Raw genomic sequence first — 72,089 nt, 5'->3', positions numbered from 1 at the left:
TTCCTCGAGCATCAGGTTATTGATGATCCTGATGATGCATGGACTTCTCTACTTCCTCAGTCTTCCAAGCTTTGGAAAAGGAGGTATGACCGACTCGCCAAGGAAAAGGCAGATATGGAGGCAGCTTACGAGAAAGAGGTGAAGAGGCTTCGTGCAACTTATCTTCCTGTGTCCCGGGCTTTAGATGATTGTTTATAGGGATCCATAGGATGATTATTTTCCTTTTCTCTTGTATACGATTGACAAATGTTGTACTTCTTTTCCCTGATGTTATCTGATGAGATATTTTCATATGTGATAAAATGTTTAATATTTCCAAAATTTGCAAATAAAACCCTAGAGTTCCTTTGAAATAAATAAAAACAAATCATATGCACAAGCATTGCATGCATCATATGCATAAGCAGGTTTTGTTCCCGGCTTCTGATCCTGTGGTCTAACTCTGTGCTCTTCATTTATTTTGAAGACAAGCTGACTCACCGGTACTACACTAAGAGCCAACTCTTCCAGATTGATGGATCATCTAGAGCAAGATAACCGTGAACTCAAAGAAGAAGTCGCCAGACTGAGTGCTTTGATGGAATCTTTCCTGGCTGCCCAGAGCCAGTCTTCTCCAACACCTTCAACTCCTCCCCAGAGGACAGTCATTTCTGAGATTGTCTCCTCAACTGTGCCTGCAGCCAGTGCACACTTTGTGCCGACAGCTATGCCAGCCGGGTTTCCGTGGGGGATGCCTCCCAATTTTATGCCAGAGGGCCCTGCTCCAACTTTTGCTTCCATGTCGGCATCTAGCCCGGTCCTTGTTGTTCCTCCTCCTGTCGTGCATACCGTGCCTAGGGTAGACGACACCATCTATCATTCTGAGCCGTCTGAGGGCCCAGATGTCCATGAGAAGATGGATGCTATGAAGGACCAATTTCTTGAGCTTCGCAAGGAATTGAAGAATCTTAGAGGAAGGGATCTCTTTGGCAAGTCTGCTGCCGAATTGTGCTTGGTTCCCAATGTGAAAATTCCGGTGAAATTCAAGGTCCCTGACTTTGAAAAATACAAGGGGAACACTTGTCCTCTCAGCCACCTGGTCATGTATGCCAGGAAGATGTCAACTCAGACTGATAATGACCAGTTGCTCATACACTACTTTCAGGACAGTCTGTCCGGTGCCGCTTTGCGCTGGTATATAGGGCTGGACAGTGCGAACATCCGTTCCTTCAACGATCTTGGCGAGGCCTTCGTCAAGCAGTACAAGTATAATATGGATATGGCTCCCGATAGGGATCAGCTGAGGGCCATGTCCCAGAAGGACAAGGAAACGTTCAAAGAGTACGCCCAGAGGTGGCGAGAGTTGGCAGCATAGATCGTGCCTCCGCTAGAAGAGAAGGAAATGACCAAGATCTTTCTGAACACCTTGAGTTCATTCTATTATGAGCAGATGATTGCTAGCGCTCCTTCTGACTTCACCGAGATGGTGAACATGGGGATGCGTCTAGAAGAAGGGGTTAGAGAAGGACGTCTGACCAAAGAAGAAGGCTCTTCTGCCAAGCGTTATGGGGCGTTTGCAAAGAAGAAAGATGGAGAGGCACATGCTGTGACCTCCCATGTGAAACCTAGAAGACCCTCTGTGAGGAGGAAGACTGTGCGTACTGCCGATAACCAGCACCAGGTGGCTCATATAGCACCTGTCTTCAAAGACAATCAACAGTATCAACAACATAATAATAATCAACAACCACCTCAGCAATATCAACAACAACAGCACCATCCTCAACAGCAGGCCTACCAGCCTCGCAACAGTAATCAAACCAGCACGAGTTATGAGAGGAAGAAGATCACTTTCGATCCGATTCCGATGACATATGCAGAACTATATCCCTCTTTGATAGAGACGAAGTTGATTACTCCGAGAGACCCACCAGCTGTACCTGCTAACCTTCAGTGGTGGTATAAGCCTGAATTGCATTGTGTATACCACTCTGGTGCTCCCGACCACGACGTGGAGAATTGTTTTCCGTTGAAGACCAAGGTTCACGAACTTATGAGGTGTGGCATTCTGTGTTTTGAGGACGTAGGTCCTAATGTGAAGAAGAACCCATTGCCCGAGCATGGGAAATCTATTAACATGGTCCAGGGTTGCCATGGCAATTACAAAGTCAAATATGTTAGTCATATTCGACAGTCGTTGGTCGAGTTGCATCGTTTGCTGTGTGATTACAGTCACTATGAGCACGACCATGATAGATGTCGAATCTTCCCTGTTAACCGATTGGGTTGTCTCCAGGTGCGCAAAGATCTTCAGGAGATGCTGGATGAAGGAGTTATTGAGATCCTTCAGAATAGGAATGTTGACGAAGATGAGCCAGAGGTCAACGTAATTTCCCCAGTGTTTCGGATACCTGAACCTGTTATTATCAAGTGTGATGGTAGCAAGCAGAAGGTTTCTCCTTCCCTGATCATTAAGCCTGCCGGTCCAGGGTCGTATTCTTCTAAAAAGGCAATTCCCTTTCGTTACAACGCTGTTGCTGTAGAAGATGGGAAAGAGGTGACTTTGCCATCCTCCTCTATTGTGAATATTGCAGATGTAAGTGGTTTGACCCGTAGCGGTCGTGTGTTTTCAGCGCCACCAAAACCTCAAGCTAAGGCCGATTTTATTGAACGCCCGATTGGGAATGCTGTGAGCACCCCGAATCCGGCACCTGTTGTTAAGCCTTCCTCTGTACAAAAAACTCCTACTTCTGTTGGCCCTAGCGGCAATATGAAAGAAGACTGCAATGAGATGCTGAAGCTCATCAAGAAGAGTGAGTACAACGTTGTAGACCAGCTTCTACAAACGCCATCCAAGATATCTGTGTTATCTTTACTTTTGAATTCAGAACCACATAGAGAGGCTCTGCAGAAAGTTTTGGATGTGGCATATGTAGATCATGATGTCACTATAGAACAGTTTGATAGCATTGTTGCAAATATTACTGCTTGTAACAATTTGAGTTTCTGTGACTCTGATCTCCCTGAGGTGGGAAGAGACCATAACTTGGCTTTACACATATCCATGAATTGTAAAGGCGACGCCATGTCCAATGTGCTGGTGGACACTGGGTCATCCCTGAATGTATTGCCAAAATCTACTCTTTCAAGATTGTCTTGTCAAGGGCCTCCCATGAGGCAGAGTGGAGTTGTTGTGAAAGCTTTCGATGGGTCTCGAAAGACTGTGATTGGGGAAGTTGATCTCCCTATCAAGATTGGACCAAGTGATTTCCAGATTACCTTCCAGGTTATGGATATTCACCCATCGTACATCTGTCTCTTAGGCAGACCATGGATTCACGAGGCTGGTGCCGTGACATCCACCCTACACCAGAAGCTGAAATTTGTGAAGAATAAGAAACTGGTAGTGGTAGGGGGAGAAAAGGCTCTCCTGGTTAGCCACTTTTCTTCCTTCTCATACATATATGCTGAAGATGAAGTTGGAACTCCTTTCCAAGCTTTATCTATAGTTGAACATGTTGAGAAGAGAACTCCTTCATTTACTTCCTACAAAGATGCGAAGTTGGCCATTGAGTGTGGCGCAATTGCTGGTCTAGGAAAAATGATTGAGCTGGAAGACAATAAGTCCCGGGCTGGCATAGGCTTTTCTTCTGGGGTCTTCAATGAGAAAAGATTATTCAAGAGTGGAGGTTTTATCCACACCGGTCAGGAGGAAGTTGTCGCTGTCTTGGAAAAAGATGCAGAGGATTCTGACAATTTCATCATCCCTGGCGGGATCTGCAACAATTGGGTCGTTGTGGATGTTCCTACAGTTGTCCACAAGTCCACGTAATGATCACTTTGTTTAAAAACCCTTCTCCCATGCCAAAAGGAGAAGTGATGACATTGTTGGCAACATAAATACAATGATAGTTTCATTCAATAAATTCATGTTAAATGTTTGTTTTTCCAATTATTTTCCCTTTTTGCTTTTTGCATGAAATTGGTGATCACAAAAAACCCTAAAAACGAATAAAATCAATCTTTTCATCTGCATAATGATTTGCCTTGTTTGATTTCTAAAAGCTTTTCATATCCAAAATCATTATGCAGGTTGATTTCTAAACCCATTGAACATAATGATCCGACACCATCTCCCAATTTTGAATTCCCTGTATTTGAGGCAGAGGAAGATGATGTTGAAGAGATTCCTGATGAGATTACCCGTCTACTTGAGCATGAAAAGAAGATCATTCAGCCGCATCTTGAGAATCTGGAAACAGTCAACTTGGGGTCTGAGGATTGTGTGCGAGAAGTAAAAATTGGGGCACTCCTGGAAGAATATGTTAAGAAGGGGTTGATCGATTTGCTACGAGAATATGTTGATATCTTTGCTTGGTCGTATGAAGACATGCCAGGTCTAGATACAGATATTGTGCAACATTTCCTACCCTTGAAGCCTGAGTGCGTGCCTGTGAAGCAGAAACTCAGAAGAACTCATTCTGATATAGCAGTGAAGATCAAAGAGGAAGTTCAGAAGCAAATTGATGCGGGGTTTTTGGTGACTTCTACATATCCTCAATGGGTGGCCAATATTGTGCCTGTGCCTAAGAAAGACGGAAAAGTCCGGATGTGTGTGGATTATAGAGATTTGAATAAAGCTAGTCCGAATGATGATTTCCCTCTACCACATATTGATATGTTGGTAGACAATACAGCTAAATTCAATGTCTTCTCATTTATGGACGGATTTTCCGGATATAACCAGATTAAAATGGCACCCGAGGATATGGAGAAGACAACATTCATCACATCTTGGGGAACATTCTATTATCGAGTGATGCCCTTCGGTTTGAAGAACGCCGGAGCCACGTATCAACGAGCTATGACTACCTTGTTCCATGATATGATGCACAAGGAGATTGAGGTCTATGTTGACGATATGATTGCTAAATCAAGAACGGAAGTTGAACATGTAAAGCACCTGTTGAAGCTTTTTCAGCGTTTGAGGAAGTACAAGCTTCGTCTGAATCCCAACAAGTGTACAGTTGGAGTCCGTTCTAGCAAGTTATTGGGCTTCCTTGTTAGTAAAAGAGGTATTGAGGTTGATCCTGCAAAGGTCAAAGCAATACAAGAGATGCCTGCGCCCAAAACTGAGAAGCAAGTCCGAGGTTTTCTTGGACGCTTGAATTACATTTCCAGATTCATATCCCACATGACTGCCACATGTGCGCCGATATTCAAGCTCCTCCGGAAAGATCAGTCTCATGATTGGACCGAGGATTGCCAGAAAGCTTTCGATAGTATCAAAGAGTATCTGTCTAAACCTCCAATCCTGTCTCCGCATGTAGAAGGAAGACCTTTGATCATGTATCTGACAGTTCTTGAAGACTCCATGGGTTGTGTCCTTGGTCAGCAAGACGAATCAGGAAGTTCATTGATTGTGAGTCTCGATACTCAATGCTTGAGAAGACATGCTGTGCTTTGGCTTGGGCCGCTAAGCGTTTACGCCAGTACATGATAAATCATACAACTTGGTTGATATACAGAATGGATCCAATCAAGTATATATTTGAGAAGCCTGCTTTAACCTGGAGGATTGCCCGTTGGCAGATGTTGTTATCTGAGTATGATATTGAGTATCGAGCTCAGAAGGCTATTAAAGGTAGTATCTTGGCTGACCATTTGGCACACCAGCCGATTGAGGATTATCAGTCAGTTCAGTACGACTTCCCAGATGAGGAGATTATGTATTTGAAAATGAAAGATTGTGATGAGCCTACACTCGATGAAGGGCCAGAGCCTGGTTCCAGATGGAGTATGGTATTTGATGGCGCTGTAAATCAGTACGGAAATGGTATTGGGGCAGCAATCATTACTCCTCAGGGCACACATATTCCTTTTACAGCAAGGCTAACTTTCAAATGCACGAATAATATGGTTGAGTATGACGCATGTATTACGGGATTGGAAGAATGCATTGATCTAAGGATCAAGCATCTTGATGTTTATGGTGATTCGGCCCTTGTTGTCAATCATATTAAGGGTGAATGGGAAACGAATCAGCCTGGTCTTATTCCCTATAGAGATTATGCGAGGAGGATTTCGACGTTCTTTACTGAAGTTGACTTTCATCATATTCCTCGAGATGATAATCGGATGGCAGATGCTGTTGCTACGCTTGCTTCGATGATTGTGGTTAAGTATTGGAATGAAGTTCCCAATATCACTGTGATGCACTTGGATAGACCAGCTCATGTATTTGCAGTTGAGGAAGTGAAGGATGATAAACCATGGTATTATGACATTAAATGTTTCCTTCAGAACCAGGTTTACCCGCCTGGGGTGTAACACCTCAAAATTTGCCCTCCTCTCTTGGGACTAGCCTAGCATGTTGCATTTCATTTTTTTAGGTTTGGTCATTGCATATTGCATATCATGTGGCCACATGGACAAGTCATCCTCCTAAGTCTTGATCAGAAGATAAAGAGGTTAAGATTCAAGCCTGAGGGTTCATTGAATGGATCACTAGCCATCTGAGGGTTTGTGCTTCAAATTAGGGTTTCTTGGTTCCTCAAGGAGGATTGATCATTATCTTGGTTGAAATGGTACATCATCATCATCATGGTTTTTGTCATCACCAAGAGATTCCTTATGCTTGATCAGTTCCTTGGGATTAGGGTTTTGACCTCTGGTCAACCCTAATCATCTGCCTTGTGCCAATCAGGGCTTGTCAAGGAGATGAGGTCTTCATTGAGATGAGGGATCATTCTATGGTTATAATAAGCTTATGGAAGTTAGGGTTTCATCATTGAGCCATTTCATCAGGAGTTTGAGGCTCAAGATCATCAGTGCATAGCCAATTCAGCTATCAGTCAACAAAAGTCAACCAAAGGTCAACTGATGGATTTGGAGGTGGGAGAGGGTTAGAGACACTTCATTCATGTCCAAACAAGTTTCATTTGACATTTCAAACATCAACAATGAAGAAAATAAAGTCAGATGAAAACTTTCCAAAAATAGAAAGTGACTTGTAATTCAAAATTACCAAAAATGGAAAGGTTTTCTCCTCAAAATTACATGTCAAAAAATGCTTCAAATGAAATTTTGTCCAACATGAAAGTTGTATATCTTGCTCTCACCTTTCCAAAAAGTCCAAGAACATGAATTTCTCATGTGTGGTTGGCAAGTTATGATCCAATCATTGTCAAGAAAAGTTGAACTTCAACAAGGCATAACTTTTGAACCAAATGGCCAAATCATGTGGTTCTTTTTGGAGAAATTTTCTCTTGATGTGCACTATCATAATCATGCATCACATTTCATTGAAACTCATCACAAAAAAAAGTGCATTTTTCACTTGAACCTAATTTGAAAATTGGAGGGAAAAAGTCATTTTGCAAACTATGCTTTGTATTCACTCAATTCCACTTGCATTGGCCTCTAAACATCATTTGAAGTTGATCCAAACCAGAACATTGGTATTGTTACATTGATTTTCCTGTGAGGGTGAATTGGCCAATTTGTAATTTAGCATAAAACTTGACATCACTTAATCACTTGCATTAGCACTAATTGTAATTACCAACATCATTAGCATCACATATAAAAGCTAAATCATAACTGTTTCATTGCTAATCATAACAGAATTGAAATCTAGATCTAGAAATCCAAAAATTCTTCAACTTCTTCTCTCAACTTTTCTTCATTTTTCTTCACAAACCGTGCCAAGATCTTCATTAATCCTTCATCCATGTGCATTATTGAGGCTGTTGGAAGCAAGATCACAAGGTTTTCAAGCTGAATTTGGAACTGTCAAAGTGAGCTTCATCAATGGCAAATGTGGAATTGAACAAGATCGTGCACAATTAACATCAAAGCCTTGCTCCATTCACTCATACAAGCTCTGAAGAACTTCTGTTTTGCATCGCCAGGCCTTGAAACAACCTAATTCATTTCTGCAATTCCAAGAAGGTCAGTTTTCGACTTGCCTAATTCTTAAAATTGATGAATGCTTCTGGTAGATCTTTGAGAGTAGGTCATTCTGCAATTTGTTTCATTAATTTCCATCAAGAATTAAGCAAGTTATGTGGATCTTAAGTTTGATGCATGGAAATGTTTTCCTTCGAAACTTTTAATCTAGGAAGGATTAGGTTTAACTGATGTGAGATTGTTGATGTACATTAGAAGATCTTTCCAATGGTGTATGGTTTGTGAATTTTGGTGATGAAGTGTTCTTGGACGTATGAATGTGGATGAACATGGATGAATGTCTGCATTTTTGATTTCAGATCGTGTTTTGATCTTGTTCCCTGTGGTTTGCATGCGCTTTCCTTGTTTTTGTCCCATGTAACCAACCACACCGTGACACCTCATTTAGTGAAACGTTGCGCTTCACTGTAGCGCGCCAGGATTTGAATAGCAACTGGCTTCGATCCTGCTCCAGGACATTTCATTTTGGCATTTAGCATTTTTCTTCATTATTCTCACCATGCTCATGCTATGTTCCCATGCCATTTTTTATTTTTTTTCCTCATTCAATAATTCATAACTTCTTGATTACTTGTCCAAATCACATGAGGTTTTTTCCATTGTTTTCCTCAAGATGTCTACTATTTTATGGTGATTTTTGCAAAAGTTGTGCACGTGTGGAATTTGTGTTGGCTTAGGGAATGTTCATACATGTGTTTGCTTGCACCTTGCTTGCTATTCTTGTTGTGAAATGATGATGCTTAATCCAAAATTCTTGAAATTTTGAATGTGTAAACTAGAGATCCTAAGTGACATTTTGGCTTTGAGTTTGTGATTTTATCATTTCTGGTTTGTGAGATATGAGCTGATCAATCTAGGTGTGACAATGTGTGTCACACCATTTCTTGTCCAATTTGTGGAATTTCTTTACCATGCCATATGAACTTGAAATGATCTGAATGTTTGCATGTTGGTTCTTCTGGATGTTAAGTTTGAATGTGATTTTTTTGGGGATATTTTGAGTGCATTTCCAATTTGTTTGAGAATTCCTTTCCTGTTTGACCAATTGTGGACCTTTTGTGAGTCATGATCTTATTTGATTTGTGAAATTCTTGTTGTTTATTGGATGGACTTGAAATTTTGCACATATATTCTAGACATATTTAAGTTTGTCATGGCTTTGATTTGGTTCATTTATCTTATGCCAATTCTGTTTTATGCTTGCTTGAATTTGATGTATGATTTGGTGCCTTGTATGAGCTTGTATATGCATACCTTGACTTATGGATTTTATTTGACTTGCTTACAATTGTCCAAATGGCTTGAAATTTTGTGTGTAGATCATGTTATGAATGTTGTTTGACCATGAATTGTTTGGGGATTTATTGAAATGTTTGTGAGTTGATTTGAATTGGATCTTTCTGTTTGGTCCTATGAGCTTTGAAATTGCATGCTTTGCACTATTTGCTGTGTGAAATGAAATTGGTTGATGATATGGATATGAGACCACTTGGATTTGTTTCTTATTTGATTGAACTTGATTTTTGATAATTTTCATGTTCTGTTTTGGTTTATTGCTCCCATTTTTACCCTAGGCTTTGTCCTAGGGGTTTGCTTCTCATGTTTGAGTTGTGTTTTCAGGACAAAAAGCATATGGCATGGAGGAATTAATTCACATGGTTTGAGTTGCTTGTTTTGATTGATGTTGATTAACATTAAGTTTGTTTTGTAGGTGGTTTCTAAGTCATTTGTGTTGAGCATTGGCTTATGCTTTGCTTGATGCATTGCTTGTGTACAGTTAACTGTTGACTTGTAACTATCTGTTTGACTGTTTGGGCTGTGTACTGATTATGTTAGATTGTTTTCAGGTACCTTAGTTGCTATAGTTCATTGTGAACTTGCTTTTGCTGTTGCTTGGTTGCTTAACCAATTGAGGTAGAACTCACTAACTCCATGTAGTCTGGAAGACCTGGCCTGTTACTTGGCCAGGCACCTGTCTGAAGTTCTCCTTAAGAGGCAATGCTTGTGCTTGTTTATCTTTGTCCCCAAGTAGGAAAAGACCTTGAATAAGGCAATTGGCAGATACAAGAGATGTGCAACCCATCTCCTGCTATTCAGTTGAGTCATCCCTTTGCTCACACAACTGGTGTTGATGCATTGTGGATATTAACCCAAGATCCTTGTACAGTTGTACAGTTGAGTCAGTGTCATAAGTGTAGAAGGGTTCCCACTTTCTGAACCCACACTTCCTTTTGTCTAAAGCTCTCCCAGGCCAGGGATAAGAGCTATGAGGCACACCCCTCACTCCCTATTTCATTTGCTTCACCCTAACTCTCAATGTTAGGGTTAAGAGCTAACATCACCCCGATACAGTTGGCTTGCTTTTGCAGCCTAACCCTTGTGTGAGCCCACTTTGTCTGTATATAGTGTGTGCTAATTGTGTATGTTTGCTTTGTTTTGATTATGCTTGCATGCTTTGCTTTGCCTGTTTAGGATTAGCTTGCAGCCTGTGCAAGTAGATAGAAAACTCAACCTAGGACCATTGTGGAATACATGATAACTATTAGGCTCGAGTCAGTCTCCCTTCTAGTTGGTCATTTCCCAGTCTCTGGTTAGGAGAAAGTTTCTCCCCTGTTAAGGGGAACTACGTTGCCCTGATCCTCATACCAGATGAGGTACGTAGGCAGGAGGTCGTACGAGATCTCTCCGGGCACCCTTTTTATTTTTGTGTGTGTTTGCTTGACAATTGCTAGGCTCGAGTTCCCGACTCCTTAGTAACTTGTTGTTTGTTTCTTCTTGTGTGTGTAGGAGATGGATGTAAGCCCAGCAATTGGCATTCCGTATCCTCTTGTTGTGTGCTTGGAGTTCGGTATAAGTCCATCAAGTGGCATCTGGTTTCCAGTGTGGGTTTGTTTGGTTCGGAAGCTGATGTAAGTCCAGCTGTTGGCATTCGGGTTCCATGTTTGCCTTGTGTGTGTTTTGTTTTGTTTGGCGTGCGTGAGCCGAACTACGGTAGCTCTGATTCTCATTCCAGATGAGATACGTAGGCATAGGATGCGATATCCTAGCGAGCCCTCTCCCCTCTTCCTCCACCTGTGTTGTTTCAGTGTGTGTGTGTGTGATGTTTGTTTTAGCAACCTTTTTCTATCTTTTGAGCGTGGATCCCGTCGAGTACGACGGATGCGTAGGGGTGCTAATACCTTCCCTTCGCATAACCGACTCCCAATCCCATTCTCTTTGGTCGCGAGACCATGCTTTTTCAGGTTTACTTCGAGCGTTTCCTTTCCCTCTTTGGGGATAAATAACGCACGGTGGCGGCTCTGTGTTGTTTTGTTTTAGCCCGCCGGTTGTTTTTCGCGGATGCGACAGCTGGCGACTCTGAAAGATAGGAAAACTTTGAGAAGATTGTCAGGCAGTTTCTACCTCAATGGTGAAGTGCTTTATAAGAGAAATTTTGACATGGTTCTGCTCAGATGCGTGGATAGACACGAAGCAGACCTGTTGATGACTGAGGTCCATGAAGGTTCATTTGGTACCCATTCCAATTGACATGCCATGGCTAGAAAGATGTTGAGAGCAGGCTACTATTGGCTGACAATGGAGTCTGACTGCTGCAAATACGTGAAGAAATGCCATAAGTGTCAGATTTACGCGGATAAGATTCATATTCCTCCGACACTTTTGAATGTGATTTCATCACCATGGCCTTTCTCTATGTGGGGAATTGACATGATTGGCATGATTGAGCCGAAAGCGTCCAATGGACACAGGTTTATTCTCGTAGCAATTGATTACTTCACTAAGTGGGTTGAAGCTACATCATATGCAAATGTGACCAGGTAGGTGGTTGTGAGGTTTATCAGGAATCAACTTATATGTCGTTACGGTGTGCCAGATAAGATCATTACTGATAATGGATCTAACTTGAATAACAAGATGATGAAAGAGTTGTGTAGCGAGTTCAAGATTGCACACCATAATTCTTCTCCTTACAGACCCAAGATGAATAGGGTTGTTGAAGCTGCTAATAAGAATATCAAGAAGATTGTCCAGAAGATGGTTGTTACGTACAAAGATTGGCATGAGATGCTGCCATTTGCTTTGCATGGATATCGTACATTTGTCCGCACTTCAACAGGGGCAACCCCTTTTTCTCTTGTTTATGGCATGGAGGTCGTACTCCCAGTAGAGGTGGAGATCCCATCAATGAGAGTCTTGATGGAGGCCAAATTGACTGATGCTGAATGGATTCAGAGTCGCTATGACCAGCTGAATTTGATTGAAGAAAAGAGATTGACTGCCATGTGCCATGGTCAGTTATATCAGCAAAGGATGAAGAAGGCTTTTGATAAGAAGGTCAAGCCTCGTATGTTCCGAGAAGGTGACCTTGTGCTCAAGAAAGTTTTGTCTTTCGCGCCCGATTCCAGGGGCAAGTGGACTCCAAACTATGAAGGTCCATATGTTGTTAAGAGAGCCTTTTCAGGCGGAGCTCTGATGCTTACAACAATGGATGGGAAGGATTTCACTCGTCCTGTGAATTCAGATGCAGTCAAGAAATACTTTGCCTAAAAATAAAAACAGAATAGCTCACTAAGTTGAAAACCCGAAAGGGCGGCTTAGGCAAAAATGAGCGTCTCGGTGGATTGAAAACCCGAAAGGGCGATCCAGGCAAAAGTTAGAGACATAAAAAATGAATATATGCATCCCGCTAGATTGAGTACCTCATCCTGGGGCAATCTAGGCAAAAATTAGGGATTTGGCAAGTAACTGCATCCTGACAAGACTGTGTTCTACAACTGTCATCCATCAGAGATTCTTGTTCATTCGTCGTCAACCAAAGCTTCGAATACATCGAATTCAGAATTGGTGGAGAAATGGTCATTATGTTCAATGTAGCCCTTTTCCAATATATATCACCATTTCAAACTTGTAAAAGATCTATGGGGTCTTGCCATTTGCAGGCTACCATTCCATCAAATAAATTTGAGCTTTTATCCAATTATTTGCACTCTTATTTGTTTCTATTCAACAAATGTTTTGCATATTTTAATTGAGAAAATATCATTATTTTAAATAAACAAATTTTTCACAAATTGTTTTTTAAACAAAGTGAACATTCACAATGACAAAAGGATACATAAGGGATCCTCAGTGCTCTCCCAAGGGTGGCATGATTTCCAACAGGGTAAGACATTTGTTCATATCCCTGGCATGACTGTATCCTCTTCCTCCGGAGCCTTTTGTGGTTTTTCTCCCTAGCAGAGTGTTTGGTAAGGTTATTCACCTCCCCCTCCTTCAGTAGAGCAGTGGTCTTCCCTCCTCAGCAGACGTGTCCTCTTTGGAAGGTTCGGTATTTGGTGGTTGATCCCCAGAATTCCTTCTTTTCCTCAGATAGATCCCCAACAGAGTTGTTTGTGTGTTGGATCTTATCTATGATGATGTTATCCCCTGCAGAGATATTGCTGTTTCCTGGTGTCTCTGATCCCCAGTGAAGTTGTTGGTGTGGTGGATTTTATCTGTGATGGTTCATCCCCGAGTGGTATGCTTGTTGTGATGTTCACCACTCTCCCCTTCAGCGGAAGAGCGATTATTTTCTCCTGAGCAGGTGTGATTTCCTTGGTGAGTTTGGTACTTGGTGTCGGATCACCAAATTCCTCTTATATCCCTCAGATGGATCCCCAGTAGAGTTGCTTTTGTGGCAGTTTTTGCCTGTGCATTGAACTCATTTTCCCAGCTGAGACTGATGATTCATCCCTGCAGAGATTTTGTTGTCTCTGATCCCCGACAGATTGGATATTCTCTGGTGATCCTGGCTTTCTCTCTTGAGATGTAGTACCGGGTGGTTGATTCCTGGACCTGTGTGTGTTAGATATGTCTGTTTGTCAGCATTCATCAAACATAAATCACGCATATACATGCATAATTATAACATTCAGATATTCATGTTGCATTCTTTGCCATATATCGTTGTTTGTTATCTCCTGCTATTTGGTGATATATATTTCCCCAAGCAGATGGGTGTGTCTGATCTCTCAATATAGAGTCAGCCCCTTAAGCAGAAAGTGTTTATCTTTCCTGCCATTCCCCACTGAGTTATATCCTCGTGGACGACGCTTGTTTCTGCTTCCTCCCAACATATATATTGGGATGGGTTCCCCTATTGAGTTATATCCTCATTAGGATGAGTCTTGATTCAGTTTGCCTTTTTGGTTTGATCCTAAATTAGCCTCATGTGACTGTCTTTGGTGTTTCCCTATGGTAAATGAATAATTGCTCAGTAATCAATAATTATTCACCTTATCCTCAGCGGAGTTTGTGGCTTTCTACCCTTATACCGGTGGTTATAAGTCCTATTTCTGTGGTTTTCTACCTTTATACCGGTAGTTGTAAATCCTACTTGCTTCCCCTAGCGGAGTTTGTGGTTTTCTACCCTTATACCGGTAGTTGTAAATCCTATGTTCCTCCCCTTGCAGAGTTAATCTTTGTTGTTCATCCTTGTTGATGACGGTTACTCTTCCGTGGTTTTCTACCCAGTATCCGGTAGATGTAATCCCCTCCTTGATGGTTATCTTCATCCAGTATTCGATGTTGATATTCCCTCTTTTTCCTGGATAATTGCCTTGCGCTCGCAATTTATTCCCAGCGCGTCATCTTTCGTCTACCCTGTTGTTGTTGGTAACGATTGTTTCTCTCCTGGAATTGGTCATCATTATATACCTAGTTTTGGTATCCCGATGCCTTTTCTCTTTTCGGTTGATTTATCCTTTATTAACCCAGTAGCCGGTTATGGATAATCTTCCATGCGAGTATGTTATCTACGTTCTGACGGTAATAGATAGTATATCTCATGCACTCTCTGGTCGAAGCTTTTGTTTTTCCCCAGTTGAGTAAGATTCATTCTCCCTTTGCAGATTTAACCATTGTTGTTCATCCTAGTTGATGACGGTTACTCTTCTGTGGTTTTCTACCCAGTATCCGGTAGATGTAATCCCCTCTTTGACGGTTATCATTATCCAATATTCGGTATTGATATTCCCTCCTTATTTTGGATAATTGCTTTGATTAAGCAATTTTATCCCCAGCGGGTCCTCTTTCATTTGCCATTTGCCGGTGATGTTTGTTGCTCCCCTTGATTGGTCATCATTATATACCTAGTTTTGGTATCCCGATGCCTTTCTCTTTCGGTCGATTTATCCTTTATTAACCCAGTAACCGGTTGTGGATAATCTTCCATGCGAGTATATTATCTATGTTCTGACGGTAATAGATAATATGTCTCATGCACTCTTTGGTCGAAGCCTTTTGTTCTTCCCCAGTCGAGTAAGATTCGTATCCCTGTTTTTGGAATCGAATGTCCATCCCATAATCGAGTTTGCGTTTTGCCCTCTTTTTGGATGATGAGTGTTTTGGGAATATTCCCCAATTCACGCTTTGGTTGGTCACCTATTATATGCCCAGTAACCGGTATCCCTGGTGTTCCTTCCTTCTGCTCCCTATTATGACTTTGGTCCACTGTGGAGTCAGATTTTCCTGAGTTGAGATATACCTTTTAGGTCTTCCTCAGATGATTTGGTTGATTGATATCTCTCACCCTTATACCGGTCTTAGATATTCATTCTTCCCGAGCTTGTTGTTCTCTCACCCTTATACCGGTGATTAGATCACATGTCTCATTGAGCTTGTTACCCAGTAACCGGTAACACCTCATCTCGCTGCTTCTTCAGGAGAGTCTCTTTAGACATCCCCAGCGAAGTCCCTTAGTGGATTGTTTTTGTCCAGATTTTTTATCCGAGGTATCCATTGCGGATAGTTTTGTTGTGTTGGCATATTCCCCAATACATGCATTTTCCCCGGCAGGGATATTTTGTTCAAATCTTTCCCCAGCGTGAGTCTGGATTTTTATCCGAAGTATCCATTGCGGATAGTTTTGCTGTGTTGGCATATTCCCCAATACATGCATCTTTGAGTCAGCTCGAGTCTTTCCAATGGATTTATTCCCTTTGGAAACTCTGTTCCCCAGCTTTGAGTCGTGACCTGCTCACGCGGTTTCAGTCCTTTACTCCCCAAGTTCCGAGTCGTGACCTGCTCACGCATTTTCTTTTCTATCCCCATAAGAGTCCCCGGTAGAGTCTCTGTTCCATGGAGTGAATTACTCCTATGGATTGTCAATTTCTCCGGATGTCTTTTCTTCTTTGTGGACACATATCCCCACAGAGTTTGTTTGTTTTGCATACATACATTTGCATTATGAGGTCTCTTAGGGACCAAAATTTGTCTCTTTGTTATTATTTAAGCCCATTCTACCTCGTCGAGACGAAGATTTTAACCTTCACTTCTCCGGCTAGAATGACCTTAAATAGGGGCATCTGTAAGACCCCAATTTTGTCCCTAAGATCCCTCATGGTATCATAACATTGCATTGCATAGCCTCAAGGATCATTGAGCATCTTGGCTCCCTTTCCCTTTGGGTAGGGATATCTTGTGAGTGGTTTGAGATCACCAAGCATGCTTGAATTGTATATCATTGCTTTTCTTGTTTTATTCACTAACCAAAAGCACAAAAATATGTCATTTACATCTTTTGTTTGTAGCTTAAGCAATCACCAGGTCAAGAGCTTCAAGAAGATCCTTTGTGTAAGAGATGAGGTATTTTTCTTGGGATGAGGACCACATGATTATTATAACTAGCTTACATGAGATAGGGTTCCATTTTGAAGCAATTTCACCAAGTGGTAAAGGCCCAAGTTAATCAAGACATTTCAAGGTCATCTGAGGACCAAAAGTAAACTGTGCAATCAACTGAGGGCTATGAGGTGGGGAAATGAGTTGAGACACCTAAATCATGTTCAAATGAGGTCTATTCTTCATTCTAAACTTCCATCTTGAAGATTCAAAGGTCATGGAAAAAGTTACTAAAAAGGGAAAATGACCTATAATTCAAAGTTTCCAAATTTGGCAAGTTTTTGGTCCACATTCAACTTGACTTGTCAATGTCAAAGAAGTTTCAAATGGACTTTTGGTGAACATGAAAGTTGTAGATCTTTGTCTCCCCTTTCCAAAAAGTCTTAATTCATGTCCATATGATGAATGGTTGAGAAGTTATGGTCATTTGATCACAAGGTGTGCATGGAAATTCAAAATGGCCTAACTTTGGATACAAAGCTCCAATTTGGTCCATTCTTTTTGCAAAATGCTCCTCATGTTCAAGACATCTCAAATTGACCTCATTTGGTTCAATTGTGCAAAAGAATCATGGCCAAATGCTCATTATTTCACACATGTGCATTTTGAAAAAAATATTCAACAATTCATTTTTGGCTTAAGGTGTAAGCAAAATAACAATTCCATCATGACCATTGAATGATTTTGAGTGGATTCAGACCCTTGCATGAGAAAGAGCACGTGCAATATGGCCATGCTAGCTTCATTTGCATTTTTGCAAGATGCTTGAAATCTCCTTAATCTTGATTAGCATTTGGCTTAAGTGATTAGCAGCATCATTAGCATGGGATATAAAAGCTCAAACCCTAATCATAACTGAAAGAACAAGCATTTTCAGATCTGAAATTTGAAACTCCCTCCATTTTTCTCTCACTTCGAATTTCATTTTTCTCCACACAAACACCAAAAATTATTGCATATTCTTGATCATCATACTTCATTGATCAAGAATCATCATCTGTTTGTTGCAATTGAGCCAGAATTTGAGCAGTTCATGTACATGAGCATGGCAATGGAATTTGAAAATTGAAGAAGAATCAAGTGGTTTCAAGTGTTCCTGTTTGCACAAAGCTTCAAGGCAAGGTCAAAGGAGTAGATCTGGAATTGTAGAACGCTTGAGAGCACGATTTCAGCAACCTTTAATTCCAGGTGATGCAAATTCGATCCTCTCCTTTTGCTGTTTTCTTGATATAGATGTGTAGATCTTGATTGGTAGAGCATGTACATGTGTTTAGATTTTGATTTGGTTGAGAATTGAGCATGTATGATGAACTGTAAGTTTTGATCTCAATAATGAGGTAGAGCATGTACATGTGTTTAGATTGTAGCTCTAGCGTCTGTAATTTCTTAGGGTTTGTGCCATGTGGATGCTGCGTGTGCGCTGGCATGGATGAATGATTGGTAAGGATGCGTTTGACTGAGCCACGCGAGCGGTTGAATGCTGACCGTGCATGCCAACGCGTTTAATGAAACGCAGCGCTTTGATGTTTGAATGTGAGCCTTAGATCTCATAAGCACGCCTTATCCAACGGCTGTGGTATTTTCTGGTTTTATTCAAATATTTGAATTTCCCTCCATTGTTATTTGTTTATTTCATTTGTTTGGCTGTTTTGAAAAATTCATAAAAGAATTCAAAAATGATCCAAATGAGCTCCAATTGTTTTTCATAGTTTTGTTTTGATGTCTAGTTTTTTATGGTATTAATTTCATGAATTGTTGATTTCTGGTTTTTTATTTGTGAATTTTTGATTGAACCTTGTGCTAAATTGATATGTTGCCTTCAATGCCTTGTGAAATTCTATATGTTGAGCCATTTGATCCCATCTTTTGCATGCTTGACATTCACACATGATATGAATTTTTGGTCACTGGTTTGGAATTTTTCTCATAAGCTATCATCCTTTTTGACACATAGAGAATAATGTGACAATTAGTGTCACATTTTTGACATTGAATTGTTACATTTTTGTTCATATGTCATTTGAACCTTTCTGGATTTGATCTTTTGCATATTGCTTGTTCATGACATGAGGAACTTGTATGAAAAATATCAAAGTCATTGCATGCATTTCTGTTTTGATTTGAATTTTCTAAATTGGAAGTTCACTTTGTGCATATTTTGTGATCATTGCATAGCATAGGCCATTTGAGATATTTTCTTATTGAATTGATGCTGGTCCTTTTGAGGACATTAAATGGAATGTTTGAATGTGCATTATGTGGAAGATTGAGTTCTGTTTTGATCATTTGGTTTGGTTTTGAACTTAGTCTTTGTACTAGTGTTTTGTACATAAACTAACTGTGCTTTGTGTTTCAGGTTTGGACATTTAGCATTGATGGTTGATTTGTTCTCACTTTGTGAGATGCAAATGATTTGAGTTCTAACTTGTGTTTGTTTTGTAGGATTTTAAGTAATGTGCTTGAGCTCATGAGTTCATTTGAATGCTTGGGCATTGTTCATTGAATTGTGTAATTGTTGGAAGGATTCACTGTTTGTCTGTTGGTTTTATATCTGAAATATTAACTATTTAGTCTTTGTACAGGTACCTTAGTTGCTTGCTTGATTTTGCTTTTGCTTAAGCTTTGGATTATGGTTGACACACCACTTAGGTAGTTATCTTCTTACTTCATGTAGTCTGGAAGTCCTGTCACCTTTTTGGCAGGCATTTTGCTGGAAAGTCCTCCTTCAGAGGCTCTGTTTGTGTTTGTTTACAATTGTGCCAAAGACCTCCAAGAGAGGCATGTGTTACTTGATAAGTCCTCCAAGAGTTGAGGCAATTGACGGATACAAGGGATTAGTATCCAATCCCCCGTTATTCAGTGAGTCGTTCTTTATGCTCGCACTACGTGCTGGTGCTTCTGAACATGTACCCAAGATCTTTGTCCAGTGTTTGTCAAGTGGAATAGGATCTCACTTTCTGGATCCCCACACTTTCTTTGTCATGAGCTCACCCCGGCCAGGGTTAAGAGCATGAGGTCTCATCCTCATTACCTGTTTGATCAGCTTCACCCTAACTTTCAATGTTAGTGGTTAAGAGCTACAAATTACCCTTGTATAGTTTGGCTTGTTTGTCGAGGTTGACATGACCCCTCTTGACTAAAGCCCACCCATTGTTTGAAGCCTCTTGTATGTATATAGTGTGTGATGATTGTTCATTTGTATTGATGTTTGATGTGTGCTCTTGAACTAGGAGTTTTCCCTTTGAGCTTAATTTGAAGATCATTATCATGTTCATCCATGTGGAAGTTACAAGATACATTGAGGATCTCTTATGAGACTTATGTGATTGCTTTTACTTTGTGCTTGCTTATTCCAAAGGATGGGATCTACTTGGATCATCTATATGATCTCAAGAGAGGAACTCCTAGTGTGGTTTCATTTCTAAACCTTCTCCTTCATCTCTCCATTCTAACCCAAACCAAAACCTTTTTGTGCAAACATTTGACTTTTGTTTTCAACATTAGAAACCTAAGCCTTATGCTTTTGATTTTCAAACTTTCTTTTCATAACACTCATTTTGAATTGAATCTTTAAGTCAACTTTGACCATTTTTGTATATACTTCTAATTGGTAAATATAACCCATTCAAATGTTTCTTTTGTGGTTTCAATGTCCACTTCTTAATCCAAATTTTCCATAACCTTTAGCTATTAGGTTTGAGTTATCTTTGTGGTAGATGTAATACTCACCTTTATCCTCAGTGATTGACAATGAGCCTTCCATGCTTATTATAGGGTTAAGCCCTCACTAGCATGTTGAAGCTATCCTCACATAGTGGATTTGTGGTTTTTGATATCCGTGGTTGTTGAGAAATTGGTAGAGCCACCAGCTGTGGTATCAATCAACTGTTTGGTATTTATTTTGAGACCATTCACAAACATCTGCATCTGTTCTGTTGGATCCATATTATGAGTTGGGAAGGCTACCAGAACCCTTTTGAATCTCTTGTAGGCATCTCCCAAGGATTCCCCGTCTTTCTGCTTAAAATTCAGAATTTCATACCTCTTCCTCAGAAAAACCAACACTGGAAAATACTCATTCAGGAAGGCTTTTTCCATCTCTTCCCAAGATGTAATGCCACCGGCTGGGAGAGAATATAACCATTCTTCGGCTTCTTCCGCTAAGGTGAATGGGAACATTCTCAACTTCTTAGCTTCCTCGGTGTGCCCATCAATTTTTAGAGTGTTGCTCATGGTCAGAAACCTCTGCAAATGCTTGTTTCCATCTTCATTTGCCTTTACAGTGAAATGCTTTCTTTTAAGTTGATTAATAGTACTAGGATGTAACTGGAAATTATCCACATTTACTGGTTGGTTGACAATTGTTAATCTTTCGGTTGGTGCATTTGCGCCTCCGTAGTCACCCAACAGTCTTTCTGGTGGCGGTGGATTCTCTCCCGTTATTTCGATCCCTCTCTCCGAACCTGAGTTTGAACCTGAATGAATGTAAGGTTGTTCTTCTTCTGATTCTAGTCTTACCAATCGAGCTTTCCTAAGTCTTGCCTGGAAAGTTCTTTCGATTTCTGCATCAAAAGGAAAATTATCTGAGGCCTTACCTCACATACAAATATCAGACACAAATTAGTTGATAATGATTGAAATAAATAATTAAAAGAATGGAGAATAGATTTTAGTTGCAGAGCAACAAAACTTCAATTGAAATAATTTAAAATTTATATTTGGTAGTCCCCGGCAACGGCGCCAAAAACTTGATCGGGAAAATAACAAGTGTACTATTTTTCCAATATAGTAATAATAGGGACGTTTCCCAAATATCGATCTCAAGGACTGCGCAGTAATATGAGTTTAAATTGTGATTCAATTAAACAAAACAAATAGTTGAAGGTTTGTAATAAGTCACTCTCTAACTGAATTAGAAGTAATATAGAATAAAGCTTTTACACAATTTATAAAATTATGCCAAGAATGGTGTATGATTATCTCATATAATGACTTTGAATGTATATCTCCTCAAACAGTTAAAAAATGCAATTACCAGATCTTAAAATTGTTTCCTCCTAAAACCTTAGAGGGAAACCTTTGGTCATTCATTATAATCTCTAAGTCCTTAGGTGATTACAATGAAACCAAGCCTTTTGAAATAACAAGATATAACCAGTAATTATAGGGTATCCCTAGTCCTAAGTGATATCTACTACAGTTTCACTGTGCAAAAACCTTAACAATTGCAATCCTGCAAATTGTTAACCATATAACAATCCTTATTTTTCTGATAATGAAAGCATTAAAAACATTGCACAATGAAATTGACACACAAACATAATATTGAAGGAATTACAAATTCATAGTCATTACACGATCAAATCAGGGACACCCCCTGGCATTGGGGGGTTTAGCCACTCATATTATTCAAAGAAGATACAATATATAATTTAGACATTACAAGAATAAGAGGATTCTGTTGATATTCAATCGCATCCGCTCTTGAAGGACCTCCGTTCTCCATAACTTTTGATCATTCCAATCTCAATCGTACCAATTCTCTATCGTGTAAAAAGTCCCTGTTCCCTGTCTCCAAAAGTCCCCTAAATAGTTACTGATCAAATATTTGATGTAGAAAATGTCCAAAATGCCCTTCGGGATCAGCAATGCCAAAATATTGGGAAAATTAGAAGATGAGGCGTCCAAGCTAACACTGGTCGTGCCAAGAAACACGGCCGGCCATGTTGGATTACTGTTGCCAACTCTCCAAACGCCCCTGCCAGAACTGCTAACACGGGCCGTGTCAGCTGACACGGGCACTCATGTTAGCTCCCTGTTTTAGTTGTTGGGCCTCCTCTTTCTTCTTTCCCCTGACACGGGCCATGTCAGGTAACACGGGTGGCCGTATCAGGGTTACTGTAACTTTAAAATTCTTTTTTCGATGAGCCCGGAACGCCCGATTCCCTTGGTGAGTCTTTGGGTATTCTTGCTTGCACCTGAAACCAACCAAACTACCAAAAGGAGGCATAAAATGGAGTACATTGACGAAAACCGAAGATAATAATCAAAACATAATGGAAATGCAAACATCTAATTTACTACACAAAATAATATAAACAGGTAAAATAAGGTGTTACCGACTTCATGAATTTATGCCGAATGAGTGTCAAAAAACAAGTAGAATTGGAGACTGATCAATTCCCTGAGACTCATATTAAACTCAACAGGTTCTAACATATGGTAAAGTTCGTTTGAACAACTTGAAAGCATGCATAGGACTTGTCCCTCTGTGGCTTTTCTTGACCCAATCTTTTGGGTCTTTGAAAAGGTTTCCCTTAGAAGGAGTTTGTAAGCAGCTTGACATGACTTGACCTTGAAATGGCTTGCCCCAATGTTTAAATATTTTAAGGGGTCCTTAACTAACCGACTCTTGGAGTGGTAAACTTCTGATTGACTGTCCTTTGGAGAGTTGGACTCATTGAGATCTTTGTGGTAACTCGCCCTAGTCTGAGTCTTTGAAGCGATTTGCTCTTAAGTAACTGATTCTTGGGGTGGTTGGCTCGGGTTGACTGATACTCAAAGTGATTTTCCCCTGACTGGTTTTTTTCACATGATCAAGTTCCTCAACTGACTGCATACTGTTGGGATTCCTTTGATGTTAAATGCTGACTTGTAGTTAAAGTAGTTCATTCAAAAATGGTAATTTTAATGCAGTGCTTATGCAAAATTTTGAAATCAGTTTATTCAATCAACTTTGTGAGATATAATAAACGGGTTAATGATCAGAATGTGAGGTTGATCTAGCAATTCACATTGTGCAAGGTGGTGTGATCAATGTTGGTGTAAGCCCTAGAGGCCAATACTTTTGGTACTTGTAACGAATTATTTATTAATAATAAAAGGATTTTTTCTTTATTATGTTTGTTTAATAAAGTCCCTAGAATATCTAGTCGGTTTAATGTATCAAGTGTAACTTAATCATGAGATCCCATTAAACATAAGGATATTATTCTTAAAGTATATGTAGTCGAGCATTGTTGTGAAGTGGGATAACATTAAAGCATTAAGACTATTATGTATATAGACTGATGATCACATCTCATGGATCATGGATAAGGAGTTATCAAGTCTTAAACATAAGTATGAATATAAGGAGTAATATTTATATTGGATTGACCCGCTATGAGAATACTATATAGAATGTTATGCAAACTGTCATAAGTTATTCTCATGGTGATAGTGGTGTATACAACTCTTCGACCTGAAACCACTATGGACCCTAGATGTAGAGTCGGGTGCTTTATTGTTAATCAAACATTGTCCGTAACTGGATGACCATAAAGACAATTGATGGGTACTCCACGAAGCATGTTGAGGGACATGAGTGACCTAGATGGAATTTTCCCATCCTGCGTAACAGGATAAATGTCTAAGGGCCCAATATTGAATTGGACAAGGATGACACGGTCTATGCCTTATGTTTAATATAGACATAAGGGCAAAAGGGTAATTGTACATAGAAGTATTATCACAAAAAAAGGGATTTGTCAAATCACATGACATTTTCGTGCCTTGGGTAGCAGTGATGTGTTGCTAGATACAACTCACTGTTTATTATGTTAAATATGTGATTTAATATAATTGTCAATGTCACAAAAACCTACAGGGTCACACACAAAAGGACGAATTGATGAGAGATATAGTAAATAAGGAACACCATAAGGTACGGTGTACTTAAGTGAATCATGGAAACTTGTAAGGTACGATGCACTTAAGTAGAATGTAAAATATGGTAAGGTACCACGTGCTTAAGTGATTTTTTGGTATACCATAAGATATGGGCCACATACACTTAAGTGGACTTTTTAGCTTGCATCCCACACGAGTGGTTCTATAAATAGAACCCTTGTGCAGAAGCATTTCATTAGATGAAATTTCGTTTCTCTCTTTCTCTCTCTGTCTCTCTCTCTCTCTCTCTCTCTCTCTCACTCTCACTCACTCAAAGCCTTCATTCATAGCAACTAACACTGAGACTGAAGAAATCCGATCATGTGGCCTGAGTAGAGGCGTTGTCACCATTCAATGTTTGTGATCACTCCTTAGATATGCATCAAAGGTTTCAATCACCCCAAGAGGTAACGATTTTTATCACTGATCATACCCATTCGTAAGGATCACTAAAGGAGAAAATTTTAATTTCCGCTGCATTTTGGACTTATCAGGGCGTGAGGTTGACGCTCACCACTAAGTTTCTATCTTGAAAGGGTATGTACTTGTTGTCAATCAACTATTGTACTTTAGATTTTAAGGCTTTGTAGTCCTTGATCGAGTGCCCTATTAATCCAACATGATATCCACATTGTCATACCCTAATTTTCAACCCTAAGATACCACCATCATTTGTATCATTTGCATGACATCTAGCATCTTTGCACTACTAACCTATTGAAAATACAAAAAGATTTTCTACTTTGTTTGTCTTAAGCTAGGGTTTTGCACCAAGAGCTTTCAAAGATTGATCAATCAAGACTTCGCATGAGTTTTAACATTTAAAACTCCTCATCCTTCCCAAGTAATCAAGTGACTTCCATCAATAAGAATCGATTTCAAGATCATTCGATCTCAAGTTCATCAAGCCACAATTCATCTGACACACAAAATTAAGGTTTGGGTCAAAGTCAATTTAATATTGGCTTTATGACCAAAGCATGATTCTATGGCTTGAGGCATGATCCAAGGTATTAAAATGTGTACTCATAACCCACTCATACAATTCATATGGATCAAGAGGTTAGGTTCATAAGCAGATGAAAGTTTGAACACAACTAATGAAAAAGTCAACAAATGCTTAAGGTCAAAGTTTGACTTTTAAGATTTTTGGTCAACTATGGACTTTTCAAGTCAAGGATTATGAAAATATGATCATTGAAGTCATATGATCAAGAGTAAATAAGAAATTTAAGGTTACTTGCAAAAAGGGCAAGATTTGGTTTTGAAATTTTTTCTAAGTTATGAAAAAATACATGTCCAAGTACCCAACTTTCCAAGGCCATAACTTATGATCCAAACCACCATTTTCTTTGCTCCAACGAACATATTAAAGAACTTGCTTCATACTTCAACTTTGTCCCAGGTGATAAAACCTTAAAAAATTCACGAATAAGGAGATATGGGACCATGAAGTGGATGATTCATTTGTTTGTCAAGTGGTAAAACACTTAGTGAAATTTTCAGCATGCTGACCTAGTCAAATGACCAACTTTATGCCAATTTTTCACCCAGATCCCAACTGATTCAAGAAAAGTGATCAACATGAAAATTATAGAGCATGGTCTTAGCTTTCCAAAAATTCTAAGAGCATGAAATTATCATATTTGAGCTAGGAGTTTTGAAGAGTTGAAGTTGGCTCTGCAAATCTGAATTTTGGGTCATTTTCATGACAAATTCATCATGTAACCTTGAACCAAAGCTACATGATCTTGCTTTACAGGCTATCTTGCTTCTAAATCTCACCTTAATCATAAGATTACACAAACATTTGATGCATTACACAAGGGATTGAGTCATTAACCAGGTCTTGATGCCATATTTGGAAGGTTTTGCAAAAAGCTTCATATCCATTTTGATAAAGGCCAACTTTTCCAACCACTCTTGCATTGAGCTTCTAACTTGTTTGTTCTGATCATACTTAACCTCTAAACCAGAAGCGACATCCTAAAAGTACATCTAAGCTCATTCTTTCACTCCACCTTTTCATCATGATCCATTATGTTTTGTTGTGCAAAATGAAACTAAGTCACCAAACTAGCATTCCAATTGAACCAAGATTGATTTCTACAAGTTACATGAACCATATGGAGCCCCTATAAATAGAGAGACAAGCCTCATAACTCAATACACCAAAATTGACACAAAGACTCCATTGTAGCAAATTCTCCAAACCTCAAACTTCCAAATTCCATTGTGCTTGTGTTTTCTCCAAACCAACACTTCAAACAACTTCTAAACATCCATTAGAAGTTGTCCAAACACTTGAGCTACTTCTGTAACAGCCCTAACATCATCTTCCAAATCAAATTTTCATAACTTGCAACTTTATTTGGAAAGGAAGAACCAAGCACTCTCAGCTCAAGCCAGGCATTCAAACACCTTCCTAGAGGTGTAAGGAAGTTGTTCAAATCATAAAATCATATCTGAAACACCCCTACTCCAAAGGATGATTTTCATTTTTGAGGTATGTATTCATTTCTGCAATTTATGATTTAAGGCACCATTTTGCATCATTCTTGTTACCATTACACTTGCCAAGATGCCAGGAACAAAACCCCTATGATCATTGGTCTTAATCGAAGATATTTGGAATTTAATTTTAAATTCAATTTTTAGGGTTCATATGCATTTTGTTTGATTTCTGGATATTTATGAAAAATAAATGAAATTGGTGAGTACCATTAGATTCCTTGCGATATTCTAAGTAGTTTTAGTCTTTACAACTTTTGATTTCGTTAAGAATTGAGAGAGTTAGAGCTTTGACAATATGTGAAAATGGTGGAAACTATGGACTACGGGATGAATGAGGAAGATGAAGTTTGGAGCCATTTTTTAAATTTTAAAAGTCACTTTAATATATATTTTAATTGATGTAACTGAATACATGAATTGACATTGCTCCCCAGTGGTAAAACACTGGTTTGTTAAGTCACTAGGTGTGGGTTTGAATATGGGTAGTGTAATGATTTTTTGTTTTCACTTGTTAAATATTCATTTTTCTTCATAACTTCAAATATCCATAACTTCATGATCCCTTAACATTTTTGACCCATTCTTTTTGCCATGTGTTCATGAGAATGTCTATTTTATGATGACACCAAAAAAAATCCCAAAAATATTATTTATTTCACCACTTTTGATTGGATGGAAAACATGTGTTTTAAGTGTTTTTTTAAGGCTCCTAATTGATTCTTTCAGCTTATGTCTTATTTGTTCTTGATGTTGAAAGTTTATATGATTAAAACACACTCTTTTAAATGTTGATTGTTATCCTTAACATGTTTGAACTTGATTATTTTCATACAATGTATCGATTGATTCACCTTGAAAACATGTTGAATGAATGGTTAGGAGGTGATTAGGTTTCCACTTAAGTTTGGTCTTATCATGAACTTTGATTCAAGTATAATGTTTATTTTGTGAAGACTTATAATGTGATGCATGTTTTACCTAAATTGATTCATGTTGTGTTTACCATGTACCAATGAATGCTTTTACCACATTGTAGCGGTGTATTCGTCACTTTATGATTTATTGATTAAATCAAAAGCAAAACATACAAAGAATCGAGTCGCCACCTCACTTTTATTTATCCAAAGGAATGGCTAAAAAGCGAACAAAAGCCTAAGAAGTTTTACACATAGAAAACTAATGAAAAGATCAGAGATCTGGGTAAGGGGTTAATTACGCAATGGGAAGGTGTTAGGCACCCAAAACGTCCTAGGTACTCCTAGGGAGCCCTTTTCACACTTGTTGTACGAAATGTTATTTGTTTATGAATTATTTATTGTGCAAACATGGATTGAAGGGATGAGAAAAGAATATACAAGTTATTATTTTTGTGTTTGAACGGATGAACCCGTTGCCTACGTGCCTTTCCATGGAAGGTAAGGATCAAAATGCCGTAGTTCGGCTAAAAGATTTCCAAAAGTATGGGTGGATTCATTTTAAAACAAAAGCCCTAAGGTCTTTCGTTATCCACGGGAGAAAACTCAACCTTATACAAACAACAAGTCCACCATGTGAGAAAAGCTTCAACTTGCTAGTGAGGGGTTAACCCTATAATAAGCAAGGAAGTCTTACAATTCAATCACTAAGGACAAAAGGTGAGATTAACATCAACCAACTAGGATAAATCAAACCTATGGCTAATGTATGAAAACTTATCAAGAATGGACAAAGCCACAAAACAATTGAATGAGTGGAATTAATCAATTAGAATTTGTTCACAAAAGATGATCAAGATATGATTAGAATTCAATTCAAAAGAAGTATTATGAAAATGAAGTTTGAAAAAATCAGAGGCTTAAGGCCTAGGTTTCTAATTTGAAAAGAAATGAAAATGTTTGCACAATAGTTTTCAGGTTTTGGGTTAACATGCAAATGGAGGTTTAAAGAAACAAAAAGGTGGGAGAGTGAGGAAGTAAAACTTTTTAGATGTTCACCTCTTGAGATCATATGTAGATGATTCAAGTGATTCCTTTGGAATAAGGCAACAAGCAAATAACAGATGAACAAAGTAAATGGATACCGGATGCCAATCAATGGACTTATTCCAATCTCACAAAACAAAAATGGATACCGGAAGCCAATCAATGGACTTATACCAATCTCACAAAACAAAAAGAAACATGGATACCAGATGCCAATCAATGGACTTATACTAGTCTCACAAAACAAAATGGATACCGGATGCCAATCAATGGACTTACACCAATCTCCCAAAGCAAAATGAAACATGGATACCAGATGCCAATCAATGGACTTATACTAGTCTCACTAAAACAAAGAAACCAGGATACCAGATGCCAATCAATGGACTTATACTAATCTCCCAAAGCAAAAAACAAGGATACCAGATGCCAATCAATGGACTTATTCCAATCTCCTAAAGCAAAGAGCAAACATGGATACCAAATGCCAATCAATGGACTTATACTAGTCTCCTACCATATCATGGGAAACAAATGCCAAGCAATGGACTTATGCTTGCCTCCTCCATGGACAAAATAAAATGTTACCAAATGATGTTTATGAAATGATATACAAGTAATGATGACAAATGCACAAAGGCACACTCAGGCAAATATGCACAGATGAATCAAGTAAACAACAAACAAGTCAATTAGCACACACTATATACAATCAATTAGGCTCAAGCAAGGTTAGGCTTTACAGCCAACTGGAATGGGGTATTTTGAGCTCTTAACCCTAACATTGAGAGTTAGGGTGAAGCAGATGAAATGGAGATGAGGGGTGTGCCTCATAGCTCTTATCCCTGGTCAGGGAGAGCTTTGATCAATGGAAAGGGTGGGAGTTCAGAAAGTTGGAACTCTTCTCCACAAATGGACTCTATAAGATCTTATGTTATTATTCACCATGCATCAACACATGGTGTGAGCAAGGTGAATGACACACTGAGTAGTAGGAGATGGATTACACATCTCTTTTATCTGCCAATTGCCTCATAAGAGGACTTTTCCTGCTTGGCACAAAAATTAAACAATCACAAGCATTGCCTCTTAAGGAGGACTTCAGACAGGTGCCTACCAATAACAGTAGGTCTTCCAGACTACATGAAGATTAGAGATTATACCTAAGTGGTTAAGCAACCAAGCAAAAGCAAAGTTCAAATGAACTTAAAGCAACTTAGGTACCTGTGGAAACACTAAACAGATCAGTACAATACTCAGACAAACAGACGACAGTTAATAAGCAGCAGATGATCTCAATGTGCAATGTGTATAAACCATAGAGCAAACACAAATGAGTGAGCCTCAACCTACAAAACACACAATGTTAGTAATCACAAGCAAACATCAATATTCACATCATGAAGCATCACCAATTATGGGACTTGAATGCTTAACCTGAAATCAAAGCTCAAATATAAGCAACAAACCACTAGGTCAAAGCCTAGGGTCAAAGATGGAGAAAAAATTCAAAACAGGAGCTCAAATTTAACATGAATCAACTTCAATCACATCTTGACACATTCTAAAAGGTCTCACATCAAAATCAATTACCAAAAGCATTTCATAATCAAAAGAAGTTCAAAGCAATTTCAAAGCTCATATGTGATCAACATGAATGAAAAATTCAAATCAAAACAAAAATGATTCAAATAAATCTGGAAAAATTCATGCACATTCAAGACATCTAACACGATCCACATACAAAAAATCAGGGGAATCAGAGATCATTTGGTATGGAAATCACATGGCACAAGTTGAACAAGCAAAGGTGTGACACAAATTGTCACACTAACTTAGCACAAGCATAAAACAGCAATGGAGCATAGGAAAAATACCAAACCACAACCAAAATGTCCAGCAATGTGTCTAGATTCGTCATGCAAAATTTCAGGTTCATTGGATAAGAATCAAGCATTTCACAATGAGATAAGCAAGGCAAGGTCAAATATGCATACATGCTCACATATCCTAGCACCAAATAAACTTCAGCCAAGCACAACTTTGGAAATTATGATCATAAACTAATAGACAAACAGAGGAGCAAGTAGCAAAAAATTGGAGATGAATTGATGCATTTTTCAATTTATTATGATTTTTCTAAGTTGGAGAAAATAATAAAAATGAAAGAAAACACATAGCATGGCATATGGAGGGAAAGGATGAAAATATGAAATGAATTTTGAAAATCTGCCTTGGCCAGGATTCGAACCATGTACAAATTCAAAAAAAAGTGGCGCCAGCACAATGAAACGACGCCATTTCACCAAACCCTAACCAGAGAGGAGTCGACGCAAGGACAGCTATGGTCGACTCAAAGTTGTTGTGCGGTCGACGCAACATTGCTGTATGGTCGACGCATGGCTGAAGATCTTCATCTTCTTCATGAAGAAGAAGATGAACAGTGCACGTGTTCATACCAGTTCCAGAAAATTGTTCCAGAAATCCACAAAAAGCATACCAAATGATTCATCATGTCATGTAGATTCAAGATCAACAATCAAAACATGCAAAAACATCAAAACAAACTCGGATCGAAGAAAATCATTTCAACATGTCAAATATTCAACCATCCATAACTAACTCAAAACAGCACCAAATCACACGATTCAAAGCTCAGATTCATCAGGACAACAAGATCTACAACAATATCCTAATGAATTCAAGAATAATTGAGATCGAAACCTGGCCTCTTGAAGAACAGAAGTTGGAATCGTGCTCCACAAAGCTCAGCAATGCCTCCAATCTTCTCTATAATGCTTGTTGAAGTAATTGATGATGAATTAGAGGCTCCAGGACACACGAATCCAGCTCAATTTGAAAAATCCATGGAACCTTCAAGCTTCGAGTATGGCTCAATATGGCACCAATTGCTCCAATTCCACGTTCAAACTTGCTCAAAAATGCTTCAGGATCATGAATCAATCAAGAGAAATGGCTTTGGTGTGAGGAATTTTGAAAATATTTTTGAGAGAAAAATTTTGTGATTCTTGAATCTAGATCTGAAAAGTGTTGTTAATGGTGAAAACAGTTGAGATTATCCTTATATATCATTTGCTAATGATGCTGAAAATCTGTTTTAACCAAAATTAATCAAGATTAACAAGTTATAAGGTGTATGTGCAAAATGGATTTTCACCCCCATGCATGGAATGCATGTGTGAACAGTGCACGAATCTGACCCAAAACCACTTAAACAAGGCCCATGCAAGCTTATGGATTGGTATTTTATGCCCATGATCAACCAAAATGATCTTATGAAATTTCTTTCAACAACTTCATGAATGAGCACATGATCATGCAAGAAGAATTCATGCCATGTAATGGATGTTTTGGTAACTAGAGGTCATGATGAACAAAATTCTAAAAGAACCACTCATTTTGGAGCTTTGGTTGAAAAGTTATGCCCATTTGAATCTTCAAGCACACTTTTCCATGATTTGATCATATCTCCTCAACCACACATTAGAAATCCATGATCTTGGACATTTTGGAAATGGGAGAGAAATATCTACAACTTTCATGTTCAACAAAATTTCATTTGAAGCTTTCTTGATGATGTAATATTGAGTTGAAGTTGGTCCAAAACCTTTCCATTTTTGGAAAGTTCAAATTATAGGTCACTTGCTATTTTTGGAAATTCTTGACCTGACTTCAAATTCTTCAATGTGAGTGTTTGAAATGTCAAATGAGGCTTGTTTGAACATGAATGAAGTATTTCTAATCACTTCCCACTTCCAAATCCACAATTGACTTTGTAGTTGACTTTCTAGGTCTTCAGTTGACTGGGAAATGTTCTGATGAAATTCAAGCCTCTACCACTTGGGATTTTGCTTCAAAATGACATCATAGCTCATATGAACTCTTGTGAATGATTATGGGGTCCAAATCTTAAGAATGACCACCATCTATTGCTCAATGAATGCCTTTGATTGCCTTGACCTGTTAATGCTCCATCTGCAAGACAAAGGTTAGATGACATATTTTTGTACTTTTTGGTTAGTGATTAGAAGAAAAACAATGATATACAAATGCAAACATGCTTGGTGATCAAGAACCACTCTCAAAAAAAGATGACCCACCCACAGGGAAGGAAGCAAGGTGTCCAATGATCCTTGAGGCAATGCAATGATATGATATGATGCCATGAGGGATCTTAGGGACAAAATTGGGGTCTTACACACGTCAAGTATGATTTTGTCTTCACCATCAATATGTTATGTCTTGTGATGTTGTGTGAAACTTCGTCATGTCTTGTTTATGCTTATCTCAATGCCTAAAAAACCATGTTTAATATTGTCATCCATACCTTGTGATTGCCATTGTATTTATATATATTTTATGCCTTAATGTTAATTCACGTTCAACCTTGTTATTATTTATATCCAATGGAAAGGAATCACGACATTTTTGTCATTTTGTATGTGTGTGTTCATCTTCATTCTATACAACTTTGCTTCCCCTTAATCCAAAAACTTCTAGATACAATCTTAGGTTCCCCTAAATTTAAACCTTAGGATTCTATCTCTCTCTCCTTCTTATAACCACTTTCATAATAAACTTTGACTTAGGTCATTGTTTCCCCTTTTATTTCTTAATAAAATGCTTCAAAACACTTAAACATATTCAAAGATCTTTTCATAAGACCTAAAAAACATATACTTAATTCAAACCCTTTTGCCCCTTTGGCTTTTCCATGTTTAAAACCTTTTCATAAAAGGGTTAGACATGAGTCATCCCTAGTTGAGATTTAAATCTCCTACCCCATAACATTGTTGAGATTGATATTTATTCTTTTCCATTTGGAAGAGGTATGTGGCATACTTGTTGATTCTATATCCAAGTGAGAACCCTTCTTTCAATTTGATGCAAAGATCTATCTTCCACATGTTTGTGGTGGTTTAAATGTGATTTTTCTCATTAAGATGACAATTTGTATCTTTCTCATAAAATCAACCTCAACAAATCCCTTCTTACTTTTGAACCTGAACTACGAGGTTTTGATTCTTCACGGGTACGTAGGCATAAGACTCAACGTCTTTCCAAATCATCAAACAATAAAAAATGTTCTTTTTCTCATCTCCCCAATCATATAGAAAACAATTTTAAACCAAATACATATATCTAAAAGGTTCCTGTAGAGTACTACAGATGATTATGGTACTGATACCTTCCCTTTTCATAACACACCCCCGTACCTTTAGAATCTCCCCCCTTTTTGCTTAGCTTAAGTTTAATATTCTAGCTTTTCATATACATATTGGGTTATTTTTGAATCTTTTCCCATTCCCTTGGATAAATTAAAGTTCGGTGGTGATATTTTGATTCATGAGTCAAGTCTAATCAATAGCTTGGTCTCCGATTCTTCACTACGACAGAAATGGCGACTTTACTAGGGACATAATATTAAGTGGGTGATACATAACTTGTTTATATGTGTTTATTATTATTTATTGCTATGTTTTCTTGGGTTTCATTATGGAGATCTATAAGTGGTGACGAAATCCTAACCTGGATTAGAGAATACAAATAAGATAGGATGGTGGTATAATCAAAGTTACATGTCTGGAGTAATCCTAAGCATGATTAACATATGATATAACCCCGCTCAGTGGAGCCCCCCTTGATTGTAATATTTGTTGTTACGAGTAAATCGTAGTGGCATTATTATCTTTGATCTGGGAGTCTAAGAAACTGAGGACCTTTAGAACCCTTTCAACCCCTCTAAGCCTTTTTAGGATGTAGTGCGGAGATTATTCACGTGTAAGATCTGAGTTAATTGTTACGCGATGCTACACTCAGACGAGTTTCTCTTAAGAATATTATTGGTCTGTGAGAAAGTTGTTAAACCGATAATATCCAAAAGATGGATCTATGACTCTGGGGACCACTTTAGAACCTTATTCTACAAGTACAAAATAAATCTATTAGTTCATACATTGTGGGATGGTTAGACCCTTGGCTCCATGCTTAATGTCAAAACCCTAAACCTGTATTTGTGAAACATTTATTCATGCATTCATGCATCCATAAAAACCTTTTTGCATAAAAATCAAGAAACTCAATCGTTTTCTTTTGCAAATATCGATAGGTAAAATGGAATTAGGAAGGAGGAATACCAAGAAATACACTTTCAAATGTCCTGACTTAACAGAGTTGAAGAAGCTTGGTTCTATGATAGTTAGTCCAGAGGATTTCAAAGCTCAGTATGGAAGACTTATGGGTATCTTGAAGACTAAGGTTGGAGATGGAGTTCTCAACACACTGGTACAGTTTTATGATCCACTCTACCATTGCTTCACATTTCCAGACTACCAGCTTATGCCTACTCTAGAAGAATACTCTTATTGGTTTGGTTTGCCAGTCTCTGACAAATTACTATTCAGTGGTTCAGAGAAGACCCCTACATCAGCAGCTATTGCAGAAGCACTTCACCTAGAAACGTCTGTTGTGAAGGACAACTTCACTAAAAAAGGAGGGATTCTAGGTCTAACCTCTAGATTCCTGTTGGATAAAGCCTTTATCTTTGCAGAAGCAGATAGTAGAGATGCCTTTGAAGCCATTTTTGCTCTACTCATTTATGAAATTGTACTCTTCCTAAACATTGAAGACTTTGTGGATGTTAATGATATACGAATCTTCTTAATTGGTAACCCAGTACCCACATTACTTGGAGATACCTACTATTTTATCCATCACAAGATTAAGAAAGATGGTGGAACCATTCTTTGTTGTGCACCTCTCCTATATAAGTGGTTTATTTCTCACTTGCCCAGATCCAGGCTCTTCGGGGAGAATCCACAGAAGCTCAGATGGTCTCAGAGGTTCATGTCCATTGATCAAGGGAGTATACATTGGTATGACCTCTCCTATGATGTTGGAGTAATTATTAATAGATGTGGTGAATTTCCTAACGTACCTCTCATTGGTGTACATGGGGGAATTAACTACAATCCCATCCTTGCCAGACGCCAGTTAGGATATCCTATGGCAGATAAACCCGACAACCTTCTGTTGTCAGGTTTCTTTTACCTCAACAACGAAGAGAGTTCCGGTTTGAAGGATAGAATCATACATGCTTGGCGCAAAATTCACAGAAAAGGAAAAGACCGATTAGGAAGAAAGAATTGTGTTGCTTTTGAGCCCTACACCCGATGGGTTTGTGCTAGAGCCAATGAACTTAAGATGCCATATGCTCTTGAGAAGCCCTCATTTCCTTATGTTATAACATCATCATCCACCATTCCTATTGAGAATAGAGAAGAGTTTCAAGAAATTTTGGATAGGTTGAAATTGGAAAGAGACATTTGGGAAGGCAAGTACCATGTCTTGAATGATAAGAAGATGAAGATGGAGCAGCAGCTAAAGGAGAAGGATTATTTGATTGAGATTTTGGAACAGCGAGCTGAGAAGAAACAGGAGGAACAAGAAGGTTTACTTCTCTCTAAAGTCCAGCCTTTTCATGAATACTCCAGCATACCTCCCACCTCAGGTGCTTGGAAGGGAATCGTTGACAAGCTTATGATCGAGAATGCTCAGCTAAAGAGGCAGAAAAGGAAGCATCAGCCAGCAGCAGAACCTTCTACATATGAGATTCCTTAGGACTCATAGACTTAGCTGTTTTCCTCTTGTATTGTTTAGGATCGTTGAAATTGTATTTCATCCTTTGTAATCCCTCAGTTGTTTAATAAAAAGAGGTTTTTATTCAGCTTATACCAAATTTTGTCTCTATAATATTTGCAATAAATTATTGAGTTTCTTAAAAATTAAAACTCATATTTTGCATATGCATATCATGCATCATTCAAGCACAAGTTCCTGAATTTCAAGAAACTTACACGTGTCTTCTCCCTCCAATAGTCGAACTGAATCACCAGTACAATACTCGAGCTAGTCGCCGGAGAAGGATGAGTCAACTTGAACAAGAAAACCAAGAGCTCATGGAGGAAGTAATCACCTTGAAAGACAGTTTGGAAAGGCTTACTGCTATGATGGACACTTTGGTGGCTGCTCAGAATCAGTCATCGAACAACTCTCAAGATCCATTGTAACGAACAACAATCTCTGAGAACGTCTCGACGCCCATTCCAGTGGCGGCCGTCAACGATCAACAATATCACATGCCACCTGGTTTCCCTTGGGGCATGTCTCATGGTTATATGCCAACAGGATACCGCCCTTAAAACGTTGAAGCTCGAGTAATGACTGTTGTGATGTCTGTACCTCCTCCTGTGGTGCATACAACTCCTTATAATGAAGAAAACATTTTTCACGCTGCTCCAAGTGAAGTTGTGGGAGTAGATGAAAGGTTAGAGGGATTTCAAGATCAGTTCTTAGAAATGCAAAGGGAAATCAACGCTCTTCGAGGTAAGGATCTTTTTGGCAAGACCGCTTCCGAACTCTGCTTGGTTCTTAATGTTCAAATTCCGCCTAAATTCAAAGTACCAGACTTCGAGAAATACAAAGGAAATTCATGTCCTCAAAGTCATTTGGTTATGTATGCAAGGAAGATGTCCACTAAGACTGACAACCATCAACTTCCGATCCACTACTTTCAAGACAGTTTAACTGGTGCCGCTCTTAAGTGGTACATGGGCTTGGACGGTGCAAAGATTCGTACTTTCAACGACCTTGGTGAAGCTTTTGTTCGTCAATACAAATATAATGTAGATATGGCTCCAGACAGAGATCAACTCTGGACCATGTCTTAGAAAGACAAAGAGAGTTTCAAGGAATATGCTCAAAGGTGGCGTGAAATTGCTGCATAAATTTTCCCTCCACTTGAAGAGAAAGAGATGACTAAAATCTTTTTGAAAACTCTGAGCTTATTCTACTATGACTGCATGATCGCCAGTGCACCCAGTGATTTCACCGAGATGGTAAACATGGGCATGCGACTTGAGGAAGCAGTCCGAGAGGGACGTTTGACTAAGGAAGTCGGCGCTTCTAGTCATGTTAAGAAATTCGCCAATAATTTCTCCAAAAAGAAAGAATCAAATGTTAGTGTCGTTTCATGTGGCAGACAAAGAAGAAAGTATCAACATGTTGTAGCCGTTTCACCAATCATTAGTCCACCAATGGTAGCGCCAATTTATCAGCCACAGTTCTCGCATCAACATCAACAACATTATCCTCAACAACATCAACAACAACAACATGTTCAGCAACAACCACCAAATCAACAGCATCAACAACCTCCACAACAGGCTCGCTCTCAATTCAACAATCAAAATCGTATTCAAAAAAGGCCACAATTTGATCCTATCCCAATGTCCAATGCAGAATTGTTTCTTGCACTGCTAGCTAAAAATCATGTCGAGACAAGGTCTCCACCACCTGTGCCAAAGGACCTTCCCTATTGGTACAAGGAAGATCAATTTTGTGCTTACCATCAAGGGGCACCAGGACATAGCATTGAAAACTGTTTTGGTCTAAAGTCATATGTTTAGAGGCTCGTCAAGAGTGGTATCCTTTCATTTAAGGACGTAAACCCCAATGTTCAAGTTAATCCTCTACTGCAACATGGTTCAGCCTCAGTTAACATGGTATATGGTTTCCCGGGGAGTTTCCGGATCTATGATGTACGATTATTGGGAGAGAACTTAGTAAAGAAACACACCAGATATAGCAAGAATGGTTTTGTGCCTCCACATAACTACGCCTCTTGTAAGGTTTATTCTAGGAACTCTCAAGGATGCCTAATTGTTGTAACGGATCTCCAAGATCAAATGGACCAAGGTTACATTGAAGCCTACCGAGACAGAGATTATAATAAAGTCAATATGGTCAATAGTGACAACGAAGTGAATGTCATAGTTCCTCAGTTCAACGACTTTGAGCCTATACAGATTACTTATGACAGTCGGAAGACTTCTGTGACTCCTCTGGTCATTAACTTACCAGGCCCAATTCCCTACCAATCTGATAAAGCTTTTCCTTACAAGTACAATGCTACAATGATTGATAATGGAAAGGATGTTCCTCTATCCTCCATTGTTAACGTTGTTAATGTAAGCAGAGTCACAGGGAGTGGACGTATATTTGCAAAAAGGACCGAGGATGTCGCAGCAGGAAAGCAGGCTCATGTTGAGTTCCCTTTTGAACCGGTTGGCCAATCCGATAACATGAATCCGAAAAGTGATGATGATGAGGTGTTAAAGCTCATTAGGAAAAGTGAATACAATTTGGTGGAACAATTACTGCATACACCTTCCAAGATATCTGTGTTATCTTTGTTGATAAACTCTGAGACTGACCGTGAAGCTTTGCAGAAAGTCTTAGAACAAGCCTATGTATACCATGATGTGACGGTCGGACAGTTTGATGGTATCGTCGCCAACATCATAGCCTGCAACAACTTGAGTTTAAGTAATGAAGAGCTCTCCGAAGAAGGAAGAAGTCATAACATGGCACTAAATATCTCAATCAACTGTATGAATGATTCTTTGTCAAGTGTGTTAGTGGATACAGGCTCGTCTCTCAATGGCATGCCGAAGTCGACACTTTCCAGACTTTCTTTTCAAGGTGCTCCTATGAGGAGTAGCGGGATTATTGTCAAAGCTTTTGATGGTTCCAGAAAAACAGTCATTAGAGAAGTTAACCTTCCTATGACCATCATACCTCATACTTTCCAGATAATATTCCAGGTGATGGACATAGAAGTTGCGTATAGTTGTTTATTGGGTCGGCCTTGGATCCATGAAGTTGGGGCAGTCACTTCCACTCTGCATCAGAAGCTTAAAATTGTGAAGAACGGGAAGCTAGGGACAGTCTGTGGGGAGAAAACACTGGTTGTGAGTCACTTATCATCTTTCTCTTATCTTGAACCTGAAGAAGATGTTGGAACTCAATTCCAAGCCCTTTCTTTGACTGACAAAGATGTCAAAAGAGGAGTATCCATCTCTTCATTCAAGGATGCACAACGGCTAGTCAATAATGGTATAACCGATGGTTGGGGAACAATTTTGGATCTCCCATAAAACAAACACCGAGAGGGTTTAGGCTTTTCTCCTACTTCCAAGAAGATTGCAGAAGGAAGTAGATTTGTTCATTCAATCAAAGAAACTTTCCATAGTGGAGGGTTCATTAATCCCACTTTGCCAGAAGTTAGTGTCGTCACTGAGGATAATGATTCAACATGGGAACCCTACTGCGATGATCCTGAATATGATCTTGAGGCGGAAGATGCATATGTGCCTTTCTACTTTCCTCATCATAGAGAACTTGAATACATCCCGGGATCAGAAGATGAAGCAGCTGAAGCCAATGCCATTGTGGAAGACAATCCTAAATATGTTCCGACCGGCTTCATAGCTCACGGAGTAATTCGCCAAAACCAGACCTCTGTTGATGTTCCGGTTGTTGTTCACATTTCAAAGTAATATTTTGTTGTCTGTTTTCTTTTCAAAAAAATCCTTTCGTTATGCCTAAGGCGAAAGTGACAATGTTTGGGCTTGTGTTTCAAGAATTAAATCAATGAAAATGTTATTTTGTTTCCATATTGTTGTTTTTATTGTTTTATTGTTTTTTTTCCGGAAAATGGTAATCTAAATAAAACAAATAAACACTTCCAAATAGCTGCACATGACTTCACACTTTTATCTGTTTCTAAAACAAGCATAAAATCACATGTGCATATTAATTCATGACATATCCATTAAAACCAATGACCATATGCCCTCTTGCAACTTTGAATTCCCTGTGTACGAAGCGGAAGAAGAAGAAGAGGAAAACATTCCATATGAAATCTCTAGACTGCTCGAAAATGAAGAAAATACCATTCAACCATTCAAAGAGCCAATGGAAGTAATCAACTTGGGGTTTGAAGAGGATAGAAAAGAAGTCAAAGTTGGAGCACTACTTGCGCCAGAGGTCAAAGAGAGGATGATGGAGCTTCTCCGAGAATATACCGATGTGTTTGCTTGGTCATACCAAGACATGCCAGGGTTGGACACCGATATTGTGGAGCATCGTTTACCATTGAGGCCAGAGTGTCCACCGATCAAGCAAAAGTTAAGAAGAACCCGGCTGGACATGGCGATCAAAATCAAAGAGGAAGTACAAAAGCAAATTGATGCAGGTTTCCTTGTGACATCAGAATATCCACAGTGGTTGGCCAACATTGTGCCAGTTCCCAAGAAGGATGGAAAGGTTCACATGTGCGTTGACTATAGAGATCTAAATAAAGCCATTCCTAAGTATGACTTTCCTCTGCCACACATTGACATGTTGGTCGATAGCACCGCCAAGTTCAAGGTCTTCTCTTTCATGGATGGATTTTCCGGTTACAATCAAATCAAAATAGCGCCCGAAGATATGGAAAAAATAACTTTTATTACACCTTGGGGAACATTTTTCTACAAAGTAATGCCTTTCGGCTTGAAGAATGTTGGTGCCACCTATCAACGAGCTATGACTACCCTTTTTCATGACATGATGCATAAAGAGATTGAAGTCTATGTAGATGATATGATAGCAAAATCAAAGACCGAGGAAGTTCATGTTGAGTATATTTCGAAACTGTTTCAGCGTTTGAGAAAATACAAACTCCGCTTGAACCCAAACAAATGCACCTTTGGGGTTCGTTCAGGAAAGCTTCTAGGTTTTATTCTCAGTCAAAAGGGTATTGAAGTTGATCCCGACAAGGTTAAAGCCATTCAGGAAATGCCAACACCTTAAACAGAAAAGCAGGTGAGGGAATTCCTTGGACGTTTGAACTACATTTCAAGGTTCATATCTCGTATGACTGCTACTTCTGCTCCCATTTTTAAGCTCCTCCGAAAGGATCAGGGTTGTGTTTGGACGGATGATTGTCAAAAAGCCTTCAACAGTATCAAAGAGTATTTGCTAGAACCTCCTATCTTGTCCCCTCCAGTTGAGGGAAGACCATTGATTATGTATCTGACTATACTAGAAGAATCTATGGGTTGTGGCTTGGGTCAACAGGATGAAACAGGAAGAAAAGAGTATGCCATCTATTATTTGAGCAAGAAATTCACTAACTGCGAATCCTGATATTCCATGTTAGAGAAAACTTGTTGTGCTCTGGCTTGGGATGCCAAGCGTCTCCATCAATATATGATGAATCACACAACTTGGTTGATATCCAAGATGGATCCGATTAAGTATATCTTTGAAAAACCTGCATTGACCAGGAGAATTGCTCGTTGGCAGATGCTCTTGTCCGAATATGACATTGAGTATCACACCCTGAAAGTTATCAAAGGAAGTGTCTTGGCCGATCATTTATCTCATCAACCAATCGACGATTATGAGTCTATAAATTTGTAATTTCCAGATGAAGATGTGATGTACTTAAAAGCCAAAGATTGCAATGAACCACTGCCAAATGAAGGGCCAGAGTCAGGTTCTCAATGGGGTTTAATATTTGATGGAGTAGTTAATGCTTATGGTAATGGTATTGGGGCAGTAATCATCACTCCTCATGGCTCACATATCCCTTTTACTGCAAGATTAACATTCAAGTGCACAAACAACATGGCGGAATATGAAGCCTGCATCATGGGTCTCGAAGAAGCCATTGATCTTAGAATAAAAAGTCTCGATGTTTATGGAGACTCAGCTCTAGTTGTCAATCAAATTAAAGGAGAATGGGAAACTCTTCAACCCGGCCTAATCCCATACAAAGACTATGCAATGAGGTTATCTACTTTCTTCAACAATATTGAATTTCATCACATCCCTCGTGAGAAAAATCAGATGGCATATGCCTTGGCAACTTTGGCTTCCATGATCATTGTGAATCATTCGAATGATGTGCCTAAGATCGATTTTATGCGTCTTGATAGACCTGCTCATGTATTTGAAATGGAAGAAGTCCCTGATAACAAGTCGTGGTACCATGACATCAAGTGTTATCTCCAGAGTCAAGAATACCCACCTGGGGCATCAAACAAAGATAAGAAGACCTTGAGAAGACTGGCTAATAACTTCTTTCTGAACGAAGAAGTGTTATATAAGAGAAACTTTGACATGGTTCTGCTCAGATGCTTGGATAGACACGAAGCAGACCCGTTGATGCAAGAAGTTCATGAAGGTTCCTTTGGTACTCACTCCAACAGACACGCAATGGCTAAAAAAATGTTAAGAGCGGGTTACTATTGGCTGACAATGGAAGCTGACTGTTACAAGTATGTGAAGAAGTGTCACAAATGCCAGATTTATGCTTACAAGATACATGTACCTTCGACTCTGCTCAACATTCTCTCTTCTCCACGGCCTTTCTCTATGTGGGGCATCGACATGATTGGTATGATTGAGCCCAAAGCTTCCAACGGACAACGTTTCATTCTGGTGGCTATTGATTATTTCACAAAGTGGGTTGAAGCGGCCTCATACGCAAATGTGACCAAGCAGGTGGTAGTTAGATTTATCAAGAATCAACTTGTTTGTCGTTATAGTGTGCCAAGTAGAATCATCATTGATAATGGTTCAAACCTGAACAATAAAATGATGAAGGAAATGTGTGAAGAGTTCAAGATTGAACATCATAATTCCTCTCCCTATAGACCTAAGATGAACAGTGTTGTTGAAGCTGCCAACAAGAACATCAAGAAGATCATCCAGAAGATGGTAGTGACTTATAAGGATTGGCATGAGATGCTCCCTTTTGCTTTGCATGGATATCGTACGTCCGTTCACACTTCAACAGGGGCAACCCCCTTTTCTCTTGTCTATGGCATGGAAGCAGTGCTCCCAATAGAAGTAGAGATCCCGTCAATGCGTGTCTTAATGGAAGCTAAGTTATCCGAAGCTGAATGGTGTCAAAGCAGGTATGACCAACAGAATTTGATTGAAGAAAATAGGATGACGGCTTTATGCCATGGTCAGTTATATCAGCAGAGAATGAAGAAATCATTCGACAAGAAGGTTCGACCTCGCATATTCAGAGAAGGTGACCTTGTGCTTAAAAAGATTCAATCTTTCATATCTGATTCTAGGGGCAAGTGGAATCCTAATTATGATGGCCCATATGTTGTCAAGAAAGCCTTCTTCAGGGGGCCTTGATTCTTACAAATATGGATGGTGAGGAGCTCCCACATCCTGTGAATACTGACGCAGTCAAGAAATACTTCGCCTAGAAAAAATAAAAGAATAGCTCGCTAAGTCGAAAACCCAAAAGGGCGGCTTAGGAAAAAATGAGCGTCTCGGTGGACTGAAAAACCCGAAAGGGAGGTCCAGGCAAAAATTAGAGACATAAACAGAAAATGATTATCCTGGTAGATTGAAAACCTGAAAAGGCAATCTAGGCAAAACAAAGGATTATGGCAAGTAACTGCATCAGATCATATTGGATCACTTGAAGAAACGTCTGCCTGTCAAAGCTCTCAACTGGCTTTTATTAGAAGCCCAAATACATTTGGAATTCAAATTTGTTAGAGAGAATAGTTTCATTGTATTTTAATGTAGCCTTTTCCCATATTACCATTTTTCTAACTTTGTAAATATCCATGGGATCACGCCATTTGTGGATCACCATTCTATCAATAAAATTTGAGACTTATCCATTTATTGGCAATCCTTATTTTATTTTTGCTCCGCGAAAATATCATTTTTATTTTGATAAAAATTCTTGAAACGAATATTTGAAAAAATTGTTTTTTTTCAAAATAAAATTTTGTTTTGATTTGTGAATGCAAAAAAAGAACGTTCATAGTTAAATCCCCAAGTGGCGAGTAAGTTGTGAAGTGTTAGATGTTGGAACTCAATGTTCCCCAGCAAAGTGTTAAGCCTGGATTTTCTATCAAGATTTAAAATAAACAGTCAAGATTTTTCAAGCGATATTCATTATCCCTGAAAGAATCATTTTGAAGGTTTTCCTGACCAATCTAGACCCGCCATTGGTAGAGTCTACATTTTTTTTCTCCTGAGTGAAGTCTTCTTCTCCAGAGAAATTGGAACCCAGCAACAAGATCTTTGCTCTATCAAAGGTTCACATTTCATCCCCAGATGAAGCATCTTCCTCTCCCAGAGAGAATTGGACCTCGCAACGAGACTTTTATACTTTGATGACCTTTAACTCATCTCCAGTGATGTTTTCCACCTTAATGAGACTAGCCAAATGTTGAGCTATGAAACATATTATGTCCCTAACGTGTCTGTTTTGTCTGTTTTTGTCAGCATAAACATAACGTGCATACATGCATATATACATACGTGCATATATACATACATGCATATATACATACATGCATATATATCATGAATAACCAAATTCACATCCATTTTTTGCATTCCTTGATGACGTTTACCTCAATTTCTTTGAATATGTTCATCCTTGGGTGTTATGTTTCCTTCCCTATAGGAGTCGTCAACCTTAAGCAGAGAGTTTATATCCTTTCTAACTCCCCACTGAGTTCATTCCTCGTGGAAGATGGTTGTTTTAGTTGTCATTTTCCATCTTTGGATAGGATAAAATCCCAATTGAGCTTCATTCCCCATTTGTAGAGTCTTACTATTTTTTTTCTCTCAAGTTGTTCCTGGAGTGAGCCAAATATTTGGAAATTAATGATGAATCTCTCTAGGTTGTTAAACCTAGCTCGAGAGTGCGTTTATTTTGCATTGTCTCCCCAGGAGAAACATCTTCACTATTGCCAGTGAAGACATATCCTTTTTCCCGGTATGAACACAAGTGGTAATCTCTTTTGAGAAGCTTGTCTATCTCAAAGGAATTATTAATATAGAAGTTTTCTTCCATCAGATGGTTTTCTCTCCAGAGAAGTTTGATGAAGACTTCCAACAGGTAGCTGTCTCTTTATTTGAGAAGCCTGTTTCATGATCTCTGATCCCCAATAAGTAGTTATCTTTTCCCGAGAAGCTTATTGACTCCCATTTTGGATAAATAATGGCAGCCTCTTTTTGAGAAGTTTGTTTATCCCCAATGGAGTTATCAACATATCAAACGTTATTTCCAATAAATGGCCATCTCCCAAGAAAATTTCGTCAGAGAAGTTTGTTGAAGACTACTACAAGCATCTTTCTTTTATCACAGGACTTTATATCCCTGGTGAGGTATTCCGTTACAAGGACTTATATCACCAGTGAGGTGTTAGTCACAGCCAATGGTACTTTCCCGAGTAAATCACGGTGGAAGTCTGTTGGAGATCCTTACTGTTATTTTCTCTTTATTTGAGAATTCCAGATTTTTATAAGATTAACTGACCCGCATCCTTCGAAGATACCCGATGAAGTTACTTATCTTTCCCCAACAAGTGGTCACCTCTTTAGGAGCTTGTTCATTGATCCTTTCCAAGAGAAAGACTTGGTTAAAGAAGAAACCAAGGCCCGTTCGCTGGCTTATGACCCGAATCGCAGATAAGTTTATTTTTCCTTTTCTAAATGGAGTATTTAAGTAAAGAAGAAGTTGACTCATGTTTTGATCATGTAAGCATATTTTAACTCGTTATTTGAACAGGCGGTCATCTCTACATTTGAGAAACCTATTGTGAAGATATTTCCTCAGTGAAGCGTAATTTTATTTTGACTCGTTATTTGAATAGGCGGTCATCTCTACATTTGAGAAACCTGTTGCAAAGATATTTCCTCAGTGAAACGTACTTTTATTTTGACTCGTTATTTGAACAGGCGGTCATCTCTACCTTTGAGAAACCTGTTGCGAAAGCTAGAACTCGTTATTTGAACAGATTGTCATCTCTACCTTTGAGAAACCTGTTGCGAAGATGTTTCTTCAGTTGAAGTCATGATCATTTGGAATGATCTATTCCCCAGAGAGCCTGGATCCATTGGAATTTGCAAACTGAAGTTGTAATCTTTTCCTCGGTGGAATTTCCTTTTGTCTGTCCCCATAGTGGTGTTCCTTTATCCCTATGTGTTTTATCAACTAATATTACTCCCCTGTGACATTGTTCCTCATAGAATTCCTGAGTCCTGCATGCATATCATATCATAAGCATTTGGTGGCCTCTTAGGGCCAAAAATCGTGCATGTTTGAATTTAAATCTCTTCAACCACGTCGAGATGAAAATTCCAATATTCATATCTCCAGATTGAAGAAACTTAAATAGGGGCATCTGTCATACCCTAATTTTCAACCCTAAGATGCCACTATCATTTGTACCATTTGCATGACATCTAGCATCTTTGCACTACTAACCTATTGAAAATACAAAAAGATTTTCTACTTTGTTTGTCTTAAGCTAGGGTTTTGCACCCAGAGCTTTCAAAGATTGATCAATCAAGACTTGGCATGAGTTTTAACATTTAAAACTACTCATCCTTCCCAAGTAATCAAGTGACTTCCATCAATAAGAATCAATTTCAAGATCATTCCATCTCAAGTTCATCAAGCCACAATTCATCTGACACTCAAAATTAGGGTTTTGGTCAAAGTCAGTTTAATGTTGGCTCTTTGACCAAAGCATGATTTTATGGCTTGAGGCAGGATCTAAGGTATTAAAATTTATACTCATAACCCACTCATACAATTCATATGGCTCAAGAGGTTAGGTTCATAAGCAGATGAAAGTTTGAACACAACTAATGAAAAAGTCAACAAATGCTTAAAGTCAAAGTTTAACTTTTAAAATTTTTGGTCAACTGTGGACTTTTCAAGTCAAGGATTATGAAAATATGATCATTGAAGTCATTTTATCAAGAGTAAATAAGAAATTTGAGGTTACTTGCAAAATGGGCAAGATTTGGTTTTGAAATTTTTTTTAAGTTATGAAAAAATACATGTCCAAGTACCCAACTTTCCAAGACCATAACTTATGATCCAAACCACCATTTTCTTTGATCCAACGATCATATTAAAGACCTTGCTTCATACTTAAACTTTGTCCTAGGTGATAAAACCTTAACAAATGCACGAATAAGGAGATATGGGGCCATGAAATGGATGATTCATTTGTTTGTCAAGTGGTAAAACACTTAATGAAATTTTCAGCATGCTGACCTAGTCAAATGACCAACTTTATGCCATTTTTTCACCCAGATCCCAACTGATTCAAGAAAGGTGATCAACATGAAAGTTATAGAGCATGGTCTTAGCTTTCCAAAAAGTCTAAGAGCATGAAATTATCATATTTGAGCTAGGAGTTTCGAAGAGTTGAAGTTGGCTCTCCAAATCTGAATTTTGGGTCATTTTCATGACAAATTCATCATGTAACCTTGAGCCAAAGCTACATGATCTTGCTTTACAGGCTATCTTGCTTCTAAATCTCACCTTAATTATAAGATTACACAAACATTTTATGCATTACACAAGGGATTGAGTCATTAACCAAGTCTTGATGTCTTATTTGGAAGGTTTTGCAAAAAACTTCATATCCATTTTGATAAAGGCCAACTTTTCCAACCACTCTTGCATTGAGCTTCTAACTTGTTTCTTCTGATCACACTTAACCTATAAACCAGAAGAGACATCCTAAAAGTACCTCTAAGCTCATTCTTTCACTCCACCTTTTCATCATGATCCATTATGTTTTTTTGTGCAAAATGAAACAAAGTCACCAAACTAGCATTCCAATTGAACCAAGATTGATTTGTGCAAGTTACATGAACCATATGGAGCCCCTATAAATAGAGAGACAAGTCTCATAAATCAATACACCAGAATTGGCACAAAAACTCCATTGTAGTAAATTCTCCAAACCTCAAACTTCCAAATTCCATTGTGCTTGTGTTTTCTCCAAACCAACACTTCAAACAACTTCTAAACATCCATTAGAAGTTGTCCAAACACTTGAGCAACTTCTGTAACAGCTCTAACATCATCTTCCAAATAACATTTTCATAACTTGCAACTTGATTTGGAAAGGAATAACCAAGCACTCTCAGCTCAAGCCAGGCATTCAAACACCTTCCTAGAGGTGTAAGGAAGTTGTTCAAATCATAAAATCACATCTGGAACACCCATACTCCAAAGGACGACTTTCATTTTTGAGGTATGTATTCATTTCTGCAATTTATGATTTAAGGCACCATTTTGCATCATTCTTATTACCATTACACTTGCCAAGATGTCAGGAACAAAACCCCTATTATCATTGGTCTTAATCGGTGATGTTTGGAATTTAATTTTAAATTCAATTTTTAGGGTTCATATGCATTTTGTTTGATTTTTGGATATTTATGAAAAATGAATGAAATTGGTGAGTACCATTAGACTCCTTTCGGAATTCTAAGTAGTTTTGGTCTTTACAACTTTTGATTTCGTTAAGAATTGAGAGAGTTAGAGCTTTGACAATATGTGAAAATGGTGGAAACTATGGACTACAGGATGAATGAGGAAGACGAAGTTTGGAGCCATTTTTTAAATTGTAAAAGTCACTTTAATATATATTTTAATTGATGTGACTAAATACATGAATTGGAATTGTACCCCAGTGGTAAAACATTGGTTTGTTAAGTTATTAGGTGTGGGTTCAAATCTGGGTAGTGTAATGGTTTTTTGTTTTCACTTGTTAAATGTTCATTTTTCTTCATAACTTCAAATATCCATAACTTCATGATCCCTTAATATTTTTGACCCATTCGTTTTGCCATATGTTCATGAGAATGTCTATTTTATGATGACACCAAAAAAAATCCCAAAAATATTATTTATTTCACCACTTTTGATTGGATGGAAAACATGTGTTTTAAATGTTTTTTTAAGGCTCCTAATTGATTCTTTCGGCTTATGTCTTATTTGTTCCTGATGTTGAAATTTTATATGATTAAAACACACTCTTTTAAATATTGATTGTTATCCTTAACATGTTTGAACCTGATTATTTTCATACAATGTATCGATTGATTCACCTTGAAAACATGTTGAATGAATGGTTAGGAGGTGCTTAGGTTTCCACTTAAGTTTGGTTTTATCATGAACTTTGATTCAACTCTAATGTTTATTTTGTGAAGACTTATAATGTGATTCATATTTGACCTAAATTGATTCATGTTGTGTTTACGATGAACCAATGAATGCTTTTACCACGTTAAGTATGATTTTGTCTTCACCATCAATATGTTGTGTCTTGTGATGTTGTGTGAAACTTCGTCATGTCTTGTTTATGCTTATCTCAATGCCTAAAAAACCATGTTTAATATTGTCATCCATACCTTGTGATTGTCATTGTATTTAGACATATTTTATGCCTTAATGTTAATGCACGTTCAACCTTGTTATTATTTATATCCAATGGAAAGGAATCATGACATTTTTGTCATTTTGCATGTGTGTGTTCATCTGCATTCTATACAACTTTGTTTCCCCTTAATCCAAAAACTTCTAGATACAATCTTAGGTTCCCCCCAATTTAAACCTTAGGATTCTATCTCTCCCTCCTTCTTATAACCACTTTCATAATAAACTTTGACTTAGGTCATTGTTTCCCCTTTTATTTCTTAATCAAATGCTTCAAAACACTTACGCATATTCAAAGATCTTTTCATAAGACCTAAAAAACATAAACTTAATTCAAACCCTTTTTACCCTTTGGCTTTTCCATGTTTAAAACCTTTTCATAAAAGGATTAGACGTTAGTCATCCCTAGTTGAGATTTAAATCTCCTACCCCATAACATTGTTGAGATTGATATTGATTCTTTTCCATTTGGAAGAGGTATGTGGCATACTTGTTGATTCTATATCCAAGTGAGATCCCTTCTTTCACTTTGGTGCAAAGATCTATCTTCCACATGTTTGTGGTGGTTTAAATGTGATTTTTCTCCTTAAGATGACAATTTGTATCTTTCTCATAAAACCAAACTCAACAAATCCCTTATTACTTTTGAACCTGAACTACGAGGTTTTGATCCTTCACGGGTACGTAGGCATAAGACTCAATGTCTTTCCAAATCATCAAACAATAAAAAATGTTCTTTTTATCATCTCCCCAATCAAATAGCAAACAATTTAAAACCAAATACATATATCTAAAAGGTTCTTGTAGAGTACTATAGATGATTAGGATGCTGATACCTTCCCTTTTCATAACACACCCCCATACCTTTAGAATCTCCCCCCCTTTTTGCTTAGCTTAAGTTTAATATTCTAGCTTTGCATATACATATTGGGTTATTTTTAAATATTTTCCCCTTCCATTGGATAAATTAAAGTTCGGTGGTGATATTTTGATTCATGAGTCAAGTCTAATCAATAGCTTGGTCTCTGATTCTTCACCGCGACACACATTGCACATAAGGATCGTATCCAGGAAGGAACGATTGTGGTACAAGCTTTAGAGGTTTGGGATCCACTAATGAGGTTTGAATAAGAGACTGTAGAAGTTGATTGTATGTCATAGGAATTGGATCAAGAGGAACATTCCTTCTTTCCAAGTAGTTTCGAGGCCTATGATGGCTCTGGTGCTGATTCTTATATCCTCAACCACGGGCTCGCTGATTTGAAAAGGGAGCAATCCATGGTTATCGGTATAGCACTCTAGGCATTATTGGTTGCCCATAAGGATAATGTGGCGCTGGAAATGGTGAACACTGAAAAGATAGAGGACCATAAGATCTTGCTGGTGCACCATAAGAATACTCGACATTTGCCATGACTGCATTAATTTCATCCTCTTCTTCCTCTTGGAAACTGCTAATGGATTCATTCTCGCTACCTTGGCTGCTTAAGGCATCTTGGATTTTTCCGTTCTTGAGACCACTCTCGATGCATTCTCCAACTTTCACCAGATCAGAGAAGTCTGATGACGCATTGTCTACCATCATTCAAAAGTATGGGCTCTACGGGGTGTCCATGAACATGTCAACCAATTCTCTATCTAAGAGTGGTGGTTGCACTTGGGCTTCCAATTCTCTCCATAGATGTGCATATCCTTTGAAGTATTTGTTGCTCTTTTGATATAAGATTTGCAGCTACCTTCGATCTGGAACCATGTCCAAGTTGTACTGGTACTACTTCAAAAAATCATTGGCCAAGTCTTCACATGACTGAATATGGCTCATTTCTAGTTTTATGTACCAACTCGATGATACCCCCACTCGAATTGTCTTGAAAATAGTGAATCATCATCTTATCATCGTGAGTATATGAGGTCATTTTTTGGCAAACCAACACCAAATGGTGTCTTGGGCAGTTATTTCCTTTGTACTTTTCAAAGTTGGGTACTTTGAATTTCGATGGTATAACTAGATTTGGCACTAAGCACATGTCATCAAGACTTAACATGCTAAAGCTTTCTATATCCCTCAATCATTTCTTCAGATCACGACTTCTTTCTGCAACTTCAGGAACTTGAGAACGCTCCATTTTTATCATCAGGTAGGCACTCTAAAAATTTGGCATGTTCTTTGTGAGTTGAGGATTCCCTTCATCACTATGAACAATTAGGTTTTTCTGCACCATGGGCACCTCATTAGATATCGGGATATGCACCAGCTAAGGTTGAGTAGGAACTTGTTTAGGAGCATATTCAGGGGAAGATCGTACGTCGGATTAGTCACCATAGTAAAGCCTGCTGGGAGATTGACATTCTCTAAAATAGCATGTTGAAGATTTTTCTTTGACATAACTACCACAACTTCCAACACTCGGTCCACCCGGCCTTTTAATATGTTTGTATTCCCTCCTATCTTCACTTGATCCTGCTTCAAATGCTATATTGTCCTTAACAACTACCACAAGTTCAATATGGGTTCTGAGAAATTAACTGGCTGGTTATGGATAAAGGCAGAATGACTTTTTATTCTTTTTTGAATGATATGCACTGCATGCTGATGAATTCAAATGCAATGACATGTTAATAGATGTAATGCGCTTTTTTTCATATAGGTCCAAAGGTCCAAGGTATGGATGAATTTGATTGCTTTCCACAACAAGGTTCTCACCGGGTATGATCTAGGGTTTTGCAAAGGATCCCAGAGTCAAAGATCCATAAGAATGTTTGATGCTTATGGCAAATACTTGTCGACCGTTAACTCCTTAAAGGGAATCTATTATGGGTGACGTTTTCCTACCGACCCTTGCAAGGTATCCACCTCAGGGATCCGCACTATGCAACTATCAAATTCGGGGTTCTAGACAAGGTTCTCAGAGTCATGGATTCACAAGAATATTTTCCGCTTGGCATAAATACTTGTCAGGCGTCAACTCTTTCGAGAGAATCTATTATGAGAGAGATTTTTGTACCGACCCTTACGAGGTATCCACTCGGACGGAGTTCTATACTACACAACCATAATTCCTAGTTGGTCAAAGGGTTCAATGTTCTAAAAAGGTCTTTAAAGTCACAGACCCCTTTGAAACATCGAAGTTTACGAAAAGTACTTGTCGGAAGACACCACTTTTAAAAGGATCTACTCTAAGTGAGGTTCTCGTGTCGACCCTTACGAGGTACTCACCTCAGGAGTCCGCACTTCTCAACTATCACCCTATCTTATATTTCCACTCTAGACTCGGGTATAGAGTCTTTATCACAAGGTTTGCAATCAGAGTATCAATCCAATACCACAGCATAATGGAACCATACAACATATTATATAATAATATAGAGATGACAAAAGCATAAGATAAATAAAATTCGTACAAGTAAATAAACATAAGCACGCAACAAAACAAACTAGGCTTGACTCACTTGAGGGAAATCAGGGTTCCAAATAGAGTCTCCATCTGTCGTGCCTCGGAAAAAAGAATACGACCTCGCGAGGCGCATCGCACGCTCGCGGAATGGGCTAACAGAGTCACTAGTGAACTTTACTTATTCCCAAATAGGGAAAGGGAAAATATCAATAAAACCCCTAAAAGAACGACAATGATATTGGTCGTCACAACTAAATTCGGGTTCGGGAGTCGATTACGCAAGGGGGAGATATTAACACCACTCACATCCGTTGTAATCAACGGAAACCATTTGATTAGTTGTGCGCATTAATGTTAACTTATAAATGTTGGCTTCTTGAGTTTTTAAAAGAAAATAAGAAAAGGGCTAAAAGGTTTATTTTTTATTGGGGTTCCTGACAAGACTTTGAATCTCACTCCTACGTATCTCTGAGTGCAATGGAGAACTCGAGGCTACATAGTTCTAGGTAGAAAATCTATTTTTTCTGAATCGACGGAAAAACATTTCTTGCTATCCAAAACAAGTGAGAAGCGTGTGTTTGCATCACATTGAATAGATTTCTACATATCAACATTCAAGGGAAAATGCCACTTATCTCAACTCACAAGATTGTGGACAGAGCATTGCCTTACATCGTCTCGAAACTAAATACCTTTTGTTTATAAAAAGGGTTTGAAAGATCGTGCGACGACGAGAAAAATAGGTTTGGTGGGTTTGATGTATTTTGAATGATGGCGAGAACTTGGATGAGCGAGATATCCATCTCGAATCCTAGCCTCTCGAGTTCGTTGTATCCACCGTATTCCTTTTCCATCTTATTTGCAAAAGGATTTGATATTTTTAGATGTTGTAAGGTTTTTTATTAAGGTTTGCGAGAATCACAATGAAAGTTTTTTTTATGGGATGACGAGTACTCCGATGGGCGAGATATCTATCTCGTATCCTAGCCTATAGAGTTCGTGGTATCCACCAAGTTCATTTTTCATCCTTATTGAAAAGTGCTTAATAAGACATAAGTATTTTTTATTTTTTATTTGGAAAAATGGCTTGACGTTGGATCAAATTTTTTATTAGCGTTTGCAAAAGTGAATTGACATGGTTTAAAAGTTTGAAAGTGATTGAAGGTGAAATGCTTGAGAAGTTGGAATAGTGGAAGCTTGGTGTTGACTAAGTGCTTCAATTTTTAGAAGAAAAAAAAATTATTTTTTGCTGATTATTTATTAGTTCATTTTATCTAACTAAAAATAAAGAACAAATGAAAATTACAACCAAAGGAATAGGGGTACACTTATCAACTATTTATCCATTAAAATAAACTAGTCCCTAATTGTACTAGCAAAAGAACATATTTGTAATTAACAAATACTAAAAAAATTAAAAATGCTAAAAAAATTAAAACTACCTCATTTTGCCACCTCTTTCATTTCCCACTTTTTACTTTTTTACTTTCCCATTCTTCCTTTTCTTCTCTTAATTCAAATTTCAAATTTCCCCCACATTTTTTTCTCACACTTTCTCACTTTCATTTTAATTTTTTTCTCTCTCCATCTTTTTTTGCTATTTTATTTTATTAAGTATAAATAACATAATTTGAACCTCGTTTTAATTTAATGAAGAAGAATATAGAAAAATATTGAATTTTTAAAACACAAAATTTATCTAAAATCAAAATATAATTATTTTATAATTATTATATATATAAAATATTCATAATTTATATGACTATTGCTCATTTTATAATTAAGTATCTCATTTAAAATTGACATGTGTATCTAAATACATTTTATATTGTATCAAATTGAATAACACTCAATAACAGTGCACACAACTAACTTTCTATTTCACGGGCCACTATCAAGACAATATTCTAACTTTATTTTAGATGCAAATTTTTTATTTTTAAATGTGATTTTTTCTTTCTTTCTTCATCTTACGGGTCTCTTTTTTTATATCATTAGTTAATACAATTGAGTTTATAACATCATTGTTCATTTCACAATTAAGTAACACATTATAAATTGATATGTGTATCTAAAAATATTTTATATTGTATTACATTGAATATCACTTAATAAAAGTGGACATCACTAACTTTTCATTTTACGGTCACTATCAGGACAATATTTATTTGATTTTAACCAGCAATTTTCTTTAATTGAGAGATGAATTCTTTATTTTCAAATGTGAAAATTTTATTTTATTCTTCTCCAAATTCTTTTTTTCATTTCAAATTTACACGTGTATCTAAATATATTTTATACTGTATTAAATAAATTTACCCGTGCGGACGCAAATGTATCTTGCTAGTTTTTTGGGAAATGAGATAAATGAAATAAAACAAATAATAATAATAATAAAACTAAACAGTCGTCGTAAATAAATATAAAACAAAACAAAACAAAATAAGTATTAATCATAAAATAAAAGATAAAAATAAAATAAAATTGTTTTTTAATAAAAAAGGAACTATGTTTTATAAAAAAAGGGGAGTTTGTTGGTTCTAAGTGTTGGCGGCAATTTTGGTAAAACAAAGAGTGTTCACAAGATGTTGCATGTGATGTCTTAACATAAGATATTTGTGTACCTGCTGGAGTTTAAATGGAAAACATAATTATGCAAGATTGTTTCAGAATGTCATACACCATGTCATGGCATCTGATATTGTGTACCTGCTGGAAATATAATTATGCAGGATTGTTTCAGGATGTCATACACAATATCATGGCATCTGATATGTCTGTACCTGCTGGAAATTATAAATGGAATTATGGAATTATGCAGGATTGTTCCAGGATGTCAGACCCGATGTCATGACATCCTGTACACAGAACATTCAGGGAGAATGTTATGTGTTTTGTGATTGCGCATTAAATGGCAATCTATGTATGATTGAAGATCTGATTTGCAGGCGCATTCAATCATTGATTACAACCTGATTTACTTATTTTCCAAGGAGATCTAACCAGCTGTCATGAGAAGATTTAATTGGAAAATAGATTTAGGGTTTTCAAGATGTCCAAGCCCAGCTGAATGCTTCTATAAATAGGACATGGAAAACCTGATTTGTTACACAACCAATACTGAGCGAAATACTGAGATAGAGCTAGGGTTTGTGTCTTATTTAGTCGTGAGACTTGTAAGCCATTCAAGTCATCCATGGATGATTAAATTGGTCTGATTTATGGTTGTAATTTGTCACTCAAAGCTTTTAAGCAAGAGTGTGTGTCTACTTGATCAAAGTTGTTAAGCAAGATCAAGTGTGTGTCTACTTGATCAAAGTTGTTAAGCGAGATCAAGTGTGTGTCTACTTGATTGAAACTGTGAAGTAAAATCAAGTGTGTGTTATTGAAAAGTGTTTTCTTTTCACAAGGAATTGTTGTTTAAAATCACAGGTGTGATTGAAGGGAAGTGAGTGGGTTCTCATATCTAAGAGTGCTTAGGTGGAAATTGCACGGGTAGAGATTAGGTGAGAAAGACTGTAACTTGTTGAAGTGTACCGAGAGTCTTTGAAATGATTCTATTTTAGTGGATTTCCTTCCTGGCTTGGTAGCCCCCGGATGTAGGTGAGTTGGACCGAACTGGGTAAACAATTGCTTGTGTCTATTGCAGTACTATTCTTTATCTTTATCCTGTTTGCATAACTTAGATATTGGTGTCGTGACATTACCTTCGACATCTCATATCTGATACCAGAATTTCAATTGGTATCAGAGCAGGCATCCTGCTCTGGTTCTGGGTGAGATCTAGGGACAATACTTTCTGGTACAATGGAGATAGATGGAGGATTTGTTCACAGGCCACCAATTTTGGATGGATCTAACTATGACTATTGGAAACCTCGAATGGTAGCTTTCCTAAAATCTCTTGATAGCAAGGCTTGGAAGGCTGTGTTAACAGGCTGGGTACATCCTGTAATTACTAAAGAAGGAGAAGCCACAACTGATAAGAAACCTGAAGAATAATGGTCCAAGGAGGAGGATGATCTAGCCCTTGGAAATTCTAAAGCATTGAATGCAATATTCAATGGAGTGGACAAGAATATTTTCAGGTTGGTAAACAACTGTGAAGTGGCTAAAGATGCTTGGGACATTCTCAAGACCACTCATGAAGGCACATCTAGAGTAAAGATGTTTAGACTTCAGCTGCTCACCTCCAAGTTTGAAAATTTAAGGATGAAAGAAGATGAAAATATTCATGAATTTCATATGAGTATCCTTGAAATTGCTAATGCCTCAGAAGCCCTGGGAGAGAAGATGTCAGATGAAAAATTGGTAAGAAAAATACTCAGGTCACTCCCTAAGAGATTTGCTATGAAGGTGACTGCCATAGAAGAGTCTCAAGACATCTCCAACATGAGAGTTGATGAGCTAATTGGTTCCCTCCAAACATTTGAGATGGGATTGAATGATGGTTCTAAAAAGAAAACCAAAAGCATGGCCTTCATGTCAAACACAGAAGAGGAAAATAGTCAGGATGTTGATGAAGATTTAGCCAATGAAGTAGCAATGTTGGGAAGACAGTTCAACAGACTGTTGAAAAAGATGGATCTAAGATCCAAGGCTAATGTCAAGAACATATCATATGACATCAGTAAATCCAACAATGCTGGAAAAAGAGCAAGCTCAGATGATAAGCCCAAAGAAGGAAAAGAAGTACAGTGCTATGAATGTGATGGGTATGGACACATTAGAACTGAACGTGGAACCTACCTCAAGAAGCAGAAGATGAGTCTTGCTGCCACTTGGTCTGATGAGAGTGAAATAGAAGAATCTGCAAATCTGGTAACTGCCTTGACTGGAAGATGGGGTTCTGATGAAGACTCAAGTGATGATGAAGTAACCTTTGAAGAGTTGGCCACTACCTACAGAAAGCTGTGTCACAAAAGTGTAGAGTTGTGTAAACAGGTTAAAAGCCAGAAGAAGGAAATAACTCAACTTGAGAATGAGAAGGTAGAACACTTGGAAACCATCTCCAAATTAAAAACAGAAGCAGTGGTTTTGAATGCCAAGCTAGATGAAAGTCAACAAATTGAAAGCCAAAAGGTAGTACAACTAGAGAATGAGAAGGTAGACCATTTGGAAACCATCTCCAAGTTAAATACTGAAGCTATGTTCTTGAATTCTAAACTAGAAGAGATGACCAAGTATGTAAGAATGTTAAACAATGGATCTGACTCCCTAGACAAGATTCTCCAAAATAGACAAATAACAGGAGATAAATCTGGCATTGGATATAATGGATCTAAGCCTGAGTGCAGTGACACTGGTTGCAAACCTAAAGCCAAACCTGAGTGCAGCCAGAGTAAAAGCAAACCTGTGATGTCAAATCATATGTCACAACATCAGAAGAGAAGACAGCAGAAAGGGAAACACCAAAGATGGAGATGCCATTACTGTGGGAAATTTGGTCACCTGAAGCCCTTCTGCTATAAGTTGTATGGTTATCCTAGCCCTGTTCATCATAAGACTCACTATCAACCCCAGACCCAAACAACACAGGCCTGTCAACAAGAAGCAAAGGGTTCCTAAGACTAATGTTACAAGTCTAATAGCTCACATTCCCCTCAGAGTATCAGCCGAAGAAGATTGGTATTTTGATAGTGGTTGCTCCAGACACATGACTGGAAATAAAGACCTGCTAACTGGCCTTCATCCTCATGCCATAAGCTATGTAACCTTTGGTGATGGAGCAAAGAGTGAAATCAAGGGGATAGGAAAACTTTAATGCCCTGGAGCTCCTAAACTTGACAAGGTCCTACTTGTCAAAGGCTTGACTGCAAATCTAATAAGCATCAGTCAACTATGTGACCAAGGTCCAAATGTTAACTTCACTAAAACTTAATGTCTGATTACCAACAACGAAAATGAAGTAATCATGGAAGGAGTCAGAACCAAAGACAATTGTTACATGTGAAACTCTCAAATTAGTTACTCCTCAAAATGTACCTTAGTCAAGGAGAAAGGGATGAAGATGATTATATCTGCTAGAGATACTCCCAAATTGAAAGTCTGTGGGAAATCTCAGATAAGGATGTCACACCAGAAACTCATACTTAACATCACTTCCAAAGGAGAAAAGCTCATGATGGCTCAAATAGATAGGAAGTTGGATCAGATGGTTTAACATGTTGCTAGTCATATACAGTCTGAAGTTGGAAAGAGCTTTGTTGGACTTGGGCTACCAGTCAAGCAGATAGAAGGGCCTATGTGTCTATCTCAAAGCAAAAGTGCCAAGAACAATGTTGAAAAGATTGGGATGGAGAGTGAAAGGACATCTGCTCCTATACAGTTGAAAGATGAAAAGGGTGTATATGCTGAATATATAGCAGATAGAAGTAGTTGTTCTCAACAGGGTTGGTTGAAACTAATGATGATTGCATACAATGTCACACTCGATGTCATGACATTGTACTATGACAACCTGAATGCTACAACTATGTCCAAAAATCCTATTCAACATAGTCGGATCAAGCACATTAACTTCTGTCATCACTCCATTAGAGAATTTGTGGAAGACAAATTCATAGCTCTACAGCATGAAATGCAATTCACTGACAAAATTGCAAGGGGTTTGGATGATAATGAGCTTGAATATGTAAGAGGGAAATTGAGGATTTGGATTATTGTAAAGTTATTGCAATTAATATGGAGTGGAAAAGGTAATAAAAATATTGTTTGCACACTTAAAAGAAAGAGCCACATTAATGATAAATCTTTACCTAGTATTGGAACTAGTATCTATGCCATTGCCACACGCTACCTAAACACAACCAATTCCATCTTCATCCAACTTCTCAGAGAACCTCTGCTAGGGCAAAGAATTGTTTTTCAAAAGTTCAACAACATGTCTCAACATCCCTCATCCTCAGGATCAAAACCCACTCATCATGCAAGGGCTCCCTCCATGGAGTTTGTAGATGAAGACGTGTTGGATGTTACTCCTCTGTATGTGATACCAGGTGACGCCCCAGGTCCCTCTTCCATGGCTGGAAGTAAGCAAGGTAACATTCCTGAAAAATCTCCTCATAAAGATGACATGCACTTTACTGATCGTACCATTAGGAACCTAGTTACTAGGATTCTGAATGAAGGGCATGCAGTCAAGGGTGTTTCTACCCCTCTGTCCAGAAGGGACCCCTCTCCTGAGGTGGAAACCCAAGCTGAGAAAGATGATGACTCATCTAGATCAGAAAAGGAAGTGGCTGCTGAGGGATTATGTTCTCTTGGTAAAAATTTACCTAGCAAGAAACCAGCAAATGTGTCTCATGAAACTGCTGAGAATATTATTGATCTGGACGAAGAAAGTTTTGAGGAAGAAGATGACACCTTGGTTCATCTTGTGAAACCAAGTGTAGCAAAGAAACTGAGGACCAGAAAAGGGAAGATTGTGGCTTAAATGAGGACAGCAAGAAGAGTGAAAAAGGTTGTTGGTGTAGGACCCTTCAAATCTTTGAGTAAAGTTGAGGTTAAGAAGAGGAAGATTGGTGGGAATTAGATCATTGGAAACGGTTTCCATTGTTGTAGCGGATTAGGATCGATAACCAAGGCTCTTGATGCCAAATGTTAGAACATAAAACTAAAATTTGAAGGTTTAACAATGGTGGAAGAAAGAAAATTGGGGAAGATGAAGATGGGAGAGAAATAGAGAAAAGAGTAATTTTTGATGAGTATAGATTTTAGCATTAATTTTGAATTGGCATGTTACACAATTATTTATACATTGAGAATAAAAGATACAACTAAAGTGACTCTAAAGAAATAAATTCTGTTAATTATTTGGAAGGGTAAAAACAGAATTTTATTTCAATTAACAAATCTATGAATGGGGATTGGGCGGCTCTTATTGGTGTCCTTGTAGCTCATCAATTGGCCATAATACGTAACATTGAAACTAGGGTTACTAATTAATTAAAAAACTTAAAGTACCCCTAGATATTTTTTGAGATCAAAATGAGTTTAAAAAAAATGAAACAAATAATCAAATGTTTTTAATAAAACAAAACAAAATAAAACTAACTATTTACTTAATTCTATTTATTTTTTCTTGATATTTTGATAATAAAAAAACAAAAAAGGAATTAAAATAAATAAAAATCAGACACAAAAATACTCAAAAAATTAAAATGCATGGAGTAAAATGATCAAAGCGAAATAAATTTCTAGAAAACATACATGTTTTGATAAAATTTTGAAGTAAAAAATATCCGGTTAAAAAGGCTCAAGCTGATCAAAATGCGGCCTCAAAAGGAGTTCGAAAAATAAAACGAGCACACTAGGTTAAACTACGCAAATCGTAGATTAATAAAACTAACGACTGCAAGTTCGATTTTGAAAATTTTTGCCAGTTAATTTCACATACATTTGAAAATTGATTCAACCAGTTTGTCTGTATAACCGAAAACTTATTTTGGTCGACATTTTAAGCATTATGCGAGATGAAATGCATGATATGATTTGTAGATGATGTGAATGTCATGATGCATGTATCAATTTATTGAGTAATGTACAAATTAGGGTATGATAGAGGACTAATTCAAAATTTATCATCTCACTCGCAAGCTCGCCATAACCAAAATTATATCTCTGAAGAGATCCAACGATGATGATGAGGGGACAAATTAGTGTTTTTGCTTGTTTCCTTATTTGCTTGTTTACTTGTTTTTGGCAACTTTTATCATTGTTATTTTATTATCTTCCATGTTATTTCTTCATTCCCCTGCCCTCTTGATGTTTTTTAACGAAATACTTTCTTTGGTTGTTAAAATTCATCTGATCTATAAGAGTTATGTGTTCCATTCATTAATAAATCATGTTTAATTTTATGTATGTGTTTGCATTACTTTCTAGCATTTTTTCTCGCATTTTTTATTACGCCGAAGGGGGAGAAGTATACTCTCAGAGGAGTAGAGATGTTTTCTACTCATGTGAGTCATATGTCCAATAGGGGAATAAGTTTACAATTCACCCCATATTATGTATGGAGTCACATGTCCAATAGGATGAGTCTGAGGAATTTCGTAATTAAAAGCCTCCATATTTGAAGGGCTTGTGTGATGAGGTGCTTTCTACTAAGATTGACGCTCCTTAGTGGCTCTTTTGGCTCTATGGAGCTTTTGAGATGACATTCCTTCATTAATATCAACTCTCATTAGTCCTACCGAAACATTTCATATACCTATAGAGTTATTCCAAATTCTTTATCCTAAACATTGAACCCAATGTGCTCCAAGAATTTTGACCAAGTGACCATATGGTACTCACATCACTCCCTTTCTTTTGTTCACCATCATGTGATGGACTACTACACTAGCCCAGTTTGTCTCAACTTTGTTTCCTAATGAACATGTCATGATCATATAAGCTTTTGACAGTTGTCATATATTATGTTTTATATGGACTAGAATTGGCTTACCACATAGTTAATCAAAGAAATGTCCAAGTGCATATGACCCATGATAAAATGTGAGGGAATGCTAGAATCTGGATTTTTCATGAAGGAAAAGGAAGTGGGAGAAATGAAATCCTTACTTTGATCAATTCCTAGGGTTGTTAGGATCAGAATAGGGAAGATTGCGTATTTCAACAAACTCTTTAAGAGACAGAGAAATCTAGTGCTTCTTGACTTCCGAAGTAATGACGTAATTTGCATATCTGAGGTTGGCGTAGAACATCTTCACCAGAGTTAGATAAATATCCATGGTGCATCACAGATGAATCTTCTTAAGTTTTCTTCTTCAAGCATTTTGAAGAACTCACAATCCTTTAAGACACTTACCTCCAAGAAGTAGGAAGGAATGATCTCTTTAGTTGAATATTCCCTGTTGTATCTGACTTCTTGATCCATGATTAATAATTATTAAGAAGAGTATGTTGGATCAGAAGAATTGGAAGAGATTCTAATTCTCTCTGGTGCCATGATGAGGGATAAGGTCTAGGAGTAGAACCCACGCAGATTTGCAAAAAAATATAAACTAAATAAAAAGAGTAAGAAAAAGAGAATGCATGGTGAGATAAAGAAAGACGATAAGGGTGTTACCTTTTATAGGCTGCAAACAATTAATTATTTGCATGATATAATTAACTATTATGGTTAAGACTTTAATTCATATTGATTTAATTGATAAGGGTGAACACTAATCAATGTGATAATCAATTATACCTTAGGCTTAATCGATTATGAGGCGTGAAATTTGAAATTTGAAATTCAAACAACCTCTAATCGATTTGACATATAAGGTACTCAATTATTTGGCCTATTTTCCGCCTTTCTTGTTTCTTTTGGGCCTTAGTATGAGTTTGGACTTGGCTGATTGCTTTTACTATCCTTACTCTTCACCGTTGCACCCCTTGGTTGGATATTTCAATTATTTGCATGAAAAACTTAATAAAACATATTTAATTCAAATTAAAAATATGTTAGGAATGAGTCTCTTAACTTAATTTAAATTTTTACTTTGGTCTCTTAGCTAATAAATGTTACTTTTTATTCCCTAAAAACTATTATATTAGCCAACTTATGTGGCAACCCAGTTGGGTTTATTTTAATCTGACATGAATTTTTCTTTTCTTTTTTTAAATTATTATTGTATGATCACATATAGATTTCTCTAAAACAATTAGAACACTAACATTTACCTATTCTGCAAACAATCAAAATCCAATTTATTTTATACAAATAATCAATCCTAAACTAGACAACCCTAAAATCATAGAAGAGAATATTTGTTTGCTCTGATTGAAAGAACGGACACTCGGGTCTCTATTGCCATTAGGTTCTCATTGACGATTCATGCCCAATATTCACACCCATTCTTCAACATGTATAAAATTATTTTGGTAAAAATCCAAACTTTTTAATTTATGCATGTGTTGTGTCTCACTAATTCTTTCTACATTCCATTTTTAAATTGAATGGGGCATATATACGAGGTTTAAATGTGTCTTATACCATGGGGAAAATTTACCGAGTTATCAAAATTAGCTTACAATGGTGTAGAGGAAAAAATATGATGTTAAATTAAGTTAGTTCCATATAGATGAACATAACAAAGAAACATGCAAAATTTCACCATCGTTGATTTAAGATGTTTCTCGGCCTAACATACATAATAAATTCATAACTTATACAACTCTTTCAACTCAGACTTAAGGACCAAAAAGTTCCTCCAACAAATTCGATATCTCCACCAATAATCTTTTTAGTAAACCTTAATGGCTCTATTAAGTATATGTTTGATAGGAATTTTTTATCATTTTAATGTATCAATTCAATGTATCTTGATGGTTATGTTATGGCCAATATGTATCATCAGTTTAATGTAACAAACAAAATTTCATTTTGATAGGAACTTTTTGTATCAGTTTAATGACAATATGTATTCGTTAAATGTAAAAAAAAAAAAAAAGATGTCATTCATTGTATTTATCAACTTAACTAAACTATAATATGTATCTTTATTATGAATCAAATAACATCATTTTAATGTTATTTTGATCCCTAGAACTTATATGACAAATGACTCCAAATATAGTGGTCAAATGTATCAGTTTAATCTTTTGAGTCAACCTTGATTGTGTAAACTATATCGATTTAATGTCATTTTGATGTGTTATGTATCAATTTAATCTTTTAATTTAACGAAATATTTTAATTCAATCATTGTATTAGTTTAGCTTCACCCCTTTGATGTATTACGTATCAATGTATCAGTTTAATTTCAGTTTAATCATTTTGTACACATGTAAAAAAAAGAAGCATTTTATTCTCGTATATTATTTTGAAGTGCCAAATGTTTAATAATTATAATGTCACGTGGTATGAAATATAAGTTGAACTGATCATGGACAAGACATATCACTAGAACTTTTGACTTTCCGGTATTCATTTATCGTTAGCCCTTTTTTTTAAATGATCACTTCCTTAAGTTATTTTAATGTACGCATGTCATTTTGTCAAGGTTCCATGAAACAATAATGTAACAACTCTTACTGATATTTAAATGCATTTCTAGTTTAGTATCTTATCAATAATGCCCTATATTTTGTACAACGTTATAACCAGTTTTGTTTTCATTATAAAACACAATGTCATTATTAAACACAATGTAACAGGTTTTACATATATCACAAGTTTTGCAAACAAACACGTATAACAAACACAATGTAATTTTCAATTATAACTTCTCATTATAAAACAATCAAAATATAATTGATAACTACTATTTCATTAGATTTTAATACATATTTCTCTCATATGATTAACACCATTTAACACAATGTTTTAACACATATTCAAATTAATCAAACATGCATTTGGCAAAATAATTTAGCAAATTAAATAATTTTTACATAAAATTTACCGACAATAAACTTATTTAAAATACAATATTAATATCACTAAATTCATTCATAAATTAAAAATTATAAACATCACTGACATCTTCAAACATCATTTTATTTAACAACTCCGTTCTTCAATTTGAATATTTTCTTTTTTTATTTTTCGATAATCGATTTTTTTTTATCATTTAATCATTTGAAAAAATTACAATTTGTATTCAGGTGCTTTATATAATTTCTTTATTCCATATTTGTTCTCAGAGTTCAAACTATTTATGTATGTCATTATATAAATAACACACTTCTCATGATAATAACATTTCATTTTCTTGTGTTTTCTTAGTAAATATCCAATTATATCAAAATTTTAGTTGTTTAACATTGAACCACTACGGAAAATCTTTCACATTTTCAAAATTAAAGATGAAGATAATTTAAGTAAGAATATTCTTATTACAAATGGGAAACTTGAGAAGAATATAAATAAGTAACGTATAAGAGAAGAAGAAGGATTTAGAAGTTTTTGAACGAATCTTAGAAGTTTTATGTCACAATCAATCCGAATAACTTTTGAATTTAGAGGAGTACACATTATATAGAGGACATTTGACTTTAGGGATGGCAAAACGGGTCTGCCCCGTCGGACATGCCCATTTTACTCGTACTTTTTTAGGAAGCAAATCAAAGTTTTTGTCTCGCACCCTGTAATATGTTCGTCCCATTTTTTTTTTGGACTTTTGTGGGCACGAACACTAACATGAAACTTTGTAATTTTTAGGCTTAAAATGTGCACGGCCTACGGAATTGTCTCGCCCCGCCTCGTACTCATTTTTTTGGATTGAACAAGATTTTAGACTTGCACCCTCAATAAAGCTCGCTTTGTCCATCCCAGTTTCTTTTACGATACGGGCTATATCTGGACGGACATATTCGTTTGTCATCTATAATTAACTCATTATGTATAATTTTTTCAACTAGATTGTCACATGTAAATAGTATAATTTAATGTTTTTTTATCAAAATTTAATATAAAGGACCATGTTATCTAACATAATAGATGTTGAGGTAAAAAAAAATATAACTTTTATTAATTAATAGACTAAATTAAAACTTTAAATTAAATAATGAATCTAAAGGCTAATTAAGTTAAAATTCAATGATTCGTATTTTTTATATTGTTGTTTTCCACACAAAATTTTTATTTGTACGTTTATTTTAACATACACAATTTAATATAACCCTTAATTTTAAAATAACAACTAAATATACTGACACAACTGCAAAAAATTATATAATTAAGTAAAAAAGAATACACGAAAACAGTGAAAACATGAAAAATTATTTTCTCAATTATTTTATATATTTTTACCTCTTAATAAATATATATTTTTTATAACTGAACTCAAGTTTAAAATTTTTAATTAAGTTAAAAATGACTCTTACCGTCTCACCTAAATATTTTTGGATATTAAATATTTAAATAAATTTATATTATCATCAAATATTTTTTTTTAAATATCTTTAAGTGCTTATTTGATTTTATGGGAAATATTTTGATTTTAAATAAATTATATTTGACTAAGATTAATTGAAGAGAAAGTAATTTATTTAGGTTTGAATATATGAAGTACACCTGGATTGAACAATGAATATTAAGATCTATTAGAGAATAAAGAATTAGAATTTTTAACTTCAAATAAAATTAATTTTAAGAGTATAATTTTTGTGCTTGAAAAATAAATATATTAAAAATCAAATGTACATTATTAAGTATTTTTAAAATTAAATATATACTACTCTTGTCACTTTTATAAATAAATATTATTGTTTAGATTCATTGAATAACTTATGTATTTATTCTATATCCAAACACATCAATTATTTAATGAAATTAAAAGAATATTTGTTTAAAAGATGGTATATTAAGTAAAATAAACATTTTAAGTCAATTATATTTTTTATTCCTCTATTTATTTGATTCAGAAAATTAATCCTCATATTTCATTCAAACAATTTAAATATTTTTATTTTTTTTGCCTTAAATATGATGTATCATCCACTTTTAACTTATACATTTTATCTATAGTATTCTATATAAAAATTTATATAGTGATTTATCACATGTTTTACGAGTGTTACATTTTTAAAAAATAATTCATCGTCAATTTTAAGTAATTGAAAAATAAGAATATTGAAAAATAAGAGTTTAATAAGTAAAATAGTTATAGAAATAGTTTTATATGACTGTCTAATAAAAAAACTATCAATAATATCATTTAAATAATTTTAAAATATTTTGAAAAATGGTAAAATGCATGTCATTCATTGATATCAATATTCTCTATTTCCTTAAAAAAAATGTTTTATTAAAAAACACTGATATCACCTCCCCACTTATCTACTAATCTTTTCTTTAATCATGTAGACCAATCCCTCCTAATTTTATAAAAGGTTATTATTGAAATAAAAAACTCCCAACTAGTGAGAGCATAAACAAAGGAATAAAAAGCATAAATATTATTCTGTCAATATTTAAAAACCAATACACCAAGTTGCAAAGAAACAAACCAATAGGAGACCAGAAGTACCCACTACTGCCCTATCACTTCAACCTCACACTCCCCCAGACCAAATAGAAACAAGAATCCCCCAACACACCCATTCAATATTTTAGATTTTATCTTTCCCCATCCAATTAATCACCTACATAACCTAACCCTATCTTCTCTTTCCCCATCCTACTTATATTATTTTATATTATTCTCTCCACTAAATAACTAATGTCTTTCTATTTTTTTTCCTCTTGGGTATATTTCCAACTTTGCCCTCAATTTACAAACCCAAGTCAACCAAAAAAAACCATAACCAAACTATATTTTCAGGCAACACTGATAATGCTATCCCCACCCCCACCACTATACTTCCCTGCAGACATAGTTCTAAAAGCCGACGGCGACGAATGGCCGCTGCTTTCCGGAGAATGATCCTTGGACGGAGGTTGCAGCTTCAATGACAATGGCAAAGGCTCAATGGAAGAAGAAGAAGATGCAGCAGCTTTGTCTCTCAAATTCAAATTAGCCATCTTAGAAGAAGGAGGCAACATTGGTGTTGGCCTAATTGGCTTGCCTGCTCTTTCACCATTGATTACCGGTAATGCTACCGGACTAAGACCCATCGGAAAAGGTGTCCCCGGGATGCCACCGTAATGTGAAGACGGATATACGCTTGGGGTAGGTGGAGGCAGGGGCGCTACCGTTTCTGGCTGAAATTGATCTTCTTCCATCATAGTAGAAGATTCTACCACCTAAAATAAATAAACAAAATTACATCATTTTTTATTCTTTTTATAGAAATAAATTAACAAAATTACATTAAAAAATTTATAGAGTTCAAATTATATCTATTATTAAATTCACAAACAAATTCATAACAATTATAAAAGAAGATACACACAAATCTTAAATGTAAGAGTTAGTGTTTAAATCTTACAAAAATAATATTTTTATGACTGACATACATACATATATATATATATATATATATATATATATATATATATATATATATATATATAATTTTATGATATAAAAAAATCAAAGTAACTTTAATAGTAATAATTAATTCAAATTAAAATCAAACATGACAGCTGTTAAAAAAAATTATACAATCAATAAATATGAATTAACTTCAATATTTATATAATAAAATATGATATAATATATGTATACTAATATTATATTATTACTTATTCTTTATTATTAGTTTTTTTTGACTTAATTATTAAGTTTTTTGACTGGAGAATTATTTATTATTATTATTAAATAGAAAATCTAAAAATTTAAGGAAAGTATTTTTAGAGAAATAAAAGGAAATTACTAGTAGATTACAGCTAGAAAGAAAAAGGAATTAGTAGAAAGATTAAAATAAGAATAAGAATATAAAATTACTGTATCGGTGGTGATATCAAAGAGACTAGATCTCCGGCGGCGGCGGTTCTGGTTATGACGGCGGAGGAAATATTTCTGAGCATGACTTGCCACCTGCGTTGGTGTGCGAGTTTTAACAAAGCTTCTAGAAATTCCTCTCCAATCACCTCTACCAACCTGTTGCAATCCCAACAAGAACAACTTGTGTTCTTCTTCCGTCCAAGGAACACCTTCATTAACCAAAACAAAACATTAATTAAAAACCATTTGATTAATTTAATATTCATTTTCAATTTAACTACTGACCTCGCTTGCGTTCTCGGGATCTGCCGGAGGCATGAACGATGTCGTCGGAGACATATCCGGCGTCCGCGGCGTTGGAATCTTGAGGCGTGGGTTGATCGTATTGAGAGAGATTGGTCATGCTCGCGCTTTTTCTGAACGGGTTGGTGTGGTTGGTGGCTGTGTTGGTTCCTCCGGTGAGTCGAACGCCGAAAATCATGATGCTGTTCTCTCCTCCTCCGTCGTTGCATCCGTCGTTGCATGTTCGAGAGTTGTGGCCGTTGTTGCCGCACTGAGAGCACGTGCGGGATAGAGACATCTTCGGTTTCACACACTCGCTCGCTCAGCTCTAAAAAATTAAAATGCTCAATCAATCCACATATAATCTAGAGAGAGATTGTATTTATATATGATATAGGACGATCCTAAAAACAAGAGAGATGGGTGTGTTTCTCTCTCTATATTTTATATATCATAAATATAAAGAAATCATTCGGGGAGATTTGGAGGATATAAACTAGATTTTTATTTTTCTTATAAGATTGATTTGATTTGATTTATTTTGGTTAATTAGGGATCTTGGTTTCCCAAGTCATTTCATCTTACATTCAAATATTTAATCATGATCTTTATTGGACGGTCCTAATTTAAAATTAATAGTTTTGAAAAAAATTAAATCTATTTTTTTAATAATGTGATCAAGATCAAACGGTTGATAAGGGTTTGACAATATGATTGCGGTAATAACTTAATTGCAAGGGATTAAAGTTCGTTAATTAGACTTAAGATAGATAATGTGTTTGGTTAAATAATCTTGATATAATTATAGTTAATTTTGCGTCGAAGTTAAACTTAACTACTAAGGTTAAACATGTGACGATAGTCACGTTTGCGTCGAATTTACATGTCGACATGCTAAATATTAAGGTTAAATATGTGGTTGAATTTACTGTTTCAATAAGATCACATTTAAAAACAAAAGTAAATAAATTAAGATGTTTTAGTTAAGATTTTATTATACTTTTACTTGTTAGAATATTGTCGTTAAACATGTGATGAAAGTTAAAATTGTGTCGAACTTATGAGATATTAAGGTTAGAGAATAAATTTAATCTCAATTCTCAAAATTGATGTGCCCACTTTTATGTCCAAAAAGTTAAAGTATTAGCTTTAGGTACTAATTTTCTTTTTAATTACTTATGAGATAAGTAAATGGCTTTCAATGCAAAAATGAGAAGAGTATAAGTAAAAATAAGTTACTTCTATTAGAGATTACCTTCACTAAAAGTTTGTTTTAAGCCCAAACAAGTGTTGGACCCATAATCTTCTTATACAAATAAAAACATTTAATATTGTTGGTCCAAAATAATTTGTTGGTAGCAATTTAAAGTGACAAACGTGAATGACATAAGCAATATATAAATTTTCTATATTATTGGTAATTGTCGTGATAGAAGATAGTGATATGGCATGAGATGGGGTTCATATATGCTGTGGGGAAGGAAATATAGTGTGTGTTAAGTTAAGCACTTGAAATCATAGAAAGTAGACAAAAACATAGTAATTATTGTTGTGTTGGTGTTTCGTTGGAGGATAACGTCGATGAATTAGGACCGTTCTCTTTTGTGCCATATGTTGTCTTGGTTTGCACGAGACTAAAATGTGTGTTCAATGTTCGTTTAGCAATTAATAATGTCCAACAATAATTTGTTTATGGAATGAATTCAAAATTGGAAAATGTAATATCCATTCGTTGGAAACGCGTATAATGCTAATCTAATCTCTTATTTGACTTTCTTTTTTAGGAGAATCTATCAAATTGACTGGAAAAATATTTGCCTCTTTATATTATATCTCAAAATAAGATAGTACTATATTCAAGATTTCCGTGAAAAGAAATATATTCACGATTAATATATATATATATATATATATATATATATATATATATATATATATATATATATATATATATATATATATATATATATATATATATATATATATATATATATATATATATATATATATATATATATATATATATATATATATATATAATATTTTTCATAACTCTATTTTTATTACTTTTACTTTTTGTAGGAAGGAGTTATCAAATGTTATATTTTCTAAGTTTGTGAAATACTTATATATGTTCATA

General features: G+C 36.7%; 3 protein-coding genes across 3 annotated transcripts; 2 read left to right on the top strand and 1 right to left on the bottom strand.

Annotated features, from left to right (window-relative positions):
- The first annotated feature begins 34,931 nt into the window (after positions 1 to 34,931).
- LOC127123213 (uncharacterized) lies at positions 34,932 to 36,437 on the top strand. The gene has a single exon (XM_051053456.1). The coding sequence runs from the start codon at positions 34,932 to 34,934 to the stop codon at positions 36,435 to 36,437; it is 1,506 nt and encodes a 501-aa protein (XP_050909413.1).
- Positions 36,438 to 38,377: 1,940 nt separating this feature from the next.
- Positions 38,378 to 40,216, top strand: LOC127123212 (uncharacterized). The gene is made up of 2 exons (XM_051053455.1): positions 38,378 to 39,773; positions 39,939 to 40,216. The coding sequence occupies exons 1-2, from the start codon at positions 38,378 to 38,380 to the stop codon at positions 40,214 to 40,216; spliced, it is 1,674 nt and encodes a 557-aa protein (XP_050909412.1).
- Positions 40,217 to 68,222: 28,006 nt separating this feature from the next.
- Positions 68,223 to 70,510, bottom strand: LOC127119449 (transcription factor MYB1R1). Its single transcript, XM_051049679.1, has 3 exons — positions 69,953 to 70,510; positions 69,668 to 69,876; positions 68,223 to 69,024 (listed from the first exon to the last, which is right to left on the bottom strand). Exons 1-3 carry the CDS (start codon positions 70,245 to 70,247, stop codon positions 68,599 to 68,601), a joined length of 930 nt encoding a protein of 309 aa, XP_050905636.1. The 5' UTR covers positions 70,248 to 70,510; the 3' UTR covers positions 68,223 to 68,598.
- Between the last annotated feature and the right edge of the window lie 1,579 nt (positions 70,511 to 72,089).

Source organism: Lathyrus oleraceus, chromosome 2 (genome assembly GCF_024323335.1).
Source record: "Lathyrus oleraceus cultivar Zhongwan6 chromosome 2, CAAS_Psat_ZW6_1.0, whole genome shotgun sequence".
NCBI lineage: Eukaryota > Viridiplantae > Streptophyta > Magnoliopsida > Fabales > Fabaceae > Lathyrus > Lathyrus oleraceus.
Note: the sequence above shows the minus strand (reverse complement) of the source record. Positions and strands in the feature narration are given on the sequence as shown.

Coding starts and splice junctions, on each gene's coding strand:
- LOC127123213 (XM_051053456.1), top strand. CDS start 34,932: ATGGAATTAGGAAGGAGGAATACCAAGAAATACACTTTCAAATGTCCT.
- LOC127119449 (XM_051049679.1), bottom strand. CDS start 70,247: ATGTCTCTATCCCGCACGTGCTCTCAGTGCGGCAACAACGGCCACAAC. Junction 69,877..69,952: donor ATCCCGAGAACGCAAGCGAG/GTCAGTAGTTAA, acceptor TGGTTAATGAAG/GTGTTCCTTGGACGGAAGAA. Junction 69,025..69,667: donor TTGATATCACCACCGATACA/GTAATTTTATAT, acceptor TATTTATTTTAG/GTGGTAGAATCTTCTACTAT.
- LOC127123212 (XM_051053455.1), top strand. CDS start 38,378: ATGGTATATGGTTTCCCGGGGAGTTTCCGGATCTATGATGTACGATTA. Junction 39,774..39,938: donor ACAACGGCTAGTCAATAATG/GTATAACCGATG, acceptor CCACTTTGCCAG/AAGTTAGTGTCGTCACTGAG.